General features: G+C 38.8%; 1 protein-coding gene across 3 annotated transcripts; it reads right to left on the bottom strand.

Moving 5' to 3' along the window:
• Window positions 1–12,790: 12,790 nt before the first annotated feature.
• On the bottom strand, window positions 12,791–57,000 carry Vgll3 (vestigial like family member 3). 3 transcript variants are annotated; one of them, XM_032899409.1, is made up of 4 exons: window positions 56,501–57,000; window positions 45,292–45,577; window positions 33,707–34,234; window positions 12,791–12,909 (listed from the first exon to the last, which is right to left on the bottom strand). In XM_032899409.1, the coding sequence occupies exons 1-4, from the start codon at window positions 56,624–56,626 to the stop codon at window positions 12,866–12,868; spliced, it is 984 nt and encodes a 327-aa protein (XP_032755300.1). In that variant the 5' UTR covers window positions 56,627–57,000; the 3' UTR covers window positions 12,791–12,865. The 3 variants fall into 3 exon arrangements, with proteins under 3 accessions (XP_032755300.1, XP_032755301.1, XP_032755302.1); XM_032899410.1 differs by having other exon boundaries at window positions 45,292–45,574; XM_032899411.1 differs by having other exon boundaries at window positions 45,292–45,409.
• Between the last annotated feature and the right edge of the window lie 15,089 nt (window positions 57,001–72,089).

Genomic DNA, 72,089 nt, shown 5'->3' with positions numbered 1-72,089 from the left:
AGGATACCACATCATACCGTAAAGAGGTATTAAATCCTTTTGGATTATCGAAAAAAATGTATCTTCCTGATGACCATGAGGATATAAGATTTGGGGAAGTTAAGCAGTTAGCAAATGCAGAGAAAGTATATTAAAATTTATTCCACGTAAGTTGCCAGCAGAAACTATGGAAGCCAATGCCAAATACAGATTGTTAAAATTAAGCTAGAGAAAATCTCAAGGCTGTGCCTCTCTCGGGTTAGGGAAACGGGAGATGGGGCTAGATGACCTGCAATGTCTTCAGTGACTTATCTTTAATGTCTACTGTGCTGTGCCTAATTAGTAATAGGGACGCTCTGAATATTGTTTTATCCCCCTCTTCTATTTTCCCTTCTGAGTAATTCAAACCAGTATGTGGGATGAGAAAACCTCTAAATTACACACAGGTTTGCATATTGGCTCCTTGCAGGATAAACTGTGTTAAAAATACAAGTTCCAGGATGTCAAATCCCTAAAGGAGTCATGTCTCTCTGACGTCTCGTTTTTTCCCTTTTCAGATTACATAAATACCAATGGCATTTGTTGCAGGGATTCTTTGGGATTTTTCTTTGTTCCACTCTGCACATTGTCTTTATTGAACTGTTTTAGCCTGGACTCCCCTTAGCATCTAAAGAAGTTGTCAAATGTTTTCTTTTTCCTATTGTACTATTCTTTCCAAACTGTTCTAGCTCCAGGAAAAAAATAATTCTGGTGCCTAAATAGGCTTTGATTATATATTGAAAGAAAATAGACATGTGATCACTGAACGCTCAAGGGGGAAGAAGCCTAGAATGTCTAGTTTTACTTTCCCACTTTAATAGATGAGAACACAAAACAAGGACATTTAGTAATTTTTTCCAGGAGTGCACGGGTTGTTAGCAACACAAGTAGGTCAGGAACTTTTCTTTTTTCAGATAATCTAGAGCACATTCTTTCTGTACTATTTCAATATCAAAAGACATTAGTACTTGAAGAGTCTTATAATTGTCCTTACTCGTGGTCATGCATAGTCCCAAACACTTCCTAGTGTTGCCCTTAAAAAACGAACACAGGACTGCTCCACCCAAAAGATAGCCCATGCCTCTCTCTGTTCAGCTTCAATATATTTGCACACAAACTCTTCATTCAGTGTCATCTTCACAAATGTTCTCCTTGTCTGTGAAAATTTCTGCCAAAACATTTTAGCTTTTCCGTCTGTCTTTTTCCTTCCAATGGAAGCCTTTAAAAATATTATCCAGAATATCGTTATTTTATCGTAGGCAAATTTCCAGCCGAATGTGCCACAACAGATAGGAAGCATGAAGATGCAAAGCCACAATTCAATGTACTGAAGTGAGATTGCTCCTCTCTCTCTCTCTCTCTCTCTCTCTCTCTCTCTCTCTCTCTCTCTCTCTCTCTCTCTCTCTCTCTCTCTGTGTGTGTGTGTGTGTGTGTGTGTGTGTGTGTGTGTGTGTGTGTGTGGGTGTAGGGTGGTGGGGTGGGACTCAGACCTAGCTCAAGCTCACCAAGGCCTGAAGAAGATGTTTGGTGTCCTGCTCTGTTCTTCTCTGTCATATTCCTAAAACATGTACCACTTCAGGCACTGGTATGTCTTTATTGCTCAGTGGCCAGGTGAGATTCTGCTGTATCATTTGTATTTTAGTATATTTACTTCCAACTGAGGTGCTAAATTGCTTTTTCATAGAAGAGATATATTTAAGTGCTTAGACAAAGACATATTCACTGTGAGCCTGTCAAAGGCAAGGCTACAAGGACTTCTTGTTTCACCAGGAACCTTTTAGAACTCGGAAAGAATGGATACCATGCTGTACATTGCAGAGTTGTGTGGTTTTTTTTAATTAATCTACATTTAAGAGCATCATATTTAATTCATCCCAGCTACATTTAAGAATATTTCTGTCATCTTTCACTAAGACCTTTTTTATTATATATTTCAAAAATGTAGAGGCCTCCATCAGCCTCAAGGTTTAAGGGGAATCATCTAAAGAAGAGTCAATTTAGTAGCTAGGTATAGTTTAGAGTAGAGGCAATACTTGTGTCATTTTCCAATCATATTCATGTACAATGCATTAGTCTACATCTTAATATAAGGACAGCTTCTGAAGATACTTAAAGACAAATAGACTGCACCCAGAATTAGTGTTGTAAATGAAAAGACAACTTGATATACTAAGGAAAAGGTGAACATAGGAAAGGTTGAGCCTGGGGAAATATTCAGTGCCCTAACTCTGGACACAGAGTTACACAAGTCATTCAAGATCTCCCTACACCTCAATTGTATTGTGTAAATTAGGAACATGGGAAATGACCTCGGGAGTGCTGCTATGATTCAATGGGTTTTCAAAGTCCCATCTATGATGGCTAATCGAGTCCACACTTCGTAAGAAGTCCACTGTCAAGCAGATTTTCTGCATCATTGCATTAAATCTACATATTCAACCTGTAATGTAGGTACTGCCTTTTCACTTTAAATGATAGGGAAGGGTAATCTTTCCCATGACAAACAACGGGGATATAAAAGACAATATTGAAACCAAGTGTTTTTGCACCCCTTATACTTTTGATAAAGAAACTATGAGATAAGAAGTTTTATATTTTTAAAATTATTCGTTTTAGCATATCATCTTACTCAAGTGCAACAGTGTGAGAAATGAGGGTTCTTCAAAAATATTAATGTAAAATGAGAATTAAAATGCATTTAAAAAGATTTCTCTTTTTGTGTATGAGTGTTTTGTCTGTATATATGTAGTAGATACATCACATTCTTCCTGATGCTGGGGGAGGCCAGAATGTGTTGGATCCCCTGGAACTAGAGCTTCAGAGAGTTGAAGACCATCACACTATGACAAGAAGAAAACCCCCCCTATGCAGAGAGCAAAGGCTTCTATCTGCTAAGTCATTTCCCTGCCCTCTAATCTTGTTGTTTTAAAGGACAAGATCTTATTCATCAATTAAAGATATTGGGGGTTGAGAATTTCAGATTAAAAATAAGATTCCAACAAAAAATGTGCATTTCTTTTAACCTATTACTCTTTAATAACATTTGAAGTCGGCCTTGTAAGTAAACACAAAACAAAATAACAAAAACAAAACAAAAAACAAAAAAACAAAACAAAACAAAAAAACTTTAATCCTTCCAATGAGAATGTTGAAAGCATTGGTTCTGCATCCCCAGACGGGAATGATGCTCTACATTCCCAAAGACTGTCATAAATCTAAGGTTCACAAAAGCTAGATTGGCCTTTCTCGATCTCCCAAAATGTCCTGCTCCTGGCCCTTCTATTAATGTATTCTAACAGTGAAGATACTCGTTTGATCATAGCAGAAACCAGGGGAAGCAGAATGAAGCTCTTCGGGTGTTGGTTTGGTCACACCTGGGTTGTATCCAGGTTGTCACTTGCCCTGGTATGAAATTTGGCAGTGACTTCACCAAAGATTTCCACAATTAGGTTCAGTTCAAAAGAGAGCGAAATCACTGTACTTGATGATAACCCAATCACACATTTTAATTTGCTAATCTTTATAATTTTCCAACTTGTACTCCTTAATACCCTCTTCATTTGTCAGATGGCCACATTAAGAACCAAAGAAATTATCCAAGAATATACAGCTTCTAAGTAACACTGCCTAAATTCAAACCCCTATTTTATTTTGCTAAAACTCGATGTAAATCTGTGTGGTGCTGTTTGTGAAGATTGGATAAATGTGGATAGTACTTGTTTACAGAGAGAAATTTGGAGTTATTTTATTGCTCTCTCCTCTGTGTATTTGTCAGTAAGTTTAGGTTCTCCCAAGTAATTTACATTTCTTTCCCCGTGATTCTAAATGATAACCTGAGGAAATACAGTGTTAAATGACAGCAACATGTTGCCTTGAACTCTATTCTTCTAGTTGAGGCTTCACACTCTTAGCCCTTTTTCTACAGTCTTTCAACAAAATGTTTTAATCACAGACTCACATTTTACAGCTTCTCTGAGGTCCCCTCTTCCTCTGTGGGTTCTCAGGAGACAGGCACATGTTTACTTTCACAAACGGTTTAGGGCCTGGTGTTAGAGAATGTGATGACACACTTAAAATGGTTATTCTGTGATAGAAAGATTGGACTATCACCCCCGGAAGGCCACTCACAACAGGACTTTCTCACCCACCCTTGCCATGACAAGCCTTAATGGAATCTAGCCTGCGGAGTGTCTGTGTTCTGTGTGAGGCTGGTGTCAAAGCAAGTCCAAGCAAGTTCCCCGAAGTTCAGCGTTTACAACATCTCTAAATTCAAGAAAATATTCCTTCAAGGCACCACCCACCTTTTCCAGTGGGAATCCAGGGAAATGATCCTCTCGGAATTAGCATGTAAGCAGGCAGAGTGTGTTAGATTTGTGCTTTCAGAAGACACATGGGGGAGGGGCAAAGCCCTGATGGGAAAATGAATACCACTACCTCCAAAATGTTCTTTTCAAGGATGAGGGAGTACACCCTGCAGCTGTTAAACGCGGCTGCACTGTTCCGACATATTTTGCATATTTACATACACCAAGTATTTCCAAACAGGCTTGTGTTTGTTTAAAATCCCCCACAGAGATGTCTGGTAAAGCTGTCACTATAGAAAGCTATTTGCTTAGTGAAGTTTACAAAACTGTTTTCAAAATCATGCTCTCCCTCACACGCATGTGTACACACACACACACACACACACACACACACACACACACACACACACGTATAGTTGTATAAGCAAATAGTTACTGTAATTAGCAACTTTGTAGAAAAATCTGGAATAATCTACTTATCTCACCTAATGCTTAGAAATAAAATAAGATATAGCCTAAGTCCAAAGAAATGAAAATACATTAGTTGAAACTAATATTTTTAATTAAAATTCTATATACAACAAAATATAAATTGTAATCTTTCAGTAATCTTTTGTTAGTCTTAAACTGTCAAAATGGAATTTTCTTACTTGCTCTTATCATTAATCTTTATCTTTTGAGTACTTTTACTCCAACTTTACTAAGGTCTAATTGACAAAACAAAAACTGCATAAATTCAATGCATGCAAGATAGTTTGATGCACACACACACACACACACACACACACACACACACACACATCATATGATAATTACTACCATCAGTCATTAGCATACCAATCATTAAAACTTTTGCTTTCTGTAAGAAAACCCAGCACAAGACAGACTTTTTTTCATGTAAGTGATTTCTTTTGGAAACTTAAAACACCACAAAACCACACATAACTCATTCGAAAACAGGCTAAGGAACTTTCAACAGAAGTGATTGGGTAGTTTAAAGCTCTATTTTCCTTTTAGCAAGATCCACAAGAAAAGGATAGAGTATCATGCTTAAGGGGGAACAGATTTTGTAGTTTTTGGCAAGGTATTAAATCCTCTGTTGCTATATTTGGCTCTCTGTAAATAGCGGCTTGCACAAGTGCAAGGCAAGGATCAATGCTGCTGTTCTTCATTCAGCCACAGCCAAACTTGGTAAAAGTAAGGCACTTGTGTTTGGATGTTGTTTTCAGCAGCCTTGAAGCTCATTTACTGATTAGCCGTATTCCACAGTATGGATTCCTACTTTGCGCATTAAATCTATCAAAGCCTGCTTGCTTTTCTGCAACACTTTTCCACTGCTTAACTGATAACAGCTGGAGTGATTCAACTGGGACAGAAGTGTCAAGACTTTACCACGTCAATGTGGTTATCCGTTGCTATTCAGTCCAATGAGACACTTGGAGAATTGGCACATCACAGGACATAGACCCCACCTTCCGAGCAACACAACTAAATGGTTGGTTGTTGATTGTCCACAAAGAAAACAGTTCAGTGAGAAACTACTCTCTCTAGGCCTGTTCTCTCAGCCTTTTGAGTTCTGACTGTGACCAAAGGGGCCCAGATATTTCATGAAGGATCTGAAGAAACAGCAGAAATCTTCCTGATAACCTATTATCTAATAGACATACATTCCACACAAACACTGAAACAAAGATTATGTTCTGTTATGTCTGTTGAAGTAGCAAATCCTTCCTGGTTATAACCTGATTTAAAAAAAACAAAAAACAAAAAACACTAAAGGCCATAAATGATTGTGGTAGAATAATATGTATTCACATTCTTTCCCCCTAAATTTGAGAACACATTGTATCTCAAACAGAAATAGGGACTTGGAAGATAAGGTCTGTGAAACACAAACACTATTCTGAATTCCATAAGGAGAACCAATTTATAACCGCAGAGGGACATTATCTATGCAAGGGGGAGGCAGAAGAGAATGTGGAAGTGTGACCAGGTGAAGGGGAGTGGTTTTGAATAGAGATGAGGGGGCCAGTGGCTAGAGGATTGCAGGAACTGGAAGCAGGAAGAACACAGGTGTTCTTTGGAGTGTGTGAACAATATGTAGTCTGTGCTTTGTAGCCCAAGACAAAACCTGTGCTAGAAGCCCAACAGGTGCAGAACAGAGAAATAATCTGTGTGCATTATTTTAAGTCATTATATTTCTAGTAACTTTTTTATAGCAGCCATAAATCTCTCATATGCTACCCTAGTCTAATTCAGACTATAAGAAAGATGTGTCAAATGATTTCACTTGCATTACTAGAGATGAAGTATTTATTTAAGACTGTTTCCTAAAAGCACATTTTTGTATTAAAGAACCTTTATTAAGAAAACAATGTGGAGAGAGCAATGTAGTGAGCACGTGCAACTTCCTTCACAATAGAGCTTCTTAGAATCCTCTCTTCAGGATCACTTCCTTCATGTCAGCCAATTGCAGAAGAGTTTTGGTGGTGCTGTTGTCCATTTTTGTTTTCATATTGCTTATAGAAAGTTCTTTGCTGACGAATGTGGAAACTAACTCATCCGGACATGTTTCCCAAAGGGTCAAGCAAATAACTCAGCAGCATCATACTGAAAAACTTCTCTCAAGACGCCTGCTGCTATGTCATTAATCAATTTCACTTGCTCTTCTACTATAAACATATGCTTCATAATCCACTCCAAACTGTAACAAATAAATGTCATGGCTCTGGAAATTAACCTCGTAGTTTATAAAAATCTAACATGAGATTATTGAACGATATCTACAAGTTGTTTAAACACAGAGGAAACAGAGGTTTAGTTACTAGAAGTGCAAACCTAATCATTAAAGTCACATTAAATTATTTATTGAACAAATTAAAGAAAGTGGGATCTGTTTTTCTCACAAAGTCTTCCATGACTATATATCAATGACATAGATAGGAGTCCTGCATTTGAAGAATGACAACAAAAAATATATAGAGTGTTGCAATATAAAGTCAAAGAATTTAAGAATTATTTGTTATCCATTAGTTAATGATGACAGCATAGCCAAGATTGCTTGATTTCCATTTCTGGAAATATGAAATCAAGATGGCGTGATTTCTCTCAGAACTAACACATCTAGAATCTCATTGTATATCGAATGATGTAAGATATGATTTCTATTAATAGTTTTCAGTTTACCTTATCAAGTGTAAATATAAAGTTTATCATATTGTGCATCTTTCTTTTTACAAAAACATTTCACCTTACCTAGGTGTACACAACGAAAACAAAAGGAATCTGTGTTTTCCTTTAAATATATGCACTTAAAAATAATACAAAGAACTCGCATGGAGGTTTTCCCTACATTATACATCTTGAAAAAACCTATATGGAATAGCATTTGTAAAACAGATAGAATGTTCACAAGTATACATATCCTACACATTAAACCAAGTGTGTAGAAACCATTGCATTCTGTTTTGTAACTCTAGCCACAAAACAGAATGGAAAAAAGTCTACCACTATTAATATAAAGAGAAAAATTCACATCTTAGGTAAAAAGAAAGAGATCCTCATTACAAATTTTATATTAGAAAAGAACTAATATTAGCCTAAAATTTAGTAGTCAGAAATCATTATAAAGAAAGTTAATTGGTGATGGTGTGCCTCTCTCTAAAAGACTGTATGGCCCTGTTTATTATCAGAACACAACAGAATTGGGAAACTGCATTAAAAACTATTACAATTCCCTGAAATTTAGAGAGAGTTTTAGAAAATGTCCTTGGATCAATGTAAGGTGGTCAAAATTTCAAGACAGTTTCCTTGACGAATTGCTTGACATCATGAAATGCTTCAAGCAAACAAAAGCTCACAACAAAATGATTAAATGATTAAAATGATGCTCACAACAAAAGTTTAAAAGGTAAGACATTTAACTATGATGACTAATTCTATAATTTAAAAATTCCCAGAAAGCACTTAGAAAAAAATTAATATGTGATCTTTTACAAGTCTGATTTGTAACCTAGTCCCGTGACCACGTAACCATGGCAACTCACATTGTGAAGCTATTGAGCTTCTTTTGCTGGCTCCATTCATTCCCCAAACACCAAAGCCATCCTTCCTACATAGTTTATATGTGTGTGTTCAGCTACATTTTGAGAGACAAATATCAGCCTAATTTTTCTGAAATCATTTTAATCAATGTTTTCATGCTATAATGGTAGACTTAAAGGATTCCTGAAATTGGAGTATTTTTTTTAAAAGCTTGATTTGAACTTGTCTTTCCAGCCTTAATATATATGAAAGATAAATATTATGCATTCTGCAGGGGAAAAAATTACACCAAACAAACAAGTTTAGTTCTTGGTGTTTCTTGCACATTGAAATCACAGGCTGACTTCATTTTGGGTTGCAAACAGCTTCTGCTGTCCTCCCACAGCTGGGAAGGTGACCCACCACAGGGACCTTGAGTGCCATCAATACCCCTTTGTAACTGCAACGACTCAGTGAACTCTTTTCGTCTTCAATAACGACGCAGTGTCAACATCTGCTTCCAATAAAATTGTTTCCTTTTTTTCTCCAGTAGAGTGAATCTGCTGACTGAGATTTTAAAGGGAGTGTTTCCCTCCCTTTCCATGAAGGAGACTTTTTTTTCCACACCATATTGTGCAACTTTTCCTCCAAAGGAAGGAAAAACAAGAGGGGCAGAGAAGAGAACATTCTTAGTCCAGTGCCACAGAAACACAATGTATATCTGACAACTACAAAGGTCAGTGGTTTGGTGACACTGCCCTCCTAATTTTGGAGACAGCAATATATGGAGTTGTGGGTGAAAATGACTCAGACTCTGGCTACATACAACTAAATGTTTAATTAGCCTTTCTTCAGAAACACCACATTAAAAACTCGGAGTTCATTAGGAAGTTAACATTTTATCTCCCAGAAGTAAGAGGGAACAAAGATTCCCTTTTCAATGACTCTACAGAAAAGTAGTCATTGGTCTATTTAGGTGCAGAATAATGATTATGCAACATTAAGGGAAAGAAGAGTTAAGAGCTCAATTTAGTAACCAACTTGCTGAATTGATGGTTGTTTGAGAAGGCTGATACTTGTTCGAACATCTATGCTGTAAGTCGGGTATATCTGTATGTTTCCCGACTTTCACAGCCATCCTATTAGGTAGTATTATCCCATTTTTTATCATGAGGTAAATGAAGTTCTGCAACAATAAACCACAGCTGGGTCAGAATTCAGTGAAACACCGAGTTCACACTCAATCATCCTGCTGACCCACTCCTTCTCAGTCAAAACAGTGTGTCCTGGTCCATCACTTACTGCCATTCCCACTGACTAGTTAGGCAAATGCTACTTCACACAGGGATGCTTCTCATAAGGAACAGCATGCAATTGAGAAAAGTACAGTCTCTGTCAGTTGAAATTACAACCACAGCATCCAGTCAGATAGTGGTCTTAAGGCTTCTTCCTGTCCCATGTTCTACAAGCTTGGGAACAGACAAATACTATTTGTAAAATAATGGTGAGCTCTTCTAGAACATATTATTTTAATGTTACAAGTTTGGGAAATGTGTTCTTCAGTATTTTTGGAATACTCTCATTCTCTCTATAAATTTTAGGATAATATTTCTGTTTTAGGGAGTAAACATAATGCAAATCTCAATAATGAATTCAACAAAGAAAAAGTTGGAAGAGTTAAAAGAATGGGTAAAAGAAAATATATCAACTTGGTTTAGAAAAATGTTTAGAGTATAAATGTCAGAGGTTCTTCAGAAATTATCAAGGAAAAATCAGATATCCTGCGGGGATTCTAACAGCCAACAATGTGTGGTTTCTTACTGTAGAGAGTTCATTCATGGAATAGTAGATGGCATATAGAATAATAAGGTCTTCTGGTGTCAAATGTGCAAGCTTTCAAATAGAAGGAAATTTAAGTTGTAAAACAGTCAAAAGTAGAGTGGGTCTAATGAATTCAGAGAGGCAGGAGGCAGTGACCCTTCTGTATAGCAGTCATACTTTAAAGTGAGAATCCAGACCAGGGTGTAATAGCACTTGATATGCAAATAAATTCAGATTACTTATTTTGCTATAGTATAGCTCCCTTTATTACTTCTGCTTGTAACAGTTATGTTAAAACACTGAGGGATGCTGGATAGTTAGAGAAACATGTTCCTTTTCCTTTATTAGATTCTGGTCCCCTCCTTTGATGACAGTGGGCCACTGTTACCTATGCCTGTTCTCATAGGGCGAGCTCAAGCCTTTGTTGCACGCCATAGAATTTAGATTCTTCCCTTTCCTTTGGTCTTGAACCAAATCATGTTTTGGGCATAGTTTTGAGGATATCAGAGCAAAAACCACTACATTATCTACTTTCCTTTACAATACAGAATGATAATGAAGAAGAAAACAAGTTAGTCCTCTTATCTTCCCTTATCTGACTAAATTCAATGGAGTGAGCTCAGTGACTTCAAGTATGGTAGTGTTTCAAGAGACACTGCGATGTAAGTTAATATATCCCAAGGGGAAATGTGATACCAGCCAATAAGGCTCCCTCACGGGAGCTGCTGAGTGTTCAGTTCTTACCACTGGATTCAAGGATTCAAGACAACATGAATTTGATAGATTCACTCAACTCTACGCTCCACATGTTTATGCAGATGCAATTTTTATTTGTTATCAACATCCAGATAAAAATGCATAGAATTAAATGTGGCCATTATCAGGATGCTAAAGTTCCTAAACTGGTAAGCTACCTTAAGTCTAGACTCTACTGATAAAAATGTGAAAACTGTGTTAAAGGAAAATCAAGATGAAGAAATGATGGAGTCAAGATACAAGTGTATACAAGAGATGAAGTGGGTTTATAATTCAAAACACAGCAGGGAGAGAAACAAATGTCTATCGATATAGCCAAGCGAAATGTTTGGAAATGAGTTGGGAGAATTCTGCCTAGCTGCTTGTCGTGTTGCTAATGTGCAAAGTATTCTCACCGATGAAGTTCACAATTAAAACCAGAATGTAGCACGTGACTTAACCTTCTGTTTTGTGTGGGCTGAGAGAAATGGGAGAATTTGAGAAACATTATCAAATAAAAGCATCTGTACTACACTAACATCCTCTATGGCTGGGAGCAACTGAAAGGAAAAAAAATATGCTGCTGCTTTGATTTGCCAGCCATTGCTACCTTCATAGTCCTAACCTTTGCCTAATCTTCTCTTCAAGTGACTTCCAATGTCACGCCTTCTTTATCTTCTGGGCCATGGGAAGTTTACTGCTCAAGTTTTCAGTCTTTCAACCAGTTTGTGTAATTGAAGCATAAACTTAAATCCATTACCACTTTTATTTTGCTCTAATTTTTGAGAAACTAATTACACTTAAAAGCAAATGAAAAATCTTGCAGAATGATCAAATCAAAACATTACATCAAGAATACATTACTTTTCAGTTTACAGAAATGGGGGATAGTCAGCACTTTGGCATGTATCTCTTTCCTTTCCTGATACTCCAGAAAACAAAAGTCATCCAAATTATGACCTTTGAAACAGCCACGAATGAATGGTTAGAAGTTAGGAACATTTGTCCATGAGATCCACAGTTATCATGGCTAAGTGTGTTGCTTTTTCCTATTTTGAAGCTGTATGTAAGTTCTATTCCTAATTGTTAAGATAGGCTGGACTACACAGAGAAGTATTGTTCATTAACCTAAATTTAATTGTTAGTCAACTTCCAAGAACTATTTTGGAGAGATACCCTTTAGTTTGTGGCTCTTTAAAAGAAAATGCCCCTTTCAAGCTGCACATACATATATAATTGCAAACTAAGAGAGCTATCATCGAATTAAGTCTTCACTGAGTTTCAACATAAACACAACATTGCAAGGTCTGTTTATGATAGTGCCACTGTTGTAGAAAGGATGAAACCCTTGAGGTACCCTCGGAAGCACAGACAAAGCGCATCACAAACACTTTAAAGATCAGCGCTTAAACATTTTGGCCAGTGCTTTTCTGAGAGCAAGTTCTTTAAACAGAACTCAACCATTGCTACAAGATTAAGTAAAAAACAAAACAAAACAAAACAAAAAACAATTACATCTTCAAAAATATCCCCTCTATGTTAAACCAACCATTTTGTATTTCCACAAAAATAGATGAAGATGGAGATATTGGTTTTCCTGAAGGAATGAGCATTTTCATTTTGTAAATCATCTTCTTATAAGGTTCAAAAGGAAAAAACAAAAAGAAGAAAAAGACAAAGCACAAAAAACTAGCCCAGGTCCTCATACAAGGTGAGTAAAATGAGACGTCGCACAGGTGACAAAGGCTCAGATGAGGGAAAACAAACCAAAAGCTTTTCTTCAATGAGTAGGAGGATCCACTATGCCTTCTCCAGAAAAGGTTCAAATCTAAAGACAATGCCTTCTCTGTCCTCTTCTCAATCCTCCTTTCCCACGTCCCATTCCTGGATGGGACACCCCAGTGGCATGTTTTCCCAGAGGGTCCTTGGATTCACGCTGCCATATGACCTGCTGACACCATGCTTCAGTACCAAGTTGACTCTTTGCTCTTGTCCTGATGCTGAAGACCTAAAATGATGAAAATGGAAAATAATGAAGAATGAATAAGTATACACATAGCATTCATGAATGGTCGTGACCTGCCACACACTGAATACAGAAAGTTAAACCCGGGCAACACGAGATAGGACTTAAAGAGGACCTATCCTCTAAGAAGGACAGGGACCACACTACGTGAGAAGAACTCTGTACTGGAATAATGCTGTTTATACCATGGACATTGCTGTTTCTTTCTTATTCTCCTGGATTAGGAGTAAATGACAAATTCAATAAAATTAAAAATTGTGCCTTAACTTTAAAGAGGAGATGATAATGGAAGAGAAGAGAGACATAACCAACTTGAGAAACATCTGAACAACGCTTCAATTAAAACCAATGCAATTAGACTTGTGGACTAGTAAGTTCAGTTGTAAAATTTCTTTTATTCAGAGCAGCATCATTAAAGTCATAGAGAATGGTTAAATATGAATAAAACATAGTGTTTAGTATTGTTGCTATGGACTGGTAGGTCATAGTACATAGTACTCTATTCTAGTTAATCATTTACTTCTTTGAACATCTTTTCTCATAATGAACTTAAAGTGACTCAGGAGTATCTAAGGAACAATGCAAGCAATTGGGTTAAATAAGTTTAAAGAAGATACCTGAACACATCTGAACTCCAACTGGTAGGTAAAATAGAAAGCTTATTAAAGAGGAAGTATCGAAAATATGAACTCGACTTGGGTCTACTACAGTCATTTAACCAATTACTGATACAGGCAATTAGGGCAGTTGCTGCCCAAACCCTACCTGGAGATAAGTTTCATTTTGTGTGTATTTTTTGTTTTGTTTTATTTTTGAGGTATAACTGAGAAACATGCATATTTGATGTGCATGTATTAAAATATTTTGATGTACATATATATTGAAATCATTGTTGCAATCAATCAGATTTCTTGTCTATTGTCTCTTTTAGTTACCTTTATTTTTCTATTTGAGGCATATAATTTGATAGAATTGGCCCTCTGAATAAACTCTTAAGCCATTCAGAATCAAAAAAAAAGTGAAATGAGGCCTTCAAAATGTGGGCAGAAAGACAATTGTTATGTTGGTGCCAGGATCTCAAACTATTCTTTTGACCCTTTGTTTAACAGTGTTATCTGTCTGGGATGAATATTAGACATAAAAACAAAAAATTTCCCAGGAGAGTTTAGTATTTTGATTGTTACTATAATAGCATTTTTTGTTCCTCTACCCATAAATATATTTTTTTACTAAAGATGTTGTAAGCACAGTCACTGGATACAGATATTAAGACAAAATTCAAAGACAGCAACATAACAAGACAGAATAAACAAAGAACGTAAGAAGCAGGTCAGATTGTAGGATCTATAGGGGGTCAAAGACACCACAAGAAAACCCACAAGTCAGCTAATCTGGACTCATAGAAGCTCACAGAGACTGAGCTGATAATCAGGGAGCGTACACAGGTCTGACCTAGGCACTCTACATCTGTGTTAGGCTTGTGTAGCTTGGTCTTCCTGTGGGGCTCCTAACTCTGACTGTTTCGGCTGCTTCCGGAATCCATTTCCTCTTCCTGGGTAGCCTCCTCTGTCTTAATTTGAGAATATGTGCATCGTCTTACTGCAACTTGATATGCCATATTTGGTTGATATCTCTGGAAGGTCTGCTTTTTTCTGAAGGAAAATGGAGGAGTTGTGGATCTGGAGGCAAGGGGATGTGTGGAGACTGGGAGAAGTGGAGGGACGTGAAACTAAGCCAGTGTAAAAAAATTAGAGAGGAGGGAGAGAGAGAGAATATAAATAAATAAGATCTTAACTGGAGGCGTAGTCTGCACAGCACAAAGCAGGAGAGTATTGACTAAAGGCCTGCGTGTCAAAAGAATGCTCTAGCTATTATTCTCTAAGAATCATTGAATGCTTGGTATAGAACCTTTACTCCAGTTTCAAAGAGGAGGAGGATAAAAGAAAAGGAAAAGGAGACAGAAAAGGAAGAGAAATAAAAGGATCAGAGATGTATCAGGACACTCAAGTTTGCCTTATTTATTTTCAAATATTTTCGTGGGTTGAATAATTTGCAACCTGACAGTCTCTGTGGAGCAACTCTTATAATCTAAGCCACCTTTACTGACAATCTGCTGACTACATAAATATTTTTTGTTATTAATACTTCTCATCTTCTAGATTATGCAGCATTTCCAGAGCTGAAGACGACATCAATCTATAGAATGTCAACACTGCAAGTTATGAATACTGCTGCAATCATCGAGTGGTTTGGACTTTTTTTAAAAAAATAAATAAAGGCAATCCCTAGTTTGATGTGCAAAGATATATGACTCCCTTGGATCATGTAAATGTTTGCTGTAGGCACGTATGGAATTACTTAAAATGGATCCCAAGTTTTCAACCAGAAAAGCAGAAATCATTCTCTCATTCTAAATGCACCTCTTCAGTGTGTGGTTCTATGGCTCTGTGTCACTCCAGAGGACAGTTTAACAAAGTCAAGCCGCCTGGCAACTCACATGTAACCTCAAGGTATTAAATAACTATTGGATGCTGGTTGCTTAGCTTCTTCTCAGTGGAAAGACATAAATCATATCTTTGATTTAATTTCCAGTCATCATTTTTTATAAATTTGAAAATAAATGTAACTAATTAAAAAAAAAGAACAAGGACAATAGATCCTGCTAATATGTTGCCTCATAAAATCAAGGCTGCCACACTTCTAGCAGAGAAAATTGCTGAGAGTGGTGCAGGATACTTATGAGTCATCCACTTAGATTTTGCCTAACAAAATGAAAGAAGACAAAATTGATCAGCATGGTCTGTATATCCATGGCAATTTTTTAAAAATTCCTTGGAACAAGAGACTACCCTGTGCCCCAAACATTGCTCTTATTTGGACTCCTTTGCTCCTCTAATGCCAATCAAATCTGTATAAAATGAAGGCCTAACACCCTCTGCCATTTCGACTGGCTGACAGAAATCACCAGATTTGCTTCTTTATGTCAGTAATTCCACTTTGGTCTTATTCTCTAGTCCATAGATATTTTAGTATATGCCAAGCTTTACATTTACGGAAAGTGCTGGGAACTTTACAGGGACATTCACATAATCTTCTAACCAGGCTCTAAATAATATGGATTACTCAAGAAGAGGGTGGAAATTAGGGGAAGTGATGGCAGAGGCAGGTTTATAACCAGGAGTTCTGATAGCAGAGACAGTAGTTCTAATGATAGCGTATATACGTACATTTTATGTGACTTGTGTCGTTTGAAAGATAGGACAGGAATACACTAGCCACTCTTTACTAACCCCCACATAAACAGGATCTCACAAACTTTGTTCACAAAAATGCAAATCAATTTCTATATTCCCTTTTCATCTCTTTAAATATATATAATATATATGTATATTTTTATATTTTTTCTGAGCTGATATCAAGACTAACAAGATGATTCACTTGATAACTTTTTAACAAGTACATTAACTTGAATTTTATTTCTGAAATACAGTAAGTTATTTCTAAGATATAATAAAGACTGACAATGCTTTAGACCATTGCGTTAGTGTAATATAATTGTTCTAGACCCATCCACTTTCCTAACGTGAACGCTTTTAAAATGAAGAACATTCAAGTTAAGGCTTTTACTATATTTTATTTTCTATCTTTATTATTTGCTTCCTGTTTGCTGTAAATCAGAAGTAGGCCAGGAAAGAAAGCTATTACAGTATGATCTTCAGAGTTTCAATGGGAGATGGACTTAGAATAGAGTTTTAAAGAAACTACAGGTTCTGAGACACACTTCTTCACTTCAGTTCCAACAGCAACACCACCTGATCACCACAGAAGAGAAGAAACAATATCCATACCCAAGCAAACAAACTTGAAATAATTCGGAATGTGAGAAAAATCTGGTCACATAAGAGGATCACAGTTTGCTTTCATTTCAAAAATCTGTGAGGCTGGCACTCAGTCTGTTCAGGATGTTAAAACAAATGCTGCCAACTGGGTAGATGATTAACAGCACAAATTCCTCCAGTGCCATCGGAGAAGTTCAGATCGAAGATAAAGACAACAGAAGATTTGGTGATGGATGAAAGCTTGCTTTCTGGTTTGTAGCGGTTCCTTTCACTGTTTACTAAAACAGAAAGGGGGGTGTGTGTGTGTGTGTGTGTGTGTGTGTGTGTGTGTGTGTGTGTGTGTGTGTGTTTTCTAAAGCCTTTTAGAAGAGAATAAGTTTCCGTTTCCGAGGACTCAGTCCCTCCCTGTCACTTATCCATCCTCCAAAGGCCTCACTAAAACCAACACCTTAAGACTTAGAATTTCAGCATAAACTTTCAGGAGGACACCAACATCCAGACCACAATACTAACAGAATCTTACAAAGATGTTACTAGGAGCAACTTACCCTCTCCTGGGCAAAATCATGCTCTAAATTTCAAAAAGCAACAATTTCAAAGTTTGGTATTGGGCTAAGGTTATGGATATAAGAATCAGCATAGCAGCAACATGTATGTAAGCATGAAAATCTAGTCTTTCCCCTCCCTAACTTCCTTCAACCCCAAGTCATTTTGTGAAAACATTCTGAAGCTCCCAAAAACTCCCATGAAAGACGGAGGGGTTGACTTAGAGGGGATTCTGTTGAATCTACTGTAGCTCCTGTACCCTGCAGTGGGAAAGACGGCATGGGCAGCTCGAGATGGGGATCTTGGAGGGATCGCAGTGAGATGGTAAGGTTGCTCGAGATGGGGATCTTGGAGGGATCGCAGTGAGATGGTAAGGTTACTCGAGATGGGTATCTTGAGGGATCGCAGTGAGATGGTAAGGTTGCTCGAGATGGGTATCTTGGAGGGATCGCAGTGAGATGGTAAGGTTGCTGCCAAGTTTAAGAGACAGTGGTGCATAGATGTAGGAGAGGAAGATTTGAATGCAGGGGCAGAATAAGAATGATATGACACGAATGAATGGCACCAAAAGGCCGAATGCAACCTACTAATTATATGTTTGCATAACTTTATAGAGCTAAGCGTTAAGTGCTGTGGAAAGGACAAAGGAATAACTTAAAAATAAATTTTGGCTATAAGTGGGATTTCTATTTTAATGTGCTATGAAAGTATCACTAGATTAGCTAAAGATTAGCTAGACTTTTCTGAATGGAGAATAGAAGTGGGCACAAAATTTTACCCCTAACTGAGCAGCTACTGGCAATCGACAGTTGACTGGGGAGAGTATCTTCCTTTAACTGGGTATCTCCTGATAGGTCTGAGCATAAGACAATACACATTAGAGTATGAAGGGATTAATAGAACTTGATAGGATTTTTAAAAATGAGAACACAATGTTGGATGAGTCCTAAGTGGGATGGGGATCCTGAAGATGGAGGAAGGAAATACGATGTATAAAAGCATCAGATATCTAAAAGAACAGCAAGACTAAGGAACCATTATTCTACTGTTAGGGAGAAGTCATAAGTAATAGACTGAAGTGAATTTGTATGCTGCTGCAGAGCTAGCTTATGGGAACACTCTGATTACCAAACATAATCCACTATATGAACAGGTTCCATTTCTGAGGGAGCATGATGCTTTGAAAATGACATTGACACACCTCTATTTTTTTTTTATTCCTAGAGATAGAAGAGGTAACTGTACATTGAGCGAGACATACTGGTGAAAGGAAAGAAATGAGATATAAAACCTGAGTGTGGGTAAAACATATTTTGATCTTAATAGAAAGAAAGTACTTGATAAGTATAAAGTGCTCATTTCACAAATATTAAAAGTTTGCATGCAAGTCATTTACCTAGGAACACTTGCTATTAGATTAACAAACTGGCAACTTATTCTTGTATTTAAAAATACTCTGTCCTGCTACAATAAATGCAAATAGTACTTGTTCTCAACTTAAATACATACAGCATTCTGTTGTGGCAAGTAGACAATTTTCCCCCACATGACAGAATGACAGATGACCATAGAAATGTTCATGAGACAGTCATATGCATTTCTATGCCTTCATAAAATTAACACTGCAAATGATAATACAATTGCATCTGTTTGCTGGAGGCTTGCAAAATCAGGTTAAATACAAGTTGGGACTTTCTAACGATGATCCATGTGACCACAGACCCATACTATTAACCTAGAGGAGGAACGAAGAAGAGAAGCAATAGGTACCCATTTGGGCAACAGTAATGTAATGAATATCAAAGTAGATCATGTGTAATCACCATACTTCTTTTTATAACTTCTAAAGTTTTTCCTCTCAAAACAATTTCTAAAATTATTATCAATACTGTTTGGAAAATAAAAGCTCTAAGGAATATTTTTCCCACATTTAAAGTATATTTTAGCCCTGTGAGCAATCACCACTGTTTATACTGCAGGGCAGGCAGAACAGCAGTATCTTTGGAAACTGCATACATATCTTTATTCTTTTGGGAGACCTCATAGCAATCATTCTACAGCATAACAATACTCAACAGATGTACATAATGTGCCTACATACAGACATACACATACATATGCACATATATATGCATAAACATACATACTAGCTTGTTTTGGAAACATTTATTATTATTGAAGGCATATATATAGTCAGTTATGGTTACATAGATAACTATGATGCTAAAATGCACTCAAGATGACTGTGACACTCATGTTTTTAAAATAAAAAATCAAGTATTGATAAATGGGACTTTATGAAACTGAAAAGCTTCTGTAAGGCAAAGGATACAGTCTATAGACAAACTGGCAACCTACAGATCAGGAAAAAAATCTTCATTAACCCCACATCCGATAAGGGCTAATATCCAAAATGTATAAAGAACTCAAGAAGCTAACCACTAAAAAACCAAACAACCCAAACAAAAAATGGGGTATAGAGCTGAACAGAGAATTCACAGCAGAGAAATTTCAAATGTCCAAGAAACATTTAAAGAAATGTTCAAAGTCTGTAGTGATCAGGAAAATGCATATGAAAACAACCCTGAGATTTCACCTTACACCAATCAGAATGTCTAAGATCAAAAACTCTGGTAACAGCAGATGCTGGCAAGGATGTGGAGAAAGAGGAACACTCCTCCATTGTTGGTGGGATTGCAGACTGGTACAACCACTCTGGAAATCAGTCTGGAGGTTCCTCAGAAAGTTGGAAATAGCTCTACCTGAAGACCCAGCTATACCTCTCTTGGGCATCCAAAGGATGCCCCACCATACCACAGCAGCACACGCTCCTCTATGTTCATAGCAGCTCTATCCGTCACAGCGGAAGCTGGAAACAGCCCAGATGTCCCGCATGGAAGAGCAAATACAGAAAGTGTGGCTCATTTACACGATGGAATATTACTCAGCTATGAAGAATGAGAACATCATGAGTTTTACAGGCAAATGGATGGAACTAGAAAATATCATCCTGAGTGTCCAAAAGGACATGCATGGTATGTACTCACTAATAAGTGTATATTAACCAAAAAGAACAGAATACCAAGGATACAATCCACAGTACTCAAGAAGGTTAACAAGCAGAAGGGCCCAAGTGGGGATGCTTCAATCCCACTTGGGAGGGAGAAGATAATCGTCACAGAGGCAGAGGGAAGGAGGGACCTGGGTGGGAGGGGGAAGGGGAGCATGACCATGTATGGGAGACAGGAGAGAAGGCCTGAGGACTAGCAGAATGAATGAAAATATGTAACCTCAGAGGGTGGGAGGTGGGGGTACTATCTAGAATGTACCAGAGACCTGGTAGTTGAGAGAATTTCAGGACTCAAAGGGAGGGAACCGCAGATGAAATGCCCTATAGTGGTAAGAGGGAACTCATAGAGTCCACCGCCAGTAGAAAGACAAGACATCAAGTAGAGGGATGGAATTACCATCCCACAGTAAAAAATTCTGACCCAGAATTGTTCCAGTCTAAAAGAACCACAGGAACAAAAATGGAGAAGAGCCTGAGGTAAAGGAGCTGGGGGTTGGAGGGAATGGGACACTATTACTGATTCTATGGTGTGCTTAAAGACAGGAGCCTAGCATGGCTAGCCTTTGAGAAGCCATCAAGCAGCTGAATGAGACACAGATACTTACACCCAATCACTGGTGTGAAGTAGGGGACCCGGGTGGTTGATTATGGAAAGGCTGGAAGAAGCTGAGGAGGAGGGTGACCCCATAGGAAGACCAGCAGTCTCAACTAACCTGGACCCCCGAGATCTCTCAGAGGCTGAGCCACTAACCAGGCCGCATACAGGAGCTGGTCTGTGGCTGCTGACATACACACAGTAGAGGACTGTCTGATCTGGCCTCTGTCAGAGAAGTCCCTAACCCTCTAGAGACTTGAAGCCCCGGGAGTGGGGAGTCCTGGTTGCGGTGGGGGCCATCCTCTTGGAGACCATAAGGGAAGGATTGGGATGAGGGACTGTGGGAGGGTAGAAAGACTGGACTGTAAAAAAAAGTAATACATTTTTTTAAATGAAAAAATTAAAATAAAACTAAATATTTATAATGGTCATGATAGACTTATCTAAGTTTCATTTGCATTATTTCACTATTAATGAATGTGGGCACCATGTGTTATGACTTTCTCTTTATTTTATCTTTGATCAATTTTGTGCTTTACCATTGATCAAATTCAAGGATTAAAGTTTTCCTTGATTTCTCTGAACCTTTCATGCATTTGATATGTGTGTTTTTTTACATGTTATAAGTATTTTGGACAACTTGATGATTCGACTTCATACTTAACACATAAGTGATTAACCATGTTTTAAATATGCATTCTTCTAAATTTGTTCCTTATGATATTTCAATAACAGTCAATATCTTGTGACTACAACTCGTGCACACTAATAATGGATGAGGCCTTGCTCAGAAAGTAAAGGACTTAGCAGCAAAACAAGACTTTTCTACTTAAGGAGACAGGGTCTGGAGGCACATTGAGAATCTCCTTCAAATCTCCACTGAAACAGTGCTGTCAGAAACAATAAGGTGAAAACCGCCTGAACTTGTCAGCATGTCTTTAAGTTCAGATTCAAAGGAAGAGTAGAAATATAAAACCCACCAAACCTGAATTTGTTTTAGACCCTAACTTACTGTGTTAAGGTAAGAAGCGCAACACCTGCACACCTGAGGCAAACACTGTGGGTGACAGGCTGTTTACTGCCAGGTGTCTACTATTGAGACAGGAGCCACAGTAGTCAATCTACCCTTGTAAAGCCTTCCTCCCTCGGAAACCACAAACTGCTGTGCAGGGCCCTCTGGCCTTTGCCTTTAGCAATTTCTCCAGTGTCCAGCTGGACAGATAACCGTCACATGCTTACAGCCTCTCACACGTGAGACCATCAGTAATATAACTCAACTTGTGACAGATACGAATTACATATCCCAGTGACTGGTAGTTTTCTTTTTAGCTCATATATTAAGTTCTAAGCTTGAACATCGATGGCATTGATCATTAATCACCTCGTAGGTGATAAGATCTTGGGATCATGCTACGGAATGTAAGACACTACTTACCAATCCAGCAAACTCATTTCAAAAGCAGATATAAAGACGTCTTAAGCATAGGGATAAACATTAACAAAAGAATGAAGAATGAAATGAAATATTCTTCTGTATTCTCTACAAACTACAGACTTTTCTCCCAGAACGGAGAAAAGCAAGACCAAAGGGAGCAAAAAAAGTTTGGATTACTTATTATAACTAAAACCACACGTTATGATGCTCTCAAGAGATTCTAACTATCCAGACATCTGCTGGCTAGCACATGCACATGTACCCAAATATGCATCTTTAAAGAGATTTCTAGGTTTTACCATGACAGCTTTACGATTCAGAAAATAGATAATCCAACCACAAGAAGAGCTAGTCTAGCAACTTTGCTTGAGGCCCCCACTGCCCCAAAAGAGAAAGTTTGGTATAAATATAAATTATTAAAAAACTCCAAATTTTAAAAATAACTTTGGAAGTCCTGAAATACAAGCATACTTTAATATGAATTCGAGGTAAGTCATCAATCAATCTCTCTATTGAAGCAAAATATATTAGAAGAGACTCGACAATGAGATGAACTACATGTGTGTCAATTCCTGTAGTGACATCAGTGGGATTTTCCACCTTCTTTGGACCTGGATGAAAATTTGCTCTCTGACATGTTGCAAAGAGTATATCCAATCTCAGCAAACAGAAACAGGGCTTCAGTGACACTGAAGACGCTAGAGCCACTCCTTAGAGCACAAGCCAAGCCAGCAGGAAGAGCTTAGAACACATGCTGTGCTTTCAAAGGATGAACTGAAATCTCCCATATATCAGGTTGATTCCACAAGAAAGAAATGACACATTTTGTCTCTCCTCGGTATTTTGCAAGATTTTCTTTTTGGCATGTCATCTTTTCACCAGAGAATCCAAAACATATTGGCCGCAGACAACTGTTTGTGAAACTTTATACTGTTGATAAATAGCTGAAAGGGAATAAAGATAGCTGTAAATTCCTCAGGCCACAGAGAATGCCTTTCCATAATGTTTGTAGCCTACTTGAAAGCCGATGCAAAATTGGCCGAGAATGGATTGGGAAACGGACTTCTCCACTGGAGCCATCCGTGTGTGAGCTCTGAGCCACAGCAGAGCGAGCGACGGTGAAAAATTATTTGCTGATACACAAGACCCTGACTCATGACACATACACTTCAGTTAGTGCATTGTTCTCCAATGGAATCCATGCAAGGATTAGCTGGTTTGCTTGGTTGCTTGGTTGGTTGGTTGGTTTTGGTTTTAACCTACACAATTTCTGTCACCAAAAGCACAGATGATTCTTTGGGGGAAATCATAACATGATCTGAAAACTTCCCAAACTCCCAGCCACAGTCAGTGGAACACAAGACTTTACAAAACATTTGAAGTTTTTAAATGTACAAATTGAAACACTAATTTCCTGCTTGCCTGTCTGAATATCACATTGTACTGTTAGGCATAATTATTTAAACAAGCAGTGGTTTTTCATAAAAAAAAAAGAAAGAAATTAAAATAAAGGTGAAAAGATGGTGGTGAATAATTTTGTCTGTAGTTTTGAGAAAATGTTTTCATGCAATCCTAAAGATTTTAGAACTCAGTTGAAAGAAAATTCATGTTAAGATGGACAGTGGATCAGCAAACACAAAGCTAACACTTTCAAGAGCGCAGTGCTAACTCTGCAGTGCTCTTGAGCCGAACTCGCAGCTGCACTTTCTTGCTACATATGCGGTGTGTCGAGTTCCATGTACAGGCTGTCGTCACTGTACATGAGTACATAGCAATGTGAACAGTGTGTTCATTTCTTCACATCGGACCTGTAGAGTATCTTAGAAAGAGAAAGCTGTGTCTTAAACATTTCCTAAGCTGCCTCTGCTCCTAACCCCTCAAATGCTTGTTTCTTTTCCCTTTCTTTGTCCCACCATTTTTAATTGTTGACTAACCACTCCAAAACAATAAATAAATGAATAAAATCAGTAATTTCCAAATACTGCTCTTAGGAAAATTGGCTAACAAAAATCACAGCTAATTTTCTGGAATAGAAATAGATTAAGTTGTGATAGAGGTATTCTAAGCTTGCATCAGTGTCTCAAGATGCTTCACACATTTAGTGTGAGTTTTTCAGCTTGATATGTCCCATCTTTATTACAGGTCATGGCAGAGTTCACTTCATATCACAATCGCCATCTGGAAAAACAGGCATATTCCCTGAGTCATTGACTTCCGTAGTTGGGTCAGGTCAGAAAAATGAAGAAGTGAGAGGTTACAGGCAAGACTAACAGCCCAATGCAATGAAGTGGTAAGAGGAATCTTGGAATTGATTTTATAGTCTGTTCCGTTTAAACTCTACTCTACACTCATATCTTACATCTCTTTGGATGTTTAAAATGATCCTCATGTGTTAAGTGCACCTTTTATAGGCCCCAAGTGACGAGGGAAGATGCTTACTAATAAAATCAATCTTTTTTCTTTCTTCTTACTTCCTTTATTTTTAGGTAAAATTTGTTACAGGATCAGGTTTAAATTCTTTGATTCACCCACATATACGTGTAAGTATATGTGTGTATATGTACATATACATATACATATACATATACATAAACATGTGTGTGTTTACGTATATATATACATAACTTTTGTCCTTTTCTTTTACATCCATATATGTGTGTGTGTGTATAAACTATTTTTCTAAACATATTTTTAATCACTAAATTCATAATAGACTTCATTACTTGTACCTTCCAAGCAGAACATTACTACATTACTTATGAGACTGGTTTTCTTTTGTTTTATTAAATTTATAGACTTTTATGAACCAAACCAAGACACTTATAAGTCATAGTCAACTTTTGTTTTTGAAGGACATATACATCATTTTGTGCATATGTTTTATTCAGGCACAGTGCATCAAACATAATTTACTAAAAGATCCCACTTGATGGCAGTACTCGAATATGTCTTTTACTTACTTATTTTAAACATTATCCAAAAATATTTTTCTTAGTATTTTGTGTGCTTTCATTTTATCTATGCATGGTGGAGTACTGAGGGTAAAGATGCTGAGACACAGGTAAAGTACTTTAATACTAATTTTCTTTCCAGGATAGCTTTTTAAAAGACTACAACTCTTTAATTTTCTACCAGCTATACATTTGAAGAACAAAACTTTCCTTTAATCAAGTTGGCTTTTGCCAAGCTTCAAACTTACAAATGCATGATTACTCATTATATGCAAATCGGTTTTCTCTAAAGATCACAGTTCTCCCTAAAGATTCCCAAACACACGTGATGAAAGAGGAAACAGTCTGAAGTGAATTCTGCAATTGGAACATGTGACTTTGTGAGATCCTTCTGGAGAGGGAGCTCCAGGAAAAAGTCTGAGTAAGTTAAGTGAAGTTCAATAAGGGCTTAACAAAATTCCGGCATGGGTTTGTGAAGCCTACAGGGTTCTGAAATGCATTTGTTCTCTCTGGTTCACCATCCTATGTGTTTTCATGCAGACTTCATTATTTGGCTTAATTTAGCATGCATGCTAATATTTCACAGACATAGAAGATGGTTCCTATTGCCCTTCTGGTCATGAAACTGTAACAGTGGACTTGTGCCTAACTCAACTAACACCACTCAAGAGGGTGTAAATATCCTTCAACATATCTTTGATGATTTCTCCCACTTCAGTATAAAGTAAGATTACCAAAAGGAAGAAAATAGCTTTCTAGAAATGTGATTGATCGGTTGTTGACCAATTTCCTTACTCTTATTAAATAATAATACATTTCATAGCAACAAAGAGGCCAGACCCAGCATCCACTGTGCTGTATCTGAAAGCTTTCTGCCTATTGTAATTAGAAAATCTACATGCATTTTTGCAACATGTTAGCTACCTTAGTTGAAATAACACCAACAATGTAAGTATCCAGTACTATAAATATTAGTGAGAGGTATTAAAGCCACTGGAAAAAATCATGTAGTTCAGGTTGATTTCTATATCAAAATTTGGTTCACTAGTCCTCTATGCTGTGAAAAAAACTTAGAAATACTTCTTCTTTTTTGATAAAACAGAAGACAATCTCATAATTTCCTACTGATCATTTGTAAAAATTACCATAACTGTTAACAAAAGTGTCAGTGTGTTCCTAAACATTCAGAATCCAGATGGCTAACACGTTTCCTAGGAAGACGTGAAGTGGGGTGAAGGTTTTAAATGAAATCTAAATTATTTGTTGCTTTGGTGTTCTCTTATTCTAGGGTGAAATTACCCCAGTGTCTTTGTGTTTTAATTGAGTTATAAGGCTGACTCTTGTGGTTCCTTGACAATTCCTCTCCAAACTTGCAACATTCCTCCTTTCTTATAAGGCCTTGAATTAAAACACTGCAGTGTCAACAAATATTCAAGGGTCTTGGATGAATAATGCTTGGTTTTCTTTAGCCACTATTATAAATGAGAGTGTTTTTAAGTTATTAGATATAAGTTACAGCTAATTTACAATTAGATTATAGTTATTAATATTTTGATGTGGTTAGGAGAAATTAGTAGGTCATTTCAGAGACATCTATCCAATCTTTGTAGCCTATGTTTCCAGTAGATGACTACCAATTGCCAATAAGTAAACACAGGTTTCAGGATGTAATCTACAGATGCAAAATTTACAGAATGGCCTGGAGTCAGAAAACTGCAACCTGATTCCCCCATTTCTTCAAGAGACAGAAGTTTCTTCATTTGTTCTTATAAACTGTTTTCATCCTTGATTTCTATTCTGTATTTTTTTGTTTACGATAATGAATATTTTTATTGGATAATTTTTTATTTACATTTCAAATGTAATCCTCTTTCCTGGTTTCCAGTCCATAAACCTCCTAACTCATACCCCCTCTCCCTTCTTCTATGAGGGTGTTCTCCCACCCATCCACCCACCCATTCCCGTCTCCCTACCCTGACATTCCCCTACATTGGGAGTCCAGCCTTGGCAGGACCAAGGGCTTTTCCTCCCATTGGTGTACAACAAGGCCATCCTCTGCTACATATGCAGCTGAAGCCACGAGTCTGTCCATGTGTACTTTTTGTTGGTGGTTTAGTCCCTGGGAGCTCTGGTTGGTTGATATTGTTGTTCTTATGGGGTTGCAAACCCCCTCAATTCCTTCAATCTTTTCAGGGAGATCAAATTAGATCATTACACTTGGGCAAGTTGCCTTTACCCAAATGACCTATCACTGAGCTCAAGAAAGTTTCTTTAGAAATAATTCAGTTGGAGTTGGGGATTTAGCTCAGTGGTAGAGTGCTTTCCTAGCAAGCAAAAGGTCCTGGGTTCGGTCCTCAGCTCAAAAAAAAAAAAAAAAAAAAAAAAGAAAGAAAAGAAAAGAAAAAAAGAAAGAAATAATTCAGTTAATGGAGGCAGATAAATAGCTTTTTGTGTTTATGGAAACTTCACAGCCTTCATTTCACAAGTAATCTGTGTGTCCACCATTTAGAATGATTTTGTTTCTCTACTTGGCAACAACTTAATATCTTAGGATACACAATTTTGATTTGAAATCTGAAGGTATCTTGGTTAGTGAGAGATGAAGCAAATTTTAGCATCATTATTGTTTGGAGAAGGCTCATCTAAAGATTCTTTTACTGAATCCAAATGTTTAATAGTAGCTTATATAAATTTATGACTGTCTTTAGATGTATTTCTTAAGAAGTCAGAATAACATTAACATGTTTTCATTACTTTTCATACATATCAGATTTTATGAGCATATGATATAGTACAGAATGTTGTTCTTTTTTTATTTTCCTTTGAATTTTAATTTTGAGTCACCTGTTCTCTCTCTCTCTCTCTCTCTCTCTCTCTCTCTCTCTCTCTCTCTCTCTCTCTCTCGGCATTTGACATTCATCATAGTAAAAAACAAAATCATAACAAACTTGTAGCAGAAATAACATGATGTCTTGTAAGAGAAATAAATCTGGGAATCTTGAGAAAAGCACACAAAGAAGCCAGGAACAGCTTGTGTTTATAGAGAAGATACATCACAAAGCAAAACTTCTTTTCCTTCTGGTGAGTTCAAATGTAGTGAACTATGAGAAAGCTACAAATGAAGTTAGCGTTATGTTTCAGTAAAAAAAATAAAAATAAAAGCCTTATTAGCAAAGCTTTACTTGAAGAAAAACTTAAGACTGTGAAGATTATAGATAAATTATGAATAAAAGGTGTAAGTTAGAATGTCAGGATTCCATACATGAATATGAGAATCATTATGATCAGAGAAAGGTGAGCAGATTAGAAATACTTAGTATGATCCTATGTATGTCTGAAAACAATGCACACTGTGTGTCTGATACAACAATGCACACAGTTGCAATCACTTAGAGCATTAATATGTATGTGTGACAGGACAGATGCAAACATGACCTAGTCCTTGTGCACAGAAACCCAGTTCAGTACTCAGTGTGCTTGACCTTCATCTCCTTTCCTCTCATGATTAACACAGTCCGTATTATCCTCAGCCTATCCACTCTTCTTCCCCTTTACTCCTTGACAATTATTCATGCAAACTGAACATTTTTAACATTTCTTATGGGGAAAGAGTTAAGGAAAGTGAATTTTTCAAAGCCTAGTCTGAGAAAAGTATGCTTAAAACTCAGCATGGTCCTCAAAGAGCATAATGTAAGTATCTCCTCCTACATAAAACTTAACACGTGCCTTTACTGAAGAACGGACAAAAGTTTTCAAAATGTCGAAAGGGTGATCTCTAAGAGAGTTATACAATACTCTATGTCACAAACCTCATTTGACCATAGATCATGTTTTCAGTCAAACCCACATTTTGAAAGTACAGTTCTCACAGGACTTGCAAAACCTATTTCTTAAACTGCCAATACAAAGGGGAACAGCCAATGTTAGATTCCTAACAATCTTTGGAATCTTCATAAGGAGGGCAGATCTAGGTGACTTGTGATTGTATCAGCATGTATATATGTAAAACCTGTTCAACAGAGAGAAGAGTAGGGCAAGAGGAAGCCAAGTGTAACAGCAGAACAAACTTTAAGGACACATGAATGTGCACCATTCTATCAAGGCAAACTTTAAATGATGTGCACGAATGACTGTCCTCGAGGGAGTTCATCCCTTCAGAGAATATGGGAATTCATTTCATTCTTAGAGAAGAATTATACCTATCAACATCAGAACTCTATTATGATATGTGATCATTAATTTAAATCCTAAATGTACTTTAAAACCAAATTATTACAAATACTGTAAATTAATTTTAAGCCCCACATGGACAGAAGCACATAAAAATTTTAAGTGAGATAGTCTCAACATCAGAAAATAAATTATCAAGAAAATTAAAAATATAGTCACACCAACATTTGTACATGACAGCTTACAGACAGTAATAGCTATCCTATAAAATTTAATTTATTTAACAATATTAATTTATCATTTAATCATATTGAATCAAAACAAATCTAATATGTACCAACTAATGAAAATGCAACTAAAAAATGATTGTTTTCATGCAATGAAATAAAATCCACTCAAATAAAAACAAAACAAAAAACCAAGTTCTGTGCACATATAATGTGGATGATGCTTGACACCACCATGTTAAGTGAAAGAAGACACATGTAGGATTCTAATTTGCTTCAGTAAAGAGAAAAGGTAACTTTTTAGAGTCTTCTAGTAAATATGTAGTTACCAGAAACGGAGAGTAGGAGTAAGTAGGGGTGAACTTTAATAAGTAAACAGCTTCTTGTGGAAGTGATAGAATGCTCTGGAACTAGACATTAAGGATTTATTACACAAGATGGTGAATAACTAAGAATGAATGAATCATATTTATTAAAATGGAGCATATGCTTTTCTGAATTATAACTAAGCAATAACTTTTAAAGTTAAAAACCGTTTGGTTTTGGATAAATAGAAATGAGAGTACCTTCCTGGGTTTGCAACTTTGTGATTGCTTTACTGAACGGACTTGTTTCATAGTTTATAGAGCAGGAAGGTGAAAGCATCTTAGTCAATGTCCATATTGTTTTGTTTTATGGACCCAGCTGAGTTAGAAAGGTGGGCGCTCTGACTCCAAACTCAGACTATCCACTAACATACAGAAGACCCTTGAAGAAGCTGGATGTATCCAAGTTTCCAAAAAGTTCTGAGGGAAGGCATCCTCATTTAGGTTTTCTCTATGGTTGTTTTAATGTTACCAAAGGAGAGCCAAGAAGCGGTGAGAGGGTAGAAGAACCAGAAAACTATAAAATGTTCCTATCTTTTCCTAAACAGAAAAACTATATCAAACCTTCAATTATACCGTGTACAATATTTTGACCTTTGTCACATATCAAGTTCAATCTTCCTCCTTAGAGTCCCTTAGTTTCTTTAAATTGTTCAAAATAAAATTGCAGCCATAATTATCATTTCACTTGAGATAAATGAAATGCTTATGTCCTTCCCAGATTAATATAGTGAAATCCAAATCCCCAAAAAATAGCGTTCAGAGATGAGTCATTACACCTAGAGAAACGGTCACTTGTGAGTGGCTTGGGCTCCTCACAAAAGCAACTACAAGGCTAACTTGGCCTTCAACCATGTAACATTACACCAAAATATAACCAGTTATGAACAACAAAACAGGCTTTCCTGTGACTTGATCTTGGTCTCAGCAGTCTCAGAATTGTGAGAACCATTCCTTACTGTTTAGAAACCACCTTGTCTGTGATTTTTTGTGACAGCAATCCCAAGTCTCTTCCCTTATAGGTAAAGCTACTATATATTGTTTTAACAAAATATTCTGGAAATAATTGAATTCGTTTACTTCTCATCTAATGACAGATGAAAATGACCTACATTTTTCCAGCTCAGATACCTGGATTTGGGGAAATGTTCTGACCCTTCCACTTGACACAAGTCACTCCTTGCTTTGGAATTTTACATGGAAACATCTGTTATTACAATCAACTTGAACTACAGAAGGGTAGGTACTGCCCTCTTATTGGTCCCACAAAGTGAATGTTGTACCACTCAACCCCTTTCCGTTAGTGATTAAAGCATCCATTTTCCTATTGTTACCTCAAGACGCTCTCAGAAACTGTTCTCTCCGGGAATTACCTTCAAATGAGCAAAGACACCTTATCCAGTGTCATGTCCATTTTCCCAGAGACAAGCCACAACCCAGAACTTGTAAATGTTGAAATATGAAAGCTAACCCCTTGGCTTGAGGATCTTTCTCACACCAAAAATATGATCCCCTAGAACATTATCCCAAAACTGCCCCAAAGGCTGTTCCTGTAAAAATTGATGCTTGCCATGCTCTTCTAGTTGGGGTTTAAATGTGGCATTTGATATTATGTCTGAATTTTGGACTAGAAACTGACCACTAAGATGCACTGTCTTCTACTCTCTCATCACTTGCCCATTCAAACGGTGCTAGCTCTTCCTTTACAGCCTTGTGCAGAACAAAGACACCATGCTGTGCCTTTAGTCATTCTTGTCAGAGGCACCCATAGCAAGCATCAATCCCTTTTATAGTCATGGCACTCTGAAATGTGATGGAAATGTCTATGGGAAGATTCTCTGGAGTTCAAAATTTCCCTGCTAGTTCAAGATAAAAGTTCATTGTGGAGATTAGTCTAACCTGAGTCTTCCAAATGTTGTGCCAATAATTTATCTTAATCTGTGTGGGTGCTTTGTTTTTCCAGTTGGGTGCAAACATAGACTAGTCGTGAATCATAATTATCATCTAATTACTAAGCTTACACCGTGTAGCCTTTTGTACATCCAGTGGGAAAACTTCCATTCCGCACTATTATCATTAACCACTTGCTTGCTAGCACCACTGTTACTCTGACTGCATGGAGAACTATAGAGTGTCTAGCTTAGCATTCTCTTAGAGCAAGTACAAAGATAAGTTTGAGAAATTTGAAATACTACAAAGGGGTTAGAAAAACTCATCATATATTATACATTAATATAAAAATTATGTATAATCTACAGACATACTAATATGTTGATATACATATATAATGGGAAGACAAAATTACTAATTGGGTATAGTAAATGTTCAATAAATGTTCAAGTGTGGATTAATAAGCCTAAGGAGATCCTCTCAGGACATTTCAGCAAACCAAAGCCTTCTGTCTACTTCCAAAGCTAAGAGCATGGCTTTTCATCTTTATGAAACTAATTTGATTTGGAGTTCTGAAAAAATTTACGTGATCCAGACTCATTCCCAATTTTGCGAGTATAGACAATGAGCAAAAGTTAACAGAAAGAGGGAGGAATCATGCCCATTTTCCTCTTCGTATTGACAGAACATCTAGAAAGAGAAATCATTGCTTGCCTCTTAGGAGCGTGGTTACTCTGACTCCACAGAGGCCACACATGTGGAAAACAGCAACCTTCCAACAGACACATCTCAAGGCGGCAGCTACTGTCCTGAGACCCCCACAATACCTATGCCCTTGACACTGAAAAACTTTGGATTAATTTTTCTGTTAATACATGACAAATGAAAAAGGCTAGCCCATGATGCTAAGGCCTATAGCATACTCTAGACTAAACCAGAAGCTAAAATGGGTTGAGGACAACAATGTCACCTGAAGCACCAACACCATGATCTTCTAGAACAGCAAACTACAGAGACATGTGTTCTATAATATATATTATATAGATATATATGGTAGGTTATATATTGTTCTTTTATATATAACATATATATAATATATGTATATACTCATTACTACTTCTAAGTACTTTACAGTACTGATTGATGTCCTCTGTTACTTAAACTAGTGAATGTAGGAAGAGGAAAGAAGGAGAAAGAAAACAGAGACAGGACAAAGAAAAAAGAGAAGAAAAGAAAAATAAAGTCTACTCTTAAAATATGGTCCCTATTTATTTTTCAAAAATCTGGACTGTAGACCACATTCCAAAAACAATCTGTTTTACAATGCATAACTGAAGCATACCACTATGTTTGAAATCTACTGAGCAGAACACATGGTAGAGAGTGCAGAGTCATGGAAGATTTACAGAGGGGGTGAGCTATTTGTAAACATAAGGTATGAGAGGATCGTGTTCAAAGAAACAGATTCCCCACAAAGGAGATGAGAGAAAAGTGCTGAGACCTCTCTCAGGCTAAGTTTTCACAAGCTAGTCATTCTCCTTTCCCCGGGAATGCAGGAATTATTACAAAATAGCTCTGTTCTACAAACATATTAGCTTCAAGAGAAAACTATTGCAAAAAAAAAAATCTTCCAAAAATGACCTCTTAACATTATCTTCTTTCACTAAAAAGAAGGAAATGTGTCTGCTCACCTGTTTCGAAGCCCACACTTGGCACGATGTCCACTGTCCCATGAAAGGCTCCGGCCCATGCTGAGGTAGCAGTGGTGGCTGTAGTCAGATCTGTCTTTGTGATGTCACACTGGGGAGCAGGAATCCTGGCAGCACGCACTGATGGCATCAGCAGGTGCCCATACGCGGGATCCAGGGCAGAGCCAGCAGTTGGGTGGTGGTGATGGTGGTGGTGGCGGTGGTGCATGTGAGCATGAGGATGGTGATGCCGCATGTACATGTCATGCATGTGGCTGTAGGATGGGCTCACCTGAGGTGCCAGAGGATAGTGCCAAGACTCGGATGCAGTAGGGGGTGGGGCAGGGCCAGTCTGATGCAGACCATGTCCTGGCCAAGAGTTGGGCTCTGCTGTTGTAAAGGTGCCATGGGGTGCAGTGACTTGGAAGTCAGGATGAACTCCCCCCAAACAAGGTGCCGGTGGGGGCTGGTAAGAGCTGGTCCAAAAGGAAGTTGGAAAATTACCCCGCTGGCTTGAAAGAGCTGAGCTGTCTGAGAAGACAGAAAACACATTATTTACATAAGATACAGTTCTGGGTTTGACTTGCCTTTGCTTGTCCAGTAATCTTTCACGAACAAGTGGATTACCATACACATTTTCTCTCTCCAAAGACAAGTGACCTGATATTGGGCTAGCCTCTCGGGTCCCATGTCAGGAGAATGAGACAAGATTCAAAGTCATGAGAGAACTCACTGCATTTGCTTCCTGTGCCTCTGCTACCCCAGTCTAAGCAGAAGTTTTCACACTAAATTAGTAAGCGTAAAGCTGCACTTCCTCTTGGGATCCTTTGGCTCTTAGTTGTAAACAGAGGTCATTGCTGTAGATTTCTGTTTAACATTTGTGCCATTAATGAGGTGTGTGTAGATTGGAAATATTTCCACTTCTTTTAAATACCAAACCAATTTTTATTTAAGCATAACATTTCAATGCCAGAATAAGAACCTATATTAAGATCATATACATGTGTCCTCCTCAAATCATGGATCAGTAAAAAGAATATATTTTATGTTCTTACTTTTGAGAAAATTTAGGAGTAGTTTGATCTTGGAAATAACAATGGTTAGTGTTTAATGAGAGAAGTCAAAAGTCAAGCATTGCCTTAAGGCTGCTCATGAGGCATCCGATTCGCACTCCAGTCCCATAAGAAAATGGAGAGAGGCAAAAAGTCTTAAGATTTGGCAAGCATAGGCTTACTCTTCAAAACTAGATAGCCATTCTCAGTGGTCAAAGGAGAGCAGACTTCACAACTGCCATAAGAGAGAACAATTATGACTCTAGACTGCACCTCAGTGGACAAAGGACAGTGTAGACTTCACAATGGCCACAAGAGGGAACAATTATGATCACAACCAGATCACCTTGACTTGGACTTTCTAGAAGTGATAACCAACATAGATTCAGGTTGAGTTATTCTTTTCAGGATCTGTTGATCTTCTTAAAAAAAACTATAGTGCAAACTTTGAGACAAAAAAACAAAGAAGGGGTGCAAACTTTGAGACAAAAAAACAAAGAAGGGGGATCCTCCTTTCATCCATTGGCCCCCTCAAGTCAATGTCTCTATCCTCTCAACACCAAGAGTCAGACACAGATTAGTCTAACATGCACAAATAGCTGTCACTGTTGGTCACCATCAGGAGGAACACAAGGAAGGAAGATGACACGTGAAAATGTTTTCAAGAACAAGCCCACAAAATGAGCTGGAAAAGAAATGAGCATGTCGAATTAGAAGGGCTGAATAGGAGGTAGACCTATGAAGATGTGAGATGGAGTTCTAGACTGATGGAATATAATGCAAAATATGAACATATGTACACAATCTACACAGATGCATCCAAACACACCAATAGTACCTCCAGCATCAGTAGCATTTAAGGAATAAAATTTAATAGGCAAAATTTGGCCAGAGAGGAAGAGAAAAGGGAGAGAAAGGGATGAGGAGAGAAATGAGAGACTGACAGACTATGGAGATATAAAGGACTCAGAGGAATGTGGGTTTCCTGCCCGGAGAAATGAAGTGAATTATCACAAGGCATATCCCAGGGATCATAGAAAGTTTTTAATCTAGAGAATGACTAAATCAGACCAGTACTTAGGAAGGTCTCTGCCCACCCCAAAGATGGCTTTTTATAATAATGTATATCTACAGATACGCTGCCTTGGGAAATCTTCACTTTCACTACAAATTTGTCTTTTCTCAGTTTATAGCCAAAAAGGGATTTCTTGATCTCTTTGTCATTTTCTTCCATTAAAATAAAAATAACTTACTTTAATTCATAACCTTGCAATCATCTTCCTCAATATTTTTTCATTCTGGCAAATATCCTATTGATTATTTATGTTAAGCTTAGACATAAGGTTGCAAGCGACATTACTTGTGCATATGCATTGTTGATGTTTTTATGTCAGGCTCTGTAGCATAAAAGAATCTAGATATTTTTTATTTGAACAACAGATATCCTAAGAGGTGTTCTTTGATACAAATATTTAATCTAACATGTTTATCGCTTCATACGCTTCCAGGACAGGAACCTATTTTTCTTACCACAATATAAATTACTTGAATCATCTGCCACGTGTATCATGGGGTTAACTATGTCCATCTCTGTCATAGTCTGACCTCTTATCTAAGTTCCCTAATGATTTTGGTATTAAGAGGGCATGAACATCCATTCTTTCTCTGTCAGCTCTACACCAGTGTTACCACAATTCACCCCTTCCTCCTGTGACCAAGGACCCACAGTTTCCAATTCACCTCCTCAGCATTGCTATGGATCTCAGGACCCTTAAAGCAATCTGTAAAACAATGCTCTTCAAAAAAGAAAAGGAGAGAAAGGTTGTGGAAGCCTTTCTCAGTAAGCTCTTAAATGAATGACTAGGACTGATCACCACCGGTTAAAAGACATACTTAGAAATCGGCCTTGAGGGCATTTTAGGGTGGCTTGCCAGACACCAATCTTCCACTTTATTGGCACACCTCCCATTTTTGGTATGAAATTCATTATTCTTCTCCTAATTTATATCTCCTGGCACAACCAGAACCTGAATGTGAAAACTGACAACCCCTGATACACAAAAATGTGCCTGGGACACAAGTTCTACTTATTGACCCTTCCGAGGAAAATGTCCAAAGTCCAGAGATAATATTCCATTTATTTAGATATGTTTCTCTTGATTTGTATTCTTATCCTATAACTATATAAGCATTGTAGATATGCACATACAAATTCACATACTGAATACATTTCCTATATTACTGTCCTATATACAAAGTACTCTATCGTGAGTACAAAATAGCCTAAGTATGATTTTGTTGAGTTCGCTTTTAGGAACACATGCACATTTCTTTATAAAAATGGAAGATAAGGTGAAATTGATATATTGTCCAATATAGTCTTTCCAAAGTGAACATATTATCATTGAAAGAAAAAAAACTAATTTTTAAAAGCACGCACTAAAAACTGAGCCACCCTTTAAAATTCCCCACAGAAAAATAAAATTAAAAGCATTTTAATATTTTCCCAGTTGGCAAAAGGTCTCCTGAGATTAATATAAACTTCGTAGGGATCTACATAGCCCTTTTCCAACAAACAATACTGATTTTCACATAGTAAGCGAAACAATATTGAATAGAAAATATGTTCACCAAGAAATCTGTGATTTGGGATCACTACTCGGCATTTGCTTATTTAGAGAAAGAAATGTGACACACAGAAACAGATGCTACGCTGTGCTTTGTGTTGGAGATCCAGCACGCTTATTTCATATGTATGTAAATTTTTTTCATTATGTGACTTTTTTGCTTATGAGTACTTAATCATAGCCACATTGGGTGGGTCAGAAAGCAGATGAAGATCTGCAGGAGCTATTTCCACACAATGTTACCTTTAAGGTTGGTGGAAATGATTCAGCATTGGGTAAGATTAGGACTGACTCAGCTGGGATTCCACAGTCATCATTATTCAACGTTCATGCAATGTTTGCATTCGGATGGCGACAATACTGACAGCCTTATACATAAAAAATAGCCTAAATATGATTTTGTTGAGTTCACTTTTAGGAACACATGCACATTTCTTTATAAAAATGGAAGATAAGGTGAAATTGATATATTGTCCAATATAGTCTTTCTAAAGTATACCAAATAATCTGATTTTCAGGGAAATTTTTGTTTCATAGAGAAACAGAGGAGATGATCATAGGTTCCAGAAGCCAAGTGTTCTTTTCGGATTATTTGAGATACAAATTCTTTTTACAATTGCACAATACTAGGGAACTTTTTATAGCAACTCTACATACCACGGAGAGGGGGCGGGGACTGCAAAGCAATTTAGGAAAGATTCAAGTTTTTAAATAATAAAAATAATATTAAATGGAAAACAACACAAAGAAATGCTATCATAAGTCATCTGTAATAATCTCCTGCTGACACATCCTTAGAGCAAATACAGATGAAAAGCATTAGTATCCAATATAAAATTTTCTTTTAAAGTTCACACTGAAGAAAACATTTAGAGAACTAGGGTGCGTGCCTCTAAACTCAGCACTCAGGAGGAGGAGCCAGGTAGTGGAGTTTCCAAGTTCTCTGAAAACCTGGACTAAGTGTCCAGACCCTGACTCACTAAGGAAGTGGATTGGGAGAAAGAAAGGGGGAGAGAAGAATCAATAAAATGCAAGAATACTATCTAAACTTAATTCTTAATCTAAAGGTTCTTGATATGTTTAAGACCCATTCCATGATTCTTCTGCTTCCTGTAAAAGGCAAATGCCAGGTCAGAAGAGGAGTAAAATAGGTCCCATTCTTTCCTGTCATTCAGTAATTATCCAAAGGTTGGCCTCCAGGGACTTTGTTGCAGCTTTGCTCAAAACCGTCCTCGTGACTGCAATCAAGCGAACCCTGCAGGCACCATCATGAGTTGAGTCAGGCCTCACTCTCTTCTCACTTGCTGCTCTAACTTCCTGGAAGCAGCAGCCTGCAGGGCCTCCATGACGAGTCTACTCCGAACTGTCATTCCCAACCAAACACCTCAGGATATATCTTTTCTTTCCTTTTTTCCTTGGCTCTGCTTAAACTGTATTGTTTGAGAGGCCTTTCCCACATGACTGAGTTCCCCAATTAGAACTCAATTGTAACAGCTAACTGGCAAATTTAATTTGAAAGTATAAGAAAAGTAAATAAATAGTGGAAATGGTTGTAAAGCATGTTTTTTAATTGGGATATCTGCTCTGGCACAGCTTATGTGACTACTCCCCTTTTTGATATACATACAGTCACACACACACACACACACACACACACACACACTCACACTCAGCCACACATACAACAGTCACACACACACACACACACACACACACACACACACACACACACACACAGGCACAGTCTCTCACATACACAGTCACACACACCACACTTTCCATAAAAACCATGGGGATAAGAAGACAGTCATGGTTATTTTGTTTTTATACCTGAAATGCATTGTGAGGTTTGCTATATCTCCCAAAATATTGTACCAAAATAAGGTACAAAATGTCTTCTCCTTCACTGTTTTCCTAACAGCTACACATCTCGAAAGATATATCCAAACCCTATCAAGAAGAATTGAAGTCAACTGTAACTATTTACTACAGAAATATATTATTCCAACATAGTTCAGTTGTAATTTCACATGTCACACACCAGTAGATTATAATAAATCCATGCTGCAAGCCAGTGTTTAATGCAGGTGGTGTTACTGGCAGTTTCTTTCAAAACTATCCCTAAATGGTGCCGTTAACATTATCAATAGCCTTGAGTCCTTACTCTATCCTAGACATTGCTTTGTGCTAGAAATATGAGCTTCTAGAAAACAAAATTTCTAGATTAAAAACTCAGCATTAGTTTTCCATCTGCCAAGTAAGTGGGATATCTATGGAAAAGAGAAAGCATCTGTCTAAGTGATTATGTTGCTTCATTTCCGCATGAAGTCATTCATGTATGCTTCCACATGATACTTATAGTAACCCTCGACTATGAGCAGTACTGAGCATACGTTACTGCTGGAACAGTTGGCCTCTAAGAGATTTTCTTTAATCTTTAGTTCTTTTTATTTTAATTTTAAACTTTAGAATTGCATACATGACCACACTGTATTTACCACGTTTTCATATCTACCTCGGCCTGGCCAACTCTTCCCGTACCTACTTATCTGTCTCTCCAATTCTTTTTCTTCTTTGGATAGCCCACCAAATCCAACTAGAGTTCATAAGGAGCCAGTGAAGTCCTGAGTGAATGTCTGTTCTTGATATGAGCTCAGCCATATAAAAGACTAGGGTGCCTTAAACCTATGAAAATGTCAAAACCTTCCTTGGGTGGGGCTCAAACAGATGGCAAGCTATTCCCTACTTGCAGTCTCCTTCCTTGATGCTTATAGCCTGAAGACTGACCTTTCCCCTACTGAGACTTCTACAAAGATTAGCTAAACCTATCTTCTTGTGCAGCTGTGTGCAGTAACACTACCTCCCTCGTGAACTCTGTACAATAAATACACCAAGCTTCCGGGATGCTGTGGCTTCTCCGTCTGACAGCTTAGACCTTCAAAAACCCAGTTTTTCAGTACATACATCTGTCTTTTCTTAATTTCTTCTCTGCCTCAGTTAGGTCAAACCCCTAGAACCATGTAAGAGAACACCAATGGCTGTCCATGTATGTACATGTCCACATATGAAGCCATCCGCTGGAGCATGCTAAACCTACCAGGGATAAAGATGAGGCAGAGACTGAGAAGATAGGAACCAAGGGCTGGCCTAACAAGACCCATCCCTGAAACAGAGACAACCACTGACACTATTTATAATTATCTGCTGTGCTTGCAGATAGGAGCCTAGCATAAGCATCCTCTCAGAGGCTTCATCCAACAGCTGGTGGAGACAGACGCAGAGACCCACAACCAAACATTAGGCAGAGCTTGGGAAGCATTGTGGAAGAGTTCGAGGAAAGATTGAGTGAGCTGGAGGGGCCAAGGAAACAAGATCTACAGAGTCAACTAACCTGGACTCATGGGAGCTCAGAAACTGAACCATCAACCAAAGAACATGAATGGGTTGGATCTTGGCCCTCTATATGTATCTAGCAAAAGTGCAGCATGGTCTCCATCTGGGTCCCTTATCAAATGAAGTGGAGACTGACTGATTCTGTAGCCTCCCTTTAGGTCCCCTTTTCCTAGGTGGGCTGCTTTGTTTGGCTTTGGTGGGAGAGAATGCACTTAGTCCTGCTGTGACTTGATGTGCCAGGGACTGTTAGTACCCATGTGGGACTTCCCTTCTCAGAGAAGAAGAGGTAATGGGGGAAGGGAGTATGAGGGTGAGACTTGGGGGAGATGAGGAAGCAAGGGCTGTAATTGGGATGTAAAGTAAATAAGTAAATTAAGAGGAAAAAAGCAACTGCCTAACGATCCTGCCATTTTCACACTAGCTGCTAATAAATTGTTTTATGTTTGAAATATACATGATATTATAATCAGCAACTGAGATCAACAGGGTAGAGAAGTGACCTATCCTGGGAAATAACTTGTGAAAGAACACATAAAAAAAACAGAGATCATCCTAATTTTAATATCTGACCAGGGTATGTGTATAAGAGAATATAAAGACTCCATTTCCATTCTTAAAACTGAAAGACCAATATATGAACTTTAGGAGATATTCCATTATAGTTAGAAAGTTCACTTCCAAGCAAGAAAGACAACTGGGCACATAACTGGGACAACAGGGAGTCCTAGATATAAACTTGATCTGACTAGAGATTGTAGTTCATTTCAGCCAATAAAATGAATATTTGAACTGGTCAAAGAACTGAAAAAACACTGAATACTCAGTCTTAAGTAGAATCTCTTTATCAACCTCCTACCCTACAGAGGATAAAGAAATATTGCAGAGGAGGGAAAGGAAAGACTGCCGGAGACTGGTGATGGATAGATGTGCTATGAAATACTGCCCTCAGGGCATAGATACAGCTATTGCACACATGAACCCACATTAACTGTGGTTACCTGTACAAGACCTGTCTAAGATCAAACCAGCCAGTTCAGGTGGGGAGAGAATCCCCTGACCCCACTCCTCAAAGAGATTTTAAGTTGCTGCTCCAACCCTACATTGCAAATATCAAGAAATAAGATGAGGAGCATGATCCATAATGAATAGAACCTGAAGAGTGAATTGTCTAATTATGTGTAGCTTTTTCAATTAATAATTGAATTATGACCAATTCATTTCATTGGATATGTGACTTTCAACCATTCTACCTCCTCTTTCAGATTTCTATATCTTTAATTACATTTGTGGTTTTCCCAGAAGTTGTAGTCAAGTTTCAATGTTCATTTGAAAGACATTTGTAACTAGAAGCAACATGGGCACCCACCGGTTTATGAACGGGAAACAGACAATGTACTTGTCCAACTATGCAGAATTAACTATATCAACAATCACTTGATCCTATTAATTAATTTTAAATAAAACTGAAACCAATATGTGCACCTATGACCTCAGCACTATAGAGCAGTCATGAAGACTGCTGGGGCCTTCAGGCTGCCAGACCAGCCAGCTCCAGATTTAGATCCCATCATAAGGGAATAAGACAGAACTTGATAAAACAGAACAGTCAAATTCAATGTCTGACCTTTACCTGTAGAGACACAGGTTCGTGCACCAGCAGTCACATATGCACATTTGCCAGAAAAACATATAATATACAGTTGAAGAACTGAAGGAAGAAAGAAAGGGAGCAGCAGAGGGAGAGAGTGAGGGAGAAGCAGAGGAAGAGAGAGAGGGAGGGAGGGAGGGAGGGATGGAGGGAGGGAGGACGGGAGGAAGGAAGGAGGGAAGGAGGGAAGGAGGGAAGGAGGGAGGGAGGGAAGGAAGGAAGGAAGGAAGGAAGGAAGGAAGGAAGGAAGGAAACTATACCCAAAGACTTCATACAACTGATTAATTTGTTAAAATGTGCCTTTGAAGACTTTTTGTTTTCTGGAGATCATTTATGCCAATCAGGAAAACAACTACTTTCATAGATCAGTGTATGACACAGGAGCCTCAAGATGATGAGAGTGGAAAGCAAGGGCAGGATGGGTTTCCTGTTTCAGACTCTGAGAATTTGAGGCTTGGGGTCTGGCTATGAAGAGCCCACTGAAGACATTTTTAAAAATATTTGATATGTGGAATGAACTTCATCCACATATTTCCATCTCTTAGTCACTGATTCATATTTATCTCTGGGTACTCCCATAGAAATGTGCTACCTTGAGTACCGAGGGAATTGACATAAGATAAATAGATACAGTATTTATAGATTTTGCAGAGCAAGAGACAAAGACCTGAGACATATGGGTGGATATACTACTCCACATATATGAGCATACTTCTTTCCCATTGAACATTCTAAGTTCCACTTGTCTTTGGGGAGTTTTCACCAGCTATTCCTTCTGTGTAAATCGTTTTCCAGAAATAGTCCCATGTTGAATGCTCCTTCAGGTCTATGTTCAGACATAACTACCTTTGTGAAGGCTTTCGTTACCAATGTCAGAAAAGAAAGATCTTACATGTCACTTATTACAAAGTCAGGTTGGTGGCAAAGTCAACCAATGAGTCAGCAAGTAGACTAGACATGAAGGACAGATTTAAGATGATACCGAGACGATGCTCACAGTAGCTACTAAAACATGGCTTCCATTCTCCCTTTCTGTATAAAAATCAGAGAGCTAATCTGATTGTTCTAAGTTCTACACAGAATGGTTGAACTGTTTTACAGTCATTATACATACACTAAAAGTCTTGTGACCTTGGCGCTATAGATGTCTGCCTGCTCTAGGTAATTTGTGACTGTACTTTCTCCTGTCCAGCCTAGGTCATCACAGGGTTACATGTCAGTATGCTGAGGAAGGAACCAATGAACTTATTCCTCTCCTGGAACTAATTTATATGGATGTGACTAATTATTTGGTACATAAAACTGATTACCTAAAAACATCTGATTCATGGAAATTTTCTTGTTTTCTTCAAATTATTCACATTCTTTCTCATGAGTTATCAAATAAGATATTGGCTCCTTCTGTAAGCCTTGAACTCTCAAGGGCTCTCTGTTCCTGTACAAAGTTCACAGGACAGACTCATCAGTTAAGGAGTCATGTGGATGACTTCTCAAAAGCTCTACATGAGCTTACATTCTCTTACCTCTCCCTCTTACAATGCCTCCTTAGTACTGAATACATTTGCTAAGAAGCAAAAGGAATGAAGGACGGAAAGAAAGGAAGAGGAAAAGAGAAAAAGAAGGAAGGGACAGTAGGATGAAAGTCAGAACAGAGAGAATGACAAAATGAAACATGGGCAGGAAGAAGAAGAGTCTATCTGTAGATAAGGACCAGCAGTGTCAGCTGAGGTCCTCTTGTGCAACAACCCAGCCATGCGTGTGATAATGACCTGAGCCATTAGTCACAGACCACAAGACCCTTCTGCAGGTGGACAGCTTTTCCTTGTCCCAGGTATCACCCAAGACAGGTGTGACTGGTGATTCCTGCCACCTTCCTGCAGGTATTCTGACTCTATGAATGCCTCACGAGCAAAGACATGTCACTGATTCCTGAAATTGAACCTGGTTCTGTTTACCTGGTCAGCACTAAGTAAACACAAATTAACCCACAGCAGTTTCTCACCCCATGGGGCTAGGATGAGAGACTAGAACATTCCTTTCTAAAAGGTTCTTTCTTGAGGCCTTTGAAAACAATCTTACTGGACACTTCTTGGAGCTAGGTGAGCTGGGAATGAAGTATTTGCATATGATACATTTCTCTGAAGTTGTCTTTAATAGGCTGCACTGTTTTTCCTCTCCAGCTTTGTTGATTGCCATGTCTAGCGTGCTACAGACTTGTTAGAGCTAGAACACAAATGTGCACAAGTCCCTATGCTCACTGCAAAGAAGGAACTAAAGAATCCATTGGATCCAGAGCTTTTTGTTTACTGAAGTACAAACACTGGCATTAAGTCACGAAGATACTATCCGTGAGAGGTGCATACCCTGAAAATGGTTAAATGGTTCACAGAAATTCAGTAAGGAGAAAGCCACGGAGAGAACACAGGCAGCTTTCAAAATCTGTGTTCCTGGGTCAGAATCAGATCTCAGCTATACCACCACGTTTAACATAGCTAGTGCAATGAGCGAGAGTAAGCTTTAAGAATATGTGCTTTAGAAGCTTATTCGGGCACACCTACTATTTCGAGATCCACAAGGTCTTTAGGAATGAAGCTTCGAGCTCAGTCTGGCCACTATAAACTGGGGCCACTTGTATCACTGCTTTTTCCATGAGGAATTTAAGGGGTGTGACTGCATCCTTTCCAACCCTGCATTCCACATGTGACAAAACCGATCCAGCTGTTTGTCTGAAAGAAATTCCTTGCTGTCCTTAAAAATTAAAAAGCAAGTGGATATCCGTTCTCCAGGGGCAAGTTTCCAGCTGGAGCCTGGTAGAGGCAGTTGCGAAATGGCGTACTCCAAAGGGCATCTGCTTTCTCAAATTCTTACCTCGCCATAGGGGGGTTAGCCCCATCTTGCTTTTTGAAATGGCAGATTCGGGATGCAAGGTGTTGGCTTGGCCCAAAGCTCTTGAGAAGTGTTCATCCACTACTGACCCAATGTCTCCCTGGAAATAAGTGAAAAGGACACAGCGAGAGTTAAGGTACTCCATCTCGGCAGGCTGGTCTTTCTCCTCCTCCTCCTCCTCATCCTCCTCCTCCTCCTCCTCCTCTTGTTTGCTGGGAAGCGTGACTTCCAGAGAGTCCTGCATCTTGCTGTATACCGCTAACTTCTTCTGGGATAGAGTAAACAAAACATAGTGTCAAAGACAGTTTGTGGCAAAGCATTAACTAGTTAACTTTTTCACTTTAAAAAACAGAATCTAAATATTAACATATGTTTGCAAACTGATTCTCCTTCATCTGTTTCATCCCATCTTTTCCTCACCCAAACCAGTTGCCTCCCTCCCACACTAAGAAAAAAAGTCTGTTATGCCAAATTTGGCAAAGAGAGAGAGCGAGCTATTATCAAATTGTATAATTTCAAAGTACCAGAGTTTTTGTTTGTTTGCTTGCTTGTTTGTTTTGTAAACCCAGCTATACTGAATAAATAACTTTTTAAAAATGCGACAGATACCCTTTGGGTTTTTTAACGCTCAATGTTTCTGTCCTTTGTAAGACTTAACGTACAGTAACATTCTACTTTAGGACAGTGGAGGAGACGCGAGAGCTAACTGTCCAGAGAAGGGTGGAGAGGAAAAAAACGTTTTTCGCAAATGAAATAAACTAAAATAAAAACAGGAATGCGCCATCTTATAAAAGGATTTGGCAGATGTGCTGAACTCACTTCTCAAACATCAAACTGAAATGACAGAGTAAGTCTGTGGGAAGATCCATTTTTCACGGACCATGTTTTTCTTATGTTCCACTCACTATTATCATAGAGGCGGAGAAAGAGTTTATTGTGGCTTACTGAAAATACAGCAAAATACTAGCAAGGATTAACTCTTTGGATAAAACTGAGCAGAGTTGGACATCCTAAAGTATTTCAACATATGGTCATACCTACAGTGATCATTAATAATATGTTATCCAAGATGCTGTCCTGAAACCTCACATGTATGGCCTGAGTTGATTTTTATATCTATAGCTTGGTTATTATTGCTGTATGTTTCTAGAAGACAAAGAAACTAAGGTATAGTGAAGTTAAGTAAGCTGCCAATAGTCACAAAGTGTATGACTGGTGAAGGCAGAATGCAAAGAAAGAAAACACATGTAAACATATATTGTACAACCATGTTGGGAGACAAGGTAGCAATTTCCAAATAACCATGATCAACATTATTTTACGAAAGGGAAATTTGGCAGCTAATTGCTATTTTTGTTACATCAGTTTTTTAATTTTTTCAAACATTTTCACCGCTTAAAGATTCCCAACAACTTCACTATGAGGTATACATAAGAATTCATTCACTGTGACCACAGAAACATTCCCTATGAATAACATAACACCAAAATTAAATGTTTTAATTCAATATTGCATCATATCATTTTTACGCATGCTGTTAAAATAAGTCTGAAGAGCAACACCAGATAATCGCAAAATCCTCTGTAGTTTTACATGTGTTCCCACTGTATAACTCGCATTTAATGATTCTTATGTAACGACTAGTTTAGAAACCGATATCCACAAATCATAAGTGTATCTTTAATTAATCCATCATTTATGAGCACATGATACGTGACCGATGAATATATGGGAGATGGTATTTAAAAAATATATTTGCTGGTAGTTGTATTTAAACTACAGATTTTCATTTTATGGTTTTGCACACCTTTGTAAATTCTGCCTAATTCAGGGGGACTTTATTTCTACTACTATTTAAAATCTCATACTTATCCACAGGTAAAGAGTAAGGCATCTCATATAAAAATAACTATCATTTGTCTAATCTGTAAAATTCTTTCCTGTATTGATGCATCCACTAATGCTCTGCACTCTTATATTTCATATGTAGACAACATATCTTTACTTGTCATATCTCTACATGAGAAAATATCCCATGTTGACATTGTGGATAACTGTAGTTTAGTCAAGAATGAGCCTATGATCTACTAACCACAGCACATAAAAAGGCTTATGATTCTCCTGGTACCGTCCCTGTATTTTGCTCTAATTTTCATAAACTATCATGAAACTGTTTGAATATTTACATTTCTGACATATATTTCGCCTTGAAATATCACTGGTTGAAGTAAGGATCTTAAAGAATTCAAATGGCCTTATAATTACCAAGGCTGCTACGTTGGAATATGCTTAAGTGTTTTAACTAAAGGACAGCAGGAAGGAGGCTGGAAGGAAACAGAAACATATCCCTTAAGCTGCTTCATGTGGTTTATATGCTGACATCACACAATCTAACGTCTCAGACTTCAGCACCAACACTGTGCTTTCTGCCTTTTCTTTGAACATATTCCTCATATCACTTTGGGTACATTCTATATGCCCTTGGCCTTTGACTACCCTAGGGTTGCATGGTTTTGTTGGGAAAAATATAAATAAATCTAAAAGTTGAGATTAAATCTCAAAGTGTCAGAACACAGATGTGCAGAAACAAGATAAAAATGTCACCTAGTACATACATTTTTCAAAATGCAATGACTTTCTATAATATAATCAAATACTAGATTAGTATCTGTATTCTTCTTACAAGATTGTGAAGAATTGTTTTTTTTTTTTTTAATGAAGAACAAAACAAACAAAAAGGTCACTGAGAGCTCTTAAGTACTGTGCGGGCGTTGGGACTGTAGAGATGGCTCAGCGAGGAAAGCACTCGCCAGGGATAATGGATGAATTGGGTTCCCAGTACCCATGTAAATGCTGGATAGGCCTAGGAACCAGCCTCCGGTCCAAGCACTAGGGAAGCAGTAACAGACGCTCCCAGCCAAATACCAAATACATGAGCTCTGGGCTCCAGCAATGCACCTATTCACTATTTACAGTGGGAAACAATGGAGCGAGAAAGTCAAACTCAACCTCTTAGCCTCCACACACACCCATGCACACAACAAAGCATCCTCTTATACATATGTACATTAACAATCATGTGAACCCACAATATATCCACAGTTGTATAACACACACACACACACACACACATACCAACACACACACTAACACACAAACACACATTACAAGTTGTTTTGGGTAATACACACTGCCCAATAGAAGCCATTTTCTCCATGAAATAAGTTACCAGTTTGGTGAAACAAGCAGGGGTTAATAGTTAGAGTTAAGGCCAGCAAACAAACACGAAAGGTAGAAGAGTGAAGGAAAGTTGGCTTAGGCAATGCAAACCCTAGTGATCACCTCAGAGTTTGCCATCAGGCTCAGCAGAAACAAATGTCAACAGGAATGTAAAGGGGAAAGGATTTTGTCTGACAGGAGAAAGACTTCCAGATCAGGAGCCAAATACCAATAACTTCCCAAGGCTTAAGCCGCAAAATACCAAGTGCTTATTGTGCATGTGTGGAAAGTTTCATCCTAAGGAAACAAGACTATTTTAATGAATCACTGAAATCACTGAATATTTAGAAAAAGGATCTGAAAAATGTAGAAGTTCTACTGACTACATCCTTTAAATGAAGTGACTGTTTTGTGTTAAACAAAAAGAAAGAGAGAGAGTGAGAAAGAGAAGGTTAGAATGACTAGTCTATTTCAAAAGCATTAAGTCCATAAAACAAACCCCTTGATCTTTCATCATGCTTTTAGAATTTACTTATAGAACAGATATTTTAAAATATCTCAGAAATCCCTGTGCCTATCAAGAAATATGTAGTTCAATTGGCTTAAAGTAAATATGGCACAGAACATCTTTCATTTGATTACATTTTGAAATATTTATTCATTTGTGTATGTCTAAGTATGTATGCATGTGTTTGTGTGTGTTTCTACGTGTGTTTGTGTGTCTGTGCTTGTGTGTGTGTGTGTGTGTGTGTGTGTGTGTGTGTGTGTGTATTTTCAGGAATGTGTGACATAGTTTATACATAGAGGTCCACTGACCTCCAGAAGGAGCCAGTGGAAGGATAAGGATGGAATTTAGATCATGAGGCTGGAAGGTAAGTACCATCTCAAGAGAACAATAGCTTTTGTTTCACTTAATTTTCTCTTATACGCAAATACTTCCTGGAATGGTTTCACTCAATTTGCATACACAAAAACTTCTTTCCTTAGCCGATCAGTTGACTACTAACAGTTATGGGTTAGAACCTGTTTCTGTCTACAAAACACGTACTGAGAAAACATGCCAGCATGCTTGAGTTGCTAGAAGACGATTATTGTGACTGAAGAAACAAATAGAGGCCAACAACATGACATCTCATGCTGAAAAGAATAGTCTATAGTCATTTACAGCCTTCGGAACTTAGAAATAGAAATCTGGGTGAGCTGCACATGTAACTAAAGCCCTGGCCTAGCATGCATGAGGCTCTGGATTTGATCCTGAGGACCACAAAGGAAATCTTAGATATAGCTACTAAGGAGTACAATGACCTTAAAATGTATATGTTCCCAGATGATAATTAACTTCTATGTCGAAGTGGACTGTTGCTGGTTAGATATATACAACACTTGTTTCCCAAACTCTAGTTTGGAAATGTGAACAGACTCAATTTCTAAGGAAGAGTCGGCCATACTTCAGCATGTTGTATTGTTATATTTTCTTATTTTCTTTTTCAATTATTTTCTTAATAGCAGACAAGAGCAATCTAAAAGATATCAATACTCAGCCTGATAGACTTGGAACACATAGCTTTCAAATAAATCTACACATTATAAAAAAAATCTAACCTATCCCCACCCCCACTCCTGCTGCCAAGAATGAAAATTTTCTAGTTTTTTTACAATGTTCAAAAAAAGTGCCACAGGCTGAGAAGCAATTTCAAAATTTGCATTCCTAAAATGTTTTAAACTATGATCACATCATAAGGGAATGTGTTATTTCTCAGAGCAAACTACTTTGAATGAAACAAGTTTCCCTTGTATAAAAGTTCTTAGCTACACTTAAGATACAACCTCTATTACAATTACGGATCATTCATTCATTCATTCATTCATTCATTCATTCATTCACACCTTGTGTCAGTGACTTGGCCAATATTTAGATATACAGCATGAAAGGTTCAGCCAGGGCCAGAGCTGAATCTGTTCACTTGGAAATGCCTTGCTATGGAAGCAATACACACTATCCCTGGGGATTAATGCCTGTCATAAAAATATAGTGTTTTTCTGAGTGTCTAGTATTCCAAAATTTGAAAGTAAGACAAGCAAGGCTAACTCAGAATGGTTTTCAACTTTCTACGAAGGATCATGTGGAAAAACAATGCTTGGAACCAAAATGACAAGGATGACTTGACCAAAACTAACTCTATGAATCTCACAGAGAGTAACTGCACCCTTGGCTTCCACTTCTGAAGCTAGGGATTGTAGACTTGATTATCCTGTAGGTCTCATTATCAGCAAATATACGAATAATTGCGAAGTGTAATCTCTGTATCAGCAGCATGCTCTATCTTCAGACGTTCATGTTTGATTTGCTTTCCCGTATTGGCAATCTCTTCTGGTTTTACAGGATATTAGCCAAAAAACCAAGTCTACAGAGCACAGAAGCCTGACTTACTTCCAGCTGTGGGTCATCTAGCTCAGCTCCTAGGAATTAGCTATGGTGCTGCTTTTATCTAGTTCCACATTAAACAAGAAAAGATGAATACATCTTTGCAGACGTCCCCAGCCCTCAAGGAATGATGGAAAAAGAAAAGACACCTGTTGAGTTCAGGTCACCTTCTCTTCTGTTCATCTTTGGAGACCGAGTTAAAAAAAAAAAATATTAGTTAAGTGTCCCCAGTTCAGACTACACTTATAAATTACTGGCATGAATCTGGACTCCACTGAACTATCTACAAATATGGCATTTATGAGTTGTTCAAACACCAGCTGTGTAGGTCTAGTGCTTCAAGGCACTTTCTGGGTCGGCCTAAAAGAGTCGTCAAAGCATAAAACCAGCTGCTTAAAGAGGTGCATTTTGAAAAGCTCAGAGAGGCAGAACTTTGCCCGAATGACTGCCTTCACAGTCTGTCAGAGCTGAATCTCATCTACTACAGAGTGCTAGATTTTCAAATGAAAATATTTGGAGCCTCCTTCTGGAGACCATACTTTTTTCCCCCTTAAATCTATTGCTGGTTGTATACATTCTGAGATTTTAAAATGAAGAAATTCACTGAACACAGGACCTGTGGGGAGGAGATCCAATTCCAGGAACATGTTTTAAATGACAGTCCTCCACCTGACAGTTTTACTTTGAGACCTGCCCTAGCATCATGTGCACAAGTGCCTTTGTCTCTCGGAAATTCTCTTTATGCAGATGGTCCGATGGGGCTTGTTCAGTGTCTCACCTTCGGTAGTGGGAAGACTTGGTAAAGCAAAACAGCAGGGCTACTGCTCCAAAACCACTTCCCTTAATGTGCATCCTCCCTGCTTCTTCTCAAGCTGTAGGGAGGGTCTACAAATACTAGGGAAAATGGACGATTTTTGCACATCACTCAAATCCATTTTCTTAAGTTTCTGGTGGTACTACCTCCTGCTAGCCTGATTTCTTGGTGAATACATTCTCTGTGAAACTCTGAAGATTTCAATTCCACCCTCTCTGGCATCATTGTGATCTCCATGGTACACCACTGCTCTGTCAATAGTTTGCTTACTTTAAAGCTTAACTATTTCTGTCCTGGACTTCTTTTTGCTGAGAAGTCACTAGACACATGAGAGTGTGGACAACATAAGCTTTCAAGTCTTTGCCATCAAGTTAATTTGTGTAAGTCTTTCCTTACAGTTACAGGACAATTAAATCCTCTGCCTTATATAATTTGACTGTGCGACGAAACTACTTAGGTTAAAGATGAGATCTTACCTCTGAATAAAAATAATCTTATGTTTGAATGCTAAAAAAATCTAAGACAGATAAATGTGACTGTTAAGGCCACTGGTTGCATTTTATTTTAAATAAACAAATGTTCATTTACTAAGTAGATGGACAACTTCTTTAAGAATGCATGGAGAGCAAAAGTCCTTAGCATAATACAACCGCTTGCAAAGAGACTTTGGAATTTTAAAACTTAAGGGGAAAAAAGTACACTATCCATGACTTGGAAAGACTACCAAGCTCCAAGGCCAAAGAATCTACTGCATATTAATCTTCCTTATCAAAAAGTCGATTGGGGTGCAAAGACAAAAAAATAAGTAAATAAATAACCTGTTGTGTAATGAGACGAAAAAGTTCTGGGAAAACAGCATGCCGTGGTACAAAGATGCTACCCCAGGAAAGGAGATCTTCTGGTCCTTATTTTGTTACCCATCAGGATGGAAATTTTAGCCAGGAATTTCAACTCCTTGGATCTGGATTTTCCCATTTATAATATGTTCCCCGTCCCCTAGGATTTTCCCATGTCAGAAACAGCATCTCAGAGTCATTTTAAACCTTAACCTAGGTAACAGAGAACACACAGTGAGTTTGAAAACTCTTCACAAGCATCGCTGGAATTTTGCCTATCAAAGGAAAACTTTATTTTTTTTCTCCCTTAAAGAAGACAGAGTAAACATGTTCTAACTTACAGGAAGCTAGCAGTGGCCATTAAAATCTATAGAGTCGTGGAAATTCAGCTACTGTTCTCCCTTTGTCGTCTCTTCTAAACCCATGTAAGTCTGAAAGCTTGACTTTAAGTGACCTCCTGGTTTTAACATTCTTAATATGGGAGAGGATTTAGACAACAGACCGTCTGCTTTTCAGATGAGAAGTCCACTGGGTATGAAGGGAATCTTATGATTTCATATTGTTGCCCTCAATTTTTCCTGACACGTCGTATTTCGAAACTTTGTGCTGTTTCCTACTGTCACTAGTAGAATACAAGCACATTCCTTTCTGTTCACGTTCTGCAGTGTCATCAGCCTCAGAGCATGTACTGAGACTGAGTCAAGGCTTCTCCCAGGGAGATAGGGAGGAGGGCTGTCCAGAGGCTATGGAGAGACGGTGAGACTGAGGACTAAGCTGCTCAGAATCTCTCACTAAGGTCTGCCTCTGAAAAGTTCCCCGGAAGATTTAAGCCCAGCACACAATGTCTAGGAATTAACTCCAAGGATTCTAAATGTACTCTCCAGACACTGACTGGCAGATCGGTTTGATTGGTTTAACTGGAGTAGTACGCTCTAGCGTGGCATTTATATGGAACGTACTGGGGATTTTAACCACTCATCTACTACCTGCCTATGCATACAATATGCTCAATAAAACAAAAACCAAAAACAGAAAAACCCCTATGCTTCAAACTTCCAGATTTAGCAGAAAAGCAGATAGAACATATGGCTGGAAATTTCTTTTCATTTCTCAAAAACAAAAAACAAAAAAAACAAAAAACAAAAAACAAATTTCAGAGAAGAAAATGCACCCCATGCTTAAGATCAATAGCTATTTGATAAATTAACATGTAAGAACTTCAGAGCTAGGAGTGTGTGTAGGTTACTGGTACTCAGCGCCTAGCACCCACCAGAACCTGCATTCCACCCCCTTGCCTTCCAGAAAAAGTAAAAACAAACATAGAAGAACTTAAGATCCCCACTTTTGAGGAGAAAGAAACATCTAAGGGATACATTGTTACAAATCGAATGCAGACATCCCAGCGCAAAATGGCAGGTCCTGCCACCATTACTTTGTGAATGACCATAATATTTTCCGGCTGACTGTCTTTTTTTTTTTTGTTTCAATTTTTTCTTTTCTCCTCCTCAGTCGGTGGAGTTGTTTTCATTGTTGTGGTTATTATTGTTGAGTGCAGTAAGAGACGGAGCCATCACTTTTGTCTCCCAAGCACCTCCCATGCACAGAGAAAACAACCTTCATGAATAATAAGGATAAAACCTTACGGAATGCAAAAAACAACAGAAATATGTATTCTCAGATGACTGTGTTAGGGCCAAGTCAATATTAGGCCCGCTTCACCCACGCACTGCATAGTCTAAAAATGTTGTCAGGCTGATAAGAATTTCCTGACTTACTCTTCTTTCCAATAGGAAATATAGGTCATCAAAATAAGCTCTGACAGTAAAAGAACAGTAATGACGCTGTCAAGTCCCTTTAGTCCAGTAACAGTCAAACTGCGTCTGTACTAGAGAAAATTTTAAATATCAAATAAACCAATTTAATGAGAGAAGTGTACAAGTTTCCATGTATGCCTCTCAACTAAGTCCTTACAGTAGATCAGGCAAATACTGATGTAAAGAATGTCTATAGAAGCTCAGAGTACAGCAGAAGGCGAGCGTTTGTGTAACCTGACAACACAGACAGTTTAGGCTCTTCTTGTATTGTATTTTTATTTCCTTTGTCAGCTTGCTGATAGTTATAGCAAAAGAGTGGAACTTGGGGTTCAGACTTAGGTCTATTGCGAAATAAGATAAAGCACACAGAGACAGTTCCCATTGAAAACTAGCTTTAGTGATTAATGATTTTTAATTTGTCTAATCCAGCCTTTGATTTTTCTTGCTGAAGGAGAATTACAATGCTGACCTCTACTACAGACTCATACTTTCAATGGAATCAATTTTATAATTCCATAAGAGACAACCACATTCACGTCGACTATTCACTACTCTTTCAGGAGAGAAAATTACCTCTGGGTGTGTAGAAACAGCTAAGTCTCTTGCTCATCCACGTTCCAACTGATAATTCTAGGCCTTCACAGCAAGAGAGATGGAGCAATGCCCAAGGTCTCTCTGCCTGGGCTGAACCTGGACACTACTGCTTTGTATGCGATCATGAAAATGTGATCAGTCAAAATGTTCTTTTGCCATACTTGACCACAAAACACAAAAAATGCTTCCCCATCTCTCCCATCAAAGGTAATTTTGTTTTAAGGTGGTAATGCTTCCTCATTTTAAAGGAAATAATAGATATTATCAAGGAAGTGGGCTCTTCTGTCTTGTATCTCACTGGTCTTCATTAAGATGGGACTGTTTAATGGTGAATCCTGCACTTGTACCCCTTCAGAGTTAGTTGAATCTGACACCCACTAAATCTTAAACAGAGTAATGGTTTCTTTCCCAAAGAGTAGCCCTATTCTTCGAGAAAAGGGACAGGGGCAAAGGAAAAATAGAAATTGAAAGGTCAGATTGCTCCAAGGGTCAAACTGTAAAACATACAGTTCCTAAGAAATGAAAAAAAGTCAAACAATTCTGTAAATCATTATTTTCTAGCTATATCTAGCCTTATTTTTAAGTTTCAATGAAATTAGCCTGCTCTAATCCCTGAGCCAGTATAGGCCCTTGCCACAGGCACATGCTTGATTGTTTTTAACAGAGTTCTAGCTAAATTTTGGTGCACTTGCTATGTGGTCACAGAGTAATCTCAAGAATTCCTAGTGGCAAGTTTTTCCAGCGTCTACTCTCTCATCATCTCCTAGTTGCCAAGTCCTTTTTACCAACATTTTCGATCTCTTGGCTGGGTGGGGCCCAGGCATGCAGATACTCCTGGCTACCTTTGGGCTAAGAAACACAAGTCCACTGATGAAAACCGACAGGCTCTGTGCTTTGTTAGGAATAGAAAGTGAATGAAGAGGCTTTGAGAATCCCTATCTAAATCACAGCCGCAGGGAGAAAGGCAATGGATAAATTCTAGAAACACCGAATGTGTCTTATATCCGACCAGTGTCCCACCCTGAAAGTCCCACAACAGTCAGTCACTCCAGGAGCTCCCGTTCAGGTAACCTCTGCTACCTTAGTTGCACACTTCCGCCACTTACTCCAGAAAACGCTAGAATACTCTAGTTGCCCAAGAAAACAAAGTATTTAAGTTAAAAGTTTACTCACACAGTCCTAAGATAGATGCCTTTTGTGAGCTTCAGGGAACTGAGTCCTAAGGACCAGCGAAGCTGGGAGCAACAGCTTCTGAGTCCAGGTGACACAGCTCAATTAAGCCCCCGGCCAGGTAAAGCCATTCCAGAGATCCCAGCCCTGCCATACTCAGTTCTACCCTTCCGGGAGCGTATTTTTCTTCCTATAGTTCCCAGCAAGTCCTAGAGCATCCTCCACGCCTCTGGACCCGCCGGAGCACGGTGTGAGCCTGACACCGATACCCGGTGCCCCTCGTCCCCGCCCCCGGAAGGCTGCCCGGCCGGTGACTCACCTGCTGGCCAGGTTGGGGCGCCGGATGATAGCAGGCTGTAGGGCAGGTTGCAGCTGCCACAGGGTTGGGCAGATACTGGGGCGCTCCATACGGCTGGGGGTGATACATCACCTCCGCACAACTCATGGCAGCGGGGCCAGCGGCGGCCCCGGAGTCGCCGCCGCTGCTCTACGCGCTGGCGCGAGGGGAGCCACCGCCACCGCCGCCGCCGCAGCTGCCGTCCGCGTCGCTGAACCAGCTGCTACTGCGGCTAAGGCGGATCCTCGGCGGCCTCGGGCTGTGCGCCGGGAGCGAGCTCGGGAGGGGTTGGCAATCAGCGGCGGCCCATGCGCGGGCACCTTCATTTTCAGCCCCTCCGAGTGCCCCCTCTGCTCGCGCTTATATAGCGACGGGACGACGCTGTAGCCCGCCCCGCGGCAGGAGCATGACAGCGCTGTGCTCAGGCTCCAGCGGTGGCATTAGAGACAGGAGCGTACTCCCCAGCGCTAGCTGCCGCTGCAGCACGATCCCCGCTAGAGTCACCCCGGGAGCCAAGCGATGCTTTGCATACACACAATGCACGCCCGGGACTTGTCCTATCACTAGCGCGGGCGGCTGGGCGAGGACCGGGAGGCGGGGGCAGGATAGCCGGAATGTGAGGAGGCGGGGAGCTCGCCTCCCCAGCTCTCAGGAGCAGTTTATCAGAAAAGTTCTACCAACTCAGGTCCACACGGGCGGGTCGCCCAGCAGGGGGACCCTGGGGAGGGCGGCTGCGGATTGGAGCAAAGTTTGCAGCCTTCTCCGCCTCCGGCCGAGAGATGCTGGTGGGAGGAGATTGGTATGCGAGAGACTCCGCGCCCTCAAAAGTTTGCTGGTCCCCACCCAGTCTCGTTCACCTGGCGGCCTGGCCACAGTTGCCCAAGTTCCGGCAGTTTTTTTTCAGGAAGCATAAACTCTGATGATGCTAGAATCAGATCAAAGGAAGGCCAAGTGTAAAGAGTTATAAAACAGGCCAGGGATAAAATATTGGATTAGTCCCTTCATTAAAAATAAGCCAAAGTGAAAGTTAACAGTGCCTTGAGTGGCCACAGGCTAACAATACTTGTTCCCTTGCAACATCTTCATTTAAAAGGCACATCTTGGTGGCTTGTCATCCTGGCAGGATGTAAGTATACCTTATCCGGCCTCTACAAGCTAGCTTGAATGTAGCAAGAGAAAATAATTGACTACCTACTTTGCTGCCATTTAAATGTGTTGTTTATAGTAAGTAGCTTAAAACTTACTACAAGATGAAATAAAAACTTACCTCTGTGGCAAACAGAAACTTTTGAGTAAAGACCAAGGCCTAGTCCTTTTCAAAGGAAATGTCTCTTTGTTTTTCAAATGTATTAATGTTGCATAGAGTAAATCTCTCTCTCTCTCTCTCTCTCTCTCTCTCTCTCTCTCTCTCTCTCTCTCTTTCTCTCACTCTCTCTCTCTCTCTCTCTCTCTCTCACACACACACACACACACACACCACACACACATACACACAGACAGACACACACACACATACACACAGACAGACACACACACACACACACACACACACACACACACACACACACACACACACAGACACACACACAGACACACAGACACACACACACACACACACACACACACACACACACACACACACCAAACCTTCCCACCATGACCAACTCTGTTTTGGGCGAACAATTCTTTAAAGAAGTGACATATGCAAGTATACGTGTGTGCATGGCTGTAGCTCCTTACACTCATACAAACTATGATTGTGTTGGGTAATTTTGTTAGGCCATAATAGAATTTCTTGACGCATTCATTATTTTACTAACAGAATCTTAAAATATGGTTATTAAGCATTTATGTAGTTCAGATTTTTAAACTGTACTCTTTCTGGTGGGTATGTCTATTTGGGACAAAGGAGTTATAATCATGTAATGCGAGTTCTTCTATATCTCCTTGATAGGAGACATACCCTGGTTAGACCGTTTTCCAGTGATCTACACGCATCAGTTACAGCTTCAGTCCAGGCAGTTCTGTGTGGTATGGAGACATAACTGTATCTATCTACCCACATTTCAATCTCAGCTTCCTCTTTTGGTGTCTGTCACAGATAATGAAACTCCACCTCCCAGTTGAACTGGGAATACCTGGGAAGTTGCCAAGTTTCCCTCTTCTCACAGTGCCTGCATCAGGTCTTAACCTTCATTATGCCCTAAAATTACACTTCTTCTAATGCCTCTGTTTACACCTAGTTCTGTAAACCCTAGTTTGTCCAGCTATTTCATTCAGACTCTTGAATGAGAGTTATTTCTACTTCCCCAGCCCCGTAGTCACACATCTGATCCATTCTTCAGGACACATATTCCAATAATGATCCAGCCAGAGTAAGTGCCATAGAGCTCCGATGCTTTGTCAGACATTTTTAAAGTAGTTTTTCACATGCCATAGTCCCAATTGTAGCAGGCGATACCTTCTCCTGCATTCATACAGCATGTGGATCAATTGTGGTTTTACGTAGTGGTCTTCGTGTGTTACAAACAGAGGTTTCCTTGACAAGGGATGAAGACTATACTTATCTAAGTGTATAAGGACAAACTTTTATACATCGCTGTTAGGGATTGTGCTGGTTTAGTGAAGTATAAGTTGTGGAGTCTTCTCTAATAGCAATAGATAAAAAACACTCCCACAGTTACGGTAGCTGGGAAATGTGTCAGAAGAGGGAGCAGAAAGATTGTAAGAGTGTAATGATCAGAAATCAGAAAGTTTGCACCCATAAACTCTCGCCAGCATGGTTGCATGAATAGGAGCTGAACAAGGGTGACACCAATGGATAAACCAAAGTGGATGGGGAAAAATCCATGAGGCTTCAACCTTACACAAAGAATCATTGGGAAATGAGAAAGGTAGGTGTGTGTGTGTGTGTGTGTGTGTGTGTGTGTGTGTGTGTGTAAGCAGTATATATTTTTTGTGTGTGTGTGTGTAAGCAGTATATATTTTGTGTGTGTGTGTGTGTGTGTGTGTTTTTGTGTGTGCGCGCGCGCGTGCATGAAATAATTATTAGTGGAAGAAAGGGCCATAAATCTGAAAAAAGACTGGGAAGGCACATGGAAAGTTTGAGGAAAATTTTGTAATTATATCATAACCTCAAAAAATAGTAAAAAGGAAATGAAGAAAGAGCTTGATATATCCTACTATCATTTCCTTGCAGAAATCAATAGAACCAAGCACCAACAATCCATGCCCATCTTCCTCACTTGATAACTCTTCCTAGTTTGTAAAGGATTTGTATCTTAAAATACTTGATGCTGACGACTTTTAGTCTCCCCATCACAACCATGCCAGTTTCAGTGCAGGAAGATGTGAGTTTTATCTCTGAATTCCAAATTGCTAAGGTTGGCTTGATAAGTATTTATTGTGCAAGGTATTCAAAACAAACAAAAGGAGTCTCTTAATAATTTATAAATTAGAGAAAGATTAGAGGGCACATGGAACCAGTGAAGACTATATTGTGGAACTTGGTGTCAAATTGCTCAAGTTTTCTGTTATATGCAAAATGAGAAATTCCTTGTATTGTGAGAGATCTTAAGACCAAAGTGACCAAATGACTGAAATAGAGCAAGAAGCTAGCATTCAAAGACATCTTCCCTCCAAGGTCACACATCCTGTCCAACATTCTTAACAACTCCAACTTTTACTTCATTACTCTCGTGTACCTTAGTTAATGAATTTTTTTCAAAATAATATGTTTATATCTGTCTCTTCCACAGGATAATTGCAGAAATTGATTGACTCCTTTACCCTGTTGGTGTCTTTACTTTAATATATGAAACCAACATATATTCCAAACTGCTATATCTTCCATGTCCTTTAGTGTGCATGGTGGTTTAAATAACAATGGCCCTCATATGGTTGTGCATTTGCATGTTTAGTCACCAGGAAGAAGAACTCTTTGAAAGGATTAGAAGGATTAAGACCTTGCTGTAGGAAATATGTCACCAGGATTGGGTGATGAGGCTTCAAAAGCGCACAAGACAAGCCTAGTCTATTCCTTGTTCTGTAGGTTAGGATGTGTCTCTCAGCTTCCGCTTCAGCACCATGTCTGCCATGCTCCCTACCATGATGATAATGGAATAAACCTCTGAAATTATAAGTAAGCTTCCAATTAAATGCTTTCTTTTATAGGATTTGCCTTGGTCATGGTGTCTCTTCACAGCAATAGAACACTGACTAAGACAGTACTATAAATACTCATAACAGGAAAGAATACTTTTTGGTACTATTAAATGGTCATACATGGGCTGGATGTATTTGCCAAATGTTCTTATGAGGAAATAATTTTTTGGTAGTATTTTGTTTCTATTCTGCAGTGATTACAAAGAAAATGAGTACAAAATTAAGTTCTGAATCAGCTCATCCTCTCTCTCTCTCTCTCTCTCTCTCTCTCTCTCTCTCTCTCTCTCTCTAATTCCCAATTCCGGTGTGCGTGTGTGTGTGTGTGTGTGTGTGTGTGTGTGTGTGTGTGTGTGTGTGTGTGTGTGTGTGTGTTCTGCTCAAGACAGCTTTTCAGACTGCCTTCTGTGTTCTGCTCTGCTCAAGACAGCTTTCTCTTGCAATTCTAAAAACTCTCTGGGTAGCTCATCTCTTGCAGATCAAAAGTCCAATTTTTTATTTACATATCTTTAGTCACTACTCTAGGCTCTCTTTTGATTATCCCATGAATTAGCATCCCATGACCCCAACAACTTGATTCTTACAAAAAGACAGCAAACATAAGCACAGACAATAAGAAAGCAGGGTGGGAGCCCATCCTGTAATTACTATTCCTACCACACCTGGGCCTGGACCTAAATTCCCTCCGTCCCATTCGGACCTTGAACTCAGGAATCTTCAGGACTTTTTAAGCATAAAAAATGTCAAAAACAAACAAACAACAACAACAACAATAACAAAAACCCTTAGGTAGGTGGAAACCTGCCTTGTGATCACCACTCCCTAAATCTCTTTAATTCCCTCTTTAGTATCTTTCTGACAAGCTCAAGCTGAATCATAATGCAGCTGTCTCTGTTCCCTTAGATGTGTGAAACTCCTTATATTTTGTGTACCTGAGAAATTATATATATATATATATATATATATATATATATATATTAAACTCAATTAAACTCATGTTTTCAGAGTTCCTTCCAACAGCCTTAAGGGCTGCCCTAGAAGTCACAGCATTCTACCATTTTGCTGAGACATAGACACACCCTTGCCTCCCTAGATTTGTTCTATCTCTGATTATCACAAAGTCATTAACCTTGGCAGAGAGGACATTCTTTGAAGGAGGAATGTGGAAATATGTTCACGATGATACAAACAAGCCTTGTAACCACAACAACAACCTTCAACACTTGTGAAGTCCCATGCCCTGCTGGCTCTATTCTAGGGTAAGGAATTTCATACTGGTCCTTACATGGACAAGCCAGACCTGGAAATGTTCCGTCCAGAATTAGATTCTAGGAAAAGTATGGACCAAGAAAGAGAAAGGAAAATAGCAACTAAAGCTGCAGCCTTCACGTGCTTGTTAATAAATTTAGGGTGACTCCTGCTGAAGAGTACTAAGAGTCAACAGTTTAAAAACAGTTTGTTTCACAGATAGACAAGCAAAGGACCTGATGGAGGTCTCCTAGGAGACTGGGGACTGAACAGAAAGAGGAAAAGGCCTAGAACTCTGAGTGTTTGGTTTGTTCAAGTTCTTCCTATCATCCTACAATGAGGTATGAGAATAAACAAGTCTGTACAACTTAGATTCCTGTACACATTATGGATAACTACACATATTCAGATATTTTCACTCATGCAAACACATGAAAAAAACTATAAATTCATTACAAAGAAGAGGTCTTCTGTTAGATTTCTGTACAAACGGGGCTTAAGTTATTTGCAAGCCAATAACATTTAGTATTAGTGAATTATTCGGAAAAGAGAATGCAGCCTGGTCACTGGGGCACTGACTTTTATCACTATTATACACAGGTGCCATAGTTAGATAAAGAACAATGGGCATAACTTAATCATATAGACTGCCAAGCTAATAATGTTCTGCATAGTTCACCTTTTTGTTTCATCACCACCTGTAGGCACTGTTTCCTGCCCTTCACTTTGAGTCCCGATGTAAAATTACACTCCACCTATTTAAATCTTCCTACCTCTTCTATAATCCAGCCACTGAAGTGCTCATAAGTGTTTCTAATTTTTCTTTGGGGAACATACACTTTTAATCTTTATTAAATTTCTAGGAATGTTTCTAGTGGAACTCAGTGAGATAAATCCTCAAACAAATTTCAGGAGTGGCAAATTGTAGTGGATTTCCCCACTATCTCTTGGAATCCATTGGCATTGAAAGTAAAAGAGCATTTTGATAATCAGGGCTGCCTTACTAAATAGCTCACATAGGCTTGTAACGTAATATCTTCCTGCCTAGGACTCCAGGCCTATCAATACCATGGCTGGCTAAAGGATGTAATTTAACATAACAAAGAGGGGTTAAGATTGTAACTTAGGTAGCATGTGAATGAATAGATTTTTTAAAAAAGAAGATAACCCTGGACATCTACGCAGGACCAATATAAGAGCCTCAAAAGAAGGAGATAAAAGTTAATGTCATATCCATTAAAAGAAAAAAAAAACACTCTACATACTGTCACTGACATTGAAGATAGAATGGACTCAAGAACCAGATTATATGAGTCCTGTGAATACTGAAAAGTCTAAGATATGGACACCAATGATCAGCAGAAATTTTATACTTCCAGCCTGAAATAGGAAATCATGCATTGTTGGAGTCACGGTATTTTATGTAAATGGCTATAGACGCAGTAGAAAGCCAGGATAATAGTTTCATGGAGCAGGAGATACTTGCAGTGATATATAGAGGAACTTTAATCAAGCAACATGGCTGCTCTAGCAAGGGATCACATTTAAAGACTTTATAGATGTATGTGATCTGGCTGGAATACAAACATGCCCTTAGTACATACCTTTAATCCCTAACAATGAAGGTAAGGTTAGTTTGTAGAAGGAAGCAGCCATGTTTGAAAGTGATGTTGAGGGGCAGACAAAATGATGAATCAGAAAAAGATTTGACATATCAGGCATACCAGGAGAGGATATGCCCAACTCTCCAAGAGCAGCACACACACACACACACACACACACACACACACACACACACACACACACACACACACATGGGGGGGGGAGAGAGAGAGAGAGAGGGAGAGAGAGAGAGAGAAGGAGGAGGAGGAGGAGGAGGAGGAGAAGAAGAAGGAGAAGAAGGAGAAGAAGGAGAAGAAGGAGAAGAAGGAGAAGAAGGAGAAGAAGGAGAAGAAGTTTTACAGGGACAGTTTTACAGAGACAGGTTGGAAGGGAAGCCAGAAGGTTAGAAAAGATTTCCAGAATTAGTTTGAGGTCAACCAGAGCAAATTTGCCTGCAGCCAAGAAAACCCAGCTTAAATTAGTCAGTTTGGAAAGGATTTTGAGCCAGAATAGCTGAGTTGATCTATCTGGCCAGAGTTCAGAAAGAACTGGAATAGGGTGAGCTTATTCTGTAGTAAGCTGCTAAGATGACAATTCTATCTTGTGAATAAAATTACATTTAAAACTGACAAGGCTAGAAGCTTCCAGGCCTAGTCTTAGGAATGGATAGAACAAAGAAGGAAATACTCTCAGCTCAGCCCAAGCCATGTATTCAGGCAACTTGAGTATTGCTCTCATCTTATCCCTTTATCAGAGGAACTAAATGTTACTTTGGTACCCACAGTGATTGGAGAAGAAGAAAGCCTACCAGTGTTGCAGAAATCAGAGAACATCTCACAGAAACATCGCACAGGACAGAAGACATCTGACAGAAAACTGCAAAAAAAAAAAAAAAAAAAAAAAAAAAGAAATTCTCCTGGGATCATCTCCCGAGGAAGCCTCAATTATTTGAGTTCAGCTGGATGTCCAGAGGGAGTCAGGAGACTCAGAAGTGTCAGAAGCATAAAACACAGAGCAAGGAAGGCTCCCCTGGGACAGCAAATCATAGTAATCTAACCCAACAGACAATTTTAATTATATAGACAGGCTTTTCCTGCATGAAAAAAATGGGAAAATCCATTTCAGACCCCTTAACAGAATGGGTAGGTGTTGAGGGGATAAAAACATTACTTTAAAAAGTCCTTACAGTGCTTATTACAATAACTGTTACCACTAGAGTAAACCCCTCCCTACTTTCAATACTTTATATGCTTCTCAAAAAGGGTTGAAAAAGTCATTCGATATGAAAATTTGCTTATGATAGTACAGAGGCTCAAGAGACAAAAGACAAAGGAAGTAAGAGGAACAGAAAATATTTAATTGTGAGCCAATGGTACCTAATGAAGTTAAGGATCAAAGAAATCCCCCCATTGAATCTAGAGGCCCACTTCTTAATGAAGTTGAGAAAAGGCAAACCTGCTGCCTTTTCTACTTACCCAGGAGCAAATGCTAGAAAATGATAAAAGTTCACAAAATGAACAACTAGTCTACAGTCCTGCTAAAGAACAAGATCTTAAACATTTTGAATAATCAATAGTAACTTATGGACTGCACCCCTCTTATGCAATACAGGTATTAAATATCTGAGCTACTAAAAACAGGGTTATCCCTCCAGCCCCCACAAAAACTGAAAAGATTGCAGTAGCTCTACCTGGAACTTGGCACTTAATTACAATGGCCGACATGACTGCCAGAAGAAGCTGCAATTATGGAAAGTATTAACAGGTATAAAGATGTCAATATCATGAAAAATATGATAGGCAAAGGTCATTTTGCTGATTTAAGATGCAATTTGATGACTCTATTATTATAAAATATATTTTGAAGTTTTAGAGCCAGGGATAAGGTAGAAGAACAAGGAAAAAGTTCTAGGTCCTTCATAAAGATTATGCAGAGCCCAGACAGACTCCCCCCCCCATCTTTATTAAACTGGGTATTTCTTATTTACATTTCAAATCTTATTCCCTTTCCCGGTTTCCATGCCAACATCCCCCTATCCCCTCCCAATACTTCCCCCATTGTTGCCCTCAAACCAAGAATCCCATTCACTCTGGGTTCAGACTTGGTAGAACCAAGGGCTTCCCCTTCCACTGGTGTTCTTACTGGGCTATTCATTGCTACCTATGAGGTCAGAGTACAGGGTCATTCCATGTATAGTCTTTAGGTAGTGGCTTAGTCCCTGGAAGCTCTGGTTGCTTGGCATTGTTGTACATATGGGGTCTCGAGCCCCTTCAAGCTCTTCCAGTTCTTTCTCTGATTCCTTCAACAGGGATCCCATTCTTAGTTCAGTGGTTTGCTGCTGGCATTTGCGAATGTACTTGCTGCATTCTGGCTCTGGCTCTGACTCTGGAGAGATCTACATCCGGTTCCTATCAGCCTGCACTTCTTTGCTTCATCCATTTTATCTAGTTTGGTGGCTGTATATGTATGGGCCACATGTGGGGCAGGTTCCTTCTGCTTCTGTTCTAAACTTTGTCCCCCTATCCCCTCCCAAGGGTATTCATGTTCCGCTTTTAAAGAAGGAGTGAAGCATTCTCATTTTGGTCATCTTTCTTGAGTTTCATGTGTTGTGTGCATCTAGGGTAATTTGAGCATTTAGGCTAATAGCCACTTATCAATGAGTGCATTCCATGTATGTTTTTCTGTGATTGGGTTACCTCACTCAGGATGATATTTTACAGTTCCCCCCATTTGCCTATGAATGTCATAAAGTCATTGTTTTTGATAGCTAAGTAATATTCCATTGTGTAGATGTACCACATTTTCTGTATCCATTCCTCTGTTGAAGGGCATCTGGGTTCTTTCCAGCTTCTGACTATTATTATTAATAAGGCTGCTAGGAACATAATGGAGCATGTGTCTTTGTTATACGTTGGGGCATCTTTTGGGTATATGCCCAAGAGAGGTATAGCTAGGTCCTCAGGTAGTTCAATGTCCAATTTTCTGAGGAACCTCCAGACTGATTTCCAGAATGGTTGTACCAGTCTACAATACCACCAACAATGGAAGAGTGTTCCTCTTTCTCCACATCCACGCCAGCATTTGCTGTCACCTGAGTTTTTGATCTTAGTCATTCTCACTGGTGTGAGGTGAAATCTCAGGGTTGTTTTGATTTGCATTTCCCTTATGACTAAAGATGTTGAACATTTCTTTAGGTGTTACTCAGCCATATGGCATTCCTCAGCTGTGAATTCTTTGTTTAGCTCTGAACCCCATTTTTTAATAGGGATATTTGTCTCCCTGCTGTCTAACTTTGTGAGTTCTTTGTATATTTTGGATATAAGGCCTCTATCAGTTGTAGGATTGGTAATGATCTTTTCCCAATCTGTTGGTTGCCATTTTGTCCTAACAACAGTGTGTTTTGCCTTACAGAACTTTTGAAGTTTTATGAGATCCCATTTGTTGATTCTTGGTCTTAGAGCAGAAGCCTTTGTAGTTTTGTTCAGGAAATTTTCTCCAGTGCCCATGTGTTCGAGATGCTGCCCTAGTTTTTCTTCTATTAGTTTGAGTGTATCTGGTTTGATGTGGAGTTCCTTGTTCCACTTGGACTTAAGCTTTGTACAGGGTGATAAGCATGGATCGATCTGCATTCTTCTACATGCTGACCTCCTGTTGAACCAGCACCATTTGCTGAAAATGCTATCTTTTTACCATTGGATGGATGGTTTGGCTCCTTTGTCAAAAATCAAGTGACCATAGGTGTGTGGGTTCATTTCTGGGTCTTCAATTCTATTCCATTGGTCTATCTGTCTGTCTCTGTACCAATACCATGCAGTTTTTATCAGTATTGCTCTGTAATACTGCTTGAGTTCAGGGATAGTGATTCCCCCTGAAGTCCTTTTATTGTTGAGGATAGTTTTAGCTATCCTGGTTTTTTTGTTATTCCAGATGAATTTGCAAATTGTTCTGTCTAACTCTCTGAAGAACTGGATTGTTATTTTGATGTGGATTGCATTGAATCTGTACATCACTTTTGGTAAAATGGCCATTTTTATTATATTAATCCTGCCAATCCATGAGCATGAGAGATCTTTCCATCTTTGGAGATCTTCTTCAATTTCTTTCTTCAGAGGCTTGAAGTTCTTGTTGTACAGATCTTTTACTTACTTGGTTAAAGTCACAGCGAGGTATTTTATATTATTTGGGACTATTATGAAGGGTGTCGTTTCCCTAATTTCTTTCTCGGCTTGTTTCTCTTTTGTGTAGAGGAAGGCTACTGATTTATTCGAGTTAATTTTATACCCAGCCAATTTGCTGAATGTATTTATCAGGTTTAGTAGTTCTCTGGTAGAACTTTTGGGATCACTTAAATACATTATCATATCATCTGCAAATAGTGATATTTTGACTTCTTCCTTTTTGATCTGTATCCCTTTGACCTCCTTTTGTTGTCTGATTGCTCTGGCTAGAACTTCAAGAACTATATTGAATAAGTAGGGAGAGAGTGGGCAGCCTTGTCTAGTCTCTGATTTTAATGGGATTGCTTCAAATTTCTCTCCATTTAGTTTAATGTTACCTACTGTTCTGCTGTATATGGCTTTTACTATGTTCAGTTATGGGCCTTGAATTCCTGTTCTTTCCAGAACTTTTATGATGAAGGGGTATTGAATTTTGTCAAATGCTTTCTCAGCATTGAATGAAATTATCATGTCATTTTTATCTTTCAGTTTGTTTATATAGTGGATAACGTTGATGGTTTTCCGTATATTAAACCCTCCCTGCATGCCTGGGCTGAAGCCTACTGGATCATGGTGGATGATTGTTTTGATGTGGTCTTGGATTGTGTTTGCCAGAATTTTATTGAGTATTTTTGCGTCGATATTCATAAGGGAAATTGGTCTGAAGTTTCCAATCTTTGTTGGGTCTTTGTGTGGTTTTGGTGAAAGAATAATTGTGGTTTCATAGAAGGCATTTGGTAGCACTGTATCTGTTTCAATTTTGTAGAACAGTTTGGATAGTATTGGCATGAGGTCTTCTGTGAAGGTCTGATAGAATTCTGCACTGAACCCATCTGGACCTGGGCTCTTTTCGGTTGGGAGTCTTTTAATGACTGCTTCTATTTCATTAGGAGTTATTGGGTTGTTTAAATGGTTTATCTTTTCCTGATTTAACTTCAGTACCTGGTATCTGTCTAGAAAATTGTCCATTTTCCTGCAGATTTTCAAGTTTTTTTTGAATATAGGCTCTTGTGGTAAGATCTGTTGTTTTTTTTAATTTTCTCTGATTGTGTTGTAATGTCTACCTTTTCATTTCTGATTTTGTTAATTTGGACACACTCTCTGTGTCCTCTGGTTAGTCTGGCTAAGGGTTTATCTATCTTGTTGATTTTCTCAAAGAACCAGCTTTTGGTTCTGTTGATTCTTTGTATAATCCTTTTTGTTTCTACTTGGTTGATCTCAGCTCTGAGTTTGACTATTTTCGGCCTTCTACTCCTCCTGGAGGTGTTTGCTTCTTTTTGTTCTAGAGCTTTTAGGTGTGCTGTCAAGCTGCTGATATATGCTCTCTCCTGTTTCTTTCTTCAGGCACTCAGAGCTATGTGTTTTCCTCTTAGCAGTGCTTTAATTGTGTCCTGTAAGTTTGAGTGTTGTACCTTCATTTTATTAAATTCTAAGAAGTCCTTAATTTCTTTCTTATTTCTTCCCTGACAAGGTTATCATTGAATAGTGTATTGTTCAACTTCCATGTGTATGTGGGCGTTCTTCACTTATTGTTATTGAAGACCAGCTTGAGCCCGTTGTGGTCTGATAGGACACATGTGATTATTTCTATCTTTCTGTATGTGTTGAGGTCTGTTTTATGACCGATTATATGGTCAATTTTGGAGAAAGTACCATGAGGTGGCGAGAAGAAGGTATATCCTTTTGTTTTAGGATAGAATGATCTATAAATATGTATTAAGTCCATTTGTTTCATGACTTCTCTTAGTCTGTCTATGTCTTTGTTAATTTCTGTTTCCATGATCTGTCCATTGATGAGAATGGGGTGTTGAAATCTCCTACTATTATTTTGTGAGGTGCAATTTGTGCTTTGAACTTTAGTAAGGTTTCTTTTATGTATGTAGGTGCCCTTGTTTTTGGAGCATAGATATTTAGGATTGAGAGTTCATCTCAGGGGATTTTTCCCCTAAGGGGGGAAATAAAGTTTCCTTCCTTATCTTTTTTGATGACTTATAGTTGAAAATTGATTTTATTCGATATTAGAATGTCTATTCCCTCTTGCTTCTTCTGACTGTTTGCTTGGAAAGTTGTTTTCTAGCCTTTTACTCTGAGGTAGTGCCTATCTTAAATCTGAGGTATGTTTCCTGTAGGCAACAAAATGCTGCGTCCTTTTTGCGTATCGAGTTTGTTAATCTGTGTTTTTATTGGGGAATGAAGTCCATTGATGTTGAGAGATATTAAGGAATAGTGATTGTTGTTTCCTGTTATCTTCATATTTGGAGGTGAGATTGTGTTTGTGTGCTTGTTTTCTCTTTGTGTTTTTGCAAAACTATTAGTTTCTTGCTTTTTCTAGGGTGTAGCTTGCCTCCTTGTGTTGGGTTTTACCATTTATTATCATTTGTAGGGCTGGATTTGTAGAAAGATATTGTATAAATTGGGTTTTCTCATGGAGTATCTATGTTAATTGAGAGTTTTGCTGGATACAGTAATCTGGGCTGGCATTTGTGTTTTCTTCGCCTCTGTATGACATCTGTCCAGGATCTTCTGGCCTTTATAGTCTCTCGTGCAAAGTCTGGTGTAATTCTGATAAGTCTGCCTTTATATGTTACTTGACCTTTTTCCCTTACTGCTTTTAATATTCTTTCTTTATTTTGTGCATTTGGTGTTTTGACTGTTATGTGATGGGAGGAGTTTCTTTTCTGGTCCAATCTATTTAGAGTTCTGTAGGCTTCTTGTATCTTCACAGGCATCTCTTTTTTTAGGTTAGGGAAGTTTTCTTCTATGATTTTGTTGAAGATATTTACTGGTCCTTTGAGTCGGGAATCTTCACTCTCTTTTATACCTATTATCCTTTGGTTTGATCTTCTCATTGTGTCCGGGATGTCCTGTATGTCAGTAGCTTTTTCCGTTTTACATTTTCTTTGACAGTTGTGTCGATGATTTCTATGGAATCTTCTGCTTCTGAGATTCTTTCTTCTATCTCTTGTATTCTGTTGGTGATGCTTGTATCTATGGTTCCTTGTCTCTTCCTTTGGTTTTCTATATCCAGGGTTGTCTCCCTTTATGCTTTCTTTATGGTTTCTATTTCCATTTTCAATTCCTTCACCTGTTTGGTTGTGTTTTCCTGTAATTCTTTCAGGGATCTTTTTGTGTTTCCTCTCTAATGGCTTCTACTTGTTTACTTCTATTTTTCTGTATTCCTCTAAGGGAGTTCTTTACATCTTTTGATGTCCTCCACTATCATGATCAAATGTGATTTTAAATCAAGATCTTGTTTTTCTGGTGTGTTTGGATATTCAGTGTTTGCTTTGATGGGAGAATTGGGCTCCGATGATGCCATGTAGTCTTGGTTTCTGTTGCTTGGGTTCCTGTGCTTGCCTCTTGCCATCAGGTTGCCTCTGGTGTTACCTTGTTCTGCTATTTCTGATAGTGGCTTGACCATCCTATAGGCCTGTGTGTCAGGAGAGCTGTAGACCTGTTTTCCTGTTTTCTTTCAGCCAGTTATGTGAACAGAGTGTTCTGCTTTCAGGCGTGTAGTCTTTCCTGTCTATTGGTCTTCAGCTGTTCCTGTGGTCATGTGTCCTAAGTCCACCAGGCAGGTCACTTGGAGCAGAAAAGTTGGTCTTAACCTCTGATCTCGGGCCTGAAGTTGCTCCTTGGGTCTCGGTTTCAGCTCTCTTTGAGGGCAGCAACCAGGAGGGTCTGCTCTCCTTTTCCTGGGTCCCTGTGCACAGGGGGCCCAGATGGTGCTCAGCATTTTCCTCTAGAGTCAGAAATGTGGGCAGAGAGTTGTCTCCCCTGGTTTCCCAGGCATGTCTGTCCCTCTGAAGGTCTCGCTCTCCCTTCCATGGGATTTGGGTGCAGGGAGCTATTTGACCAGGTCCCTTCAGATCCGGGTGCAGTCTGGACTGCAGGGCTCCTGCAGCTTGAATGCCCCATCTTCCTGTTCTCAGAGGCCCTATATAGTCTCTTCTTGGGCCAGGGATGTGGGCAATGGTGGGCAGTACTGGCATTCTCTCCTGCCCTGCAATCTCAGGAGTGCCCACACTTCTGGGCGATGAACTCTCTCTCTCCTATGCAGTTTGGGAGCATATAGCCGTGGGCCGGGATCAGTGAGGGAGCCAGCTAGAAACCAGAAGTGTCCGGTCCCAGAGGAATTTTGACTTTGTGTGTCCTGAGTCCACCAGCAGGTCACTTGGAGTAGAAAAGTTGGTTTTACCTCTAGTCTCGGTCCTGAAGTCACTCCTCGGGTCTCGGTTTCAGCTCTCCATGAGGGCAGCAACCAGAAGAGCCTGCCCCTCCTTCTTCCAGACAGACTTGTATTGACTTTTTACATGATTAATATCTGCTATAAACAAGGCAAT

Source organism: Rattus rattus, chromosome 4 (genome assembly GCF_011064425.1).
Source record: "Rattus rattus isolate New Zealand chromosome 4, Rrattus_CSIRO_v1, whole genome shotgun sequence".
Classification (NCBI taxonomy): Eukaryota; Metazoa; Chordata; class Mammalia; order Rodentia; family Muridae; genus Rattus; species Rattus rattus.
The sequence above is the reverse complement of the archived record's forward strand: the minus strand, read 5'-3'. Positions and strand labels throughout refer to the sequence as shown.

What these genes read in the sequence shown, in the direction of transcription:
- Vgll3 (XM_032899409.1), bottom strand. Translation starts at nt 56,626, where the DNA reads ATGAGTTGTGCGGAGGTGATGTATCACCCCCAGCCGTATGGAGCGCCC. An exon ending in CGCCCCAACCTGGCCAGCAG is followed by an intron (nt 45,578 to 56,500) that starts GTGAGTCACCGG and finishes ACTCTATCCCAG; the next exon opens with AAGAAGTTAGCGGTATACAG. An exon ending in GCTAACCCCCCTATGGCGAG is followed by an intron (nt 34,235 to 45,291) that starts GTAAGAATTTGA and finishes CTGTCTTCTCAG; the next exon opens with ACAGCTCAGCTCTTTCAAGC.